The sequence below is a fragment of the Cibotium barometz genome, chromosome 31, assembly GCF_041138505.1.
Source record: "Cibotium barometz isolate CiBa-2024 chromosome 31, ASM4113850v1, whole genome shotgun sequence".
Taxonomy (NCBI): Eukaryota; Viridiplantae; Streptophyta; class Polypodiopsida; order Cyatheales; family Cibotiaceae; genus Cibotium; species Cibotium barometz.
In genome coordinates, this window is record NC_141076.1 from 45,464,768 (window position 1) to 45,536,856 (window position 72,089).

At 44.4% G+C, this 72,089-nt stretch overlaps 1 protein-coding gene across 3 annotated transcripts; it reads right to left on the minus strand.

The window, feature by feature from the left end:
• Window positions 1-3,802: 3,802 nt before the first annotated feature.
• LOC147620922 (uncharacterized) lies at window positions 3,803-51,991 on the minus strand. Of its 3 annotated transcripts, none has more exons than XR_015270028.1 (5): window positions 50,164-51,991; window positions 48,996-49,182; window positions 48,687-48,834; window positions 4,457-4,494; window positions 3,803-4,280 (listed from the first exon to the last, which is right to left on the minus strand). XR_015270028.1 is itself a non-coding variant. In XM_086825195.1 (5 exons), the coding sequence occupies exons 1-3, from the start codon at window positions 51,883-51,885 to the stop codon at window positions 48,704-48,706; spliced, it is 2,040 nt and encodes a 679-aa protein (XP_086681321.1). In that variant the 5' UTR covers window positions 51,886-51,991; the 3' UTR covers window positions 3,803-4,280; window positions 4,457-4,482; window positions 48,687-48,703. The 3 variants fall into 3 exon arrangements, 2 of the variants coding, with proteins under 2 accessions (XP_086681321.1, XP_086681322.1); XM_086825195.1 differs by having other exon boundaries at window positions 4,457-4,482; XM_086825196.1 differs by lacking the exon at window positions 4,457-4,494.
• Between the last annotated feature and the right edge of the window lie 20,098 nt (window positions 51,992-72,089).

Consider the following 72,089-nt stretch of genomic DNA (forward strand, 5'->3'; position numbering starts at 1 on the left):
CTATTTCTACTACCATTTACTTCTCGATGTTGCGTCCAAATTGCCCAATACGTTCAAATGAGCCATATCAATACACCTCTTTCACCTCTATTCATATAGTGCTAAGCCGAAAGATTTTCTTCCATCAAAGACTTGCCCTTGCTTTTGGAGCTGATTGGTTAGCCTAAATTAATGCTTTCCCTGAGCCATTTCTATTTCCATCTATAGATTAGAACCTCACTTTCGATGTCTATATCTTTGTTTTACTCTAGGGTGATAAGAAGTGAGATTGTCTCTTTTCCTCATTTAACACCAAAACCTCTTCTTCCTTCTTTAACACATGATCTTAAGAAGTGACCAAAATAAACCCCCAATTTTGTGTCACGATACGAAGATCAATCTACGTAAAATACTTCACTCCCTGGTGCCTATCTATCAGATCGTTCGTTCTAGGAAGGGGGTATATATTCTTGACCGTAGCGTTGTTTTCTAGTTGACATCAATCCTCCAAGTTCCGTCTTTTTTATGTTTCAAAAGCACCAAAGGATTTACTCTGACAAATCCATCCCTTCCTAAGATATTCCGACAACTGTCGAGCAATCTCATCCTCTTTCAATTGGCTTAAGATGCACTATTCTCAGGTTAAGATCATGGAATCAACGCAATCCTATGGTCAACTTACCAGCTGATGAGATAACTCTGTAGGAAAAAGATCAACGATCTCTACTTTTATGTTTTCAAACCCTCGTGTCTCTCAAATATTTATCACTCGATTAAAAATGAGAAGTAACATCAGATAAAAGAGGATCAAGAACACATTGGAACACTTCATAATCAAAATACAAACTTTGTATAATATTATGAAGTTCTATAGAGTTTACAAGAGTAGATGATAGGACTTCCAAAACACCCTGGAGACAAACTGGAGCATCTTCCAGTTAAAAAACAACGTATGATACTTCCAATTTACATGGACATCATGGTTATAAACCATTCTTTACCTATAAGAATGTCTACCCTATCTAGATTCATCAACAAAAAAATTCTAGTCTATTCAGATATCTATGAATACATAGAGGTAACTGGGTCACACGTCTATCCCAAATCTGGCCATGCCCCGCCACCACGTTCACGCGGTCCGCATGATCAATTGGACCAATCTCTCTTCCCAATTTCTACACCAATTTGGCACTAATAAAATTGTGAGTGCCACCAGAATCAAATACGATGTGCGCAATTTTCCCTAGCATTGATCCATACATACATGTGCGATCATTGGGCCCGAAAATTGCCATACTAAAGTATCAATCCATGCAAGAACTATGATAAAGAAATGCGTTATGAACGGAAGTAATCTTAGGGTTACCCGTCGCAAGGTGACCACGTCCATATGCGCTGCTCAAAAAGGTGTCAAAGGACATGGTGTCCATATCCAACTCTGTAAACCTGGATACTACGTCATACTCATCCTTTGCTTGTAGGAACTCATCCATGAACATATGTTCCAAACTAGCCCAAGCAGTGGACTTGTTCCGAAGCTCTCACCACGACAAGGCTTTCCCTTTCAAGAAGCCCAACACCATATAAATCTTCCAAGCCTCCTGGAGAGGATGGAACTCAAAATGGACATTGCATTGATTTAACCATGCATCAACCACTTCCTAGGTTCTCTCCTTCTTCCCAAAAAAAAACCTCTAGGGTGAAGAACAGAGTTACTACAATGTGCTGTGCAGGTGCATCTAACTACCTTGGTTCCTTATGCTCACAGTTTCAACATCTCGATGTCAAACTAAGCTTTCACAACCACAACTATCTGCTCCTCTTCCACCAGATGGTGTGTTCGCCAAACTCGAGATCATGGCCAAACTCCCCATCATGTGCCCCCCGTATCTTCAATGTGCCCTGCAGGTGCATCTCACTACCCTGTTTCCTTAGGGTAGAGACTTATTCTCAGAGTTTCAACATCTCACTGTCAAAGTAACCACAACTATCTCCTCCTCTTCCACCATGAAGGTATGGTGGCCAAACCCCCTAATCGTTCCCCATCATGTGCCCCCATATCTTCTCGTTCCTGCCCATGATCTGACAAATCATCGATAAACGAGATGGACTCGGGTGTCGCCATGGGTCCAAGGGATGGAAGAGAAAAAAATGCTAGGCTATATCTCTGTCACTACCAAAAAACATGGACATGAACAAGTGCTAATTCTGAATTTTCAAAAAAGCAAGGGAATAAAAAGTTACAACCATAGGTAAAAATTTGAGACTCGCGTGAAACCACTTACCAAAGTCTTCCCGAGCTCCGTGTACAAGTAGAGAGGTGCTGAGTCTTGCTCCTCGTTGTTTTGTCCCATGCCCAACGTAAGGAAGTTCCAAGGTATGATAGTTATAATAGGGACTATGTGCCCTTAAATAGGTGGCCACCCAAGCTTTTTTTTTAAGCTTCAAAATTCTTTTTTCCCTTAAAAACTGGGCACCCCTTTCTAGAAACTCCCATAAGCGGCCAAGCTATCAATTTTAGAAGGTTTCTTTTAAAAAAACAAAGTGCTTTCTGTTTTCCTTTTTTAAGCAAAACCTCGCAAAAATAAGAGTTGTCATTTCTGGCCTGCTTTCTGTCAACACTAAGAGCTTTGTGGCGGCTTGCTCAGCCAGCGTACAGCAAGTCTGTTGGCCAACCTCTGCCTCTACGTGCTGACCACCTGGTGTGGCTCTTTGCCTGTTGCGCTGACCAGTCCTCTGTGCTACGGGCCTGGCTCATTCTGTTGCGCCAACTGGCTCTGCTGTTGCTGCTCCTCAACCTAGGCATGCCATGTTCTGCACCCAGTTGGGTTGTCTAGCTGCGCCCCTCTGCACAAGTGGTGCTGCCCCAAAAGGCCACCATGTGGCTGTGCAACCAACCCCCATGCCGTCGTATGCCCCTAGAGCCCTACTATCTGGTGCACACAAGCTGTTTACAGCCCTCAGCTGCATATCCAGACCTCGCTAACGCCTGCCTGAAACGTAACCCTACAAAGAGTCTAACCCAGAAAGAAGCATGAGTTTCTCAAAACTTCTGCACATCCCCTATATGCATGAGTCTCCTTATCCCCCTCTCAACCTGGCAGTAACCCTAGAAAGCATACATCTTGACGAGACAAAATCAACTAAGGTGCTGAGAGAAATGCTTGGGAATCCTGACGCAAGCTAGACCATGAAAGACAAGCAAAACCTTTGTAGACTCTGCCTTTAGGTCGCACTGAAACCAAGTGTAAGAGGCCTCCCAAGCCCGCCCAACCAAGAGCTCCTAAACACAATCCAACACAAGCTTAGAAAAAACCAAATAGAAGGCATCACCCAACCACTGCAATCCACCTGAGCCCGGGGCTAAGGTTCCACTCCACAGATACATGCCAGTCAGCACTCGGATCCCATACCACCAGTGCCTGCCCACACAGGGTCCATTGTTTCGAGTAGGAGAAAACATACCATAATGTATAATCAGTATCTATCATGCTGACTCATCGCACAATTGCGATACTGTTTGGAGTAGGAATCAACGTAGTTCCAAGGAGACCACACTCAGAAGAGAGCTTTTTGAAGAGAACTTGTAGAAAAAACCCGTAGCTCGTCTACACCAATAAACTCTCTTGAGATGACTAATCCACATAGTGGTACCATCAGAACAACATCCTAGCTCATAAGCCTTTTGAAGGATGAGACTACCTTCAACCTGTTCTGGAAATCAGTTTCTTGAGGGAAAAAGGATCTGCCCGAACCATAATCCTAAACTTCTAGAGACAAACCCAGTCCTGATAGAAAATGCTGACTTTGGTCTCAAGGATGATGAACTACAAGTATAACAACCCAAAATTTAAATCAAAGTAAATGAAGGCTGGCCAGAGCAATGCCCCATCAACCACCATATAAAAATGATGTTAGAACAGAAAGCCTAGAGAGAAAACCTCTATATTCAAGGGTCACTAATCTGTATAGATAAATTACATGAACCAGAGAACAAAATTGTCCAAGCACTCCTCTACGTGTCTAATTAATAACGGATCTGGCCAAGCCATTGAGACGGCAATAAAGGCTAACACTCATATTCTTGAAGTGCCCATCACTAAACTCATTCTCCGTTTCTCTGAAGACATGTGCTTGCTTGTGATGCAATCAAAAAGGCTTTGCACCATTGTACTTGTAGAAGATCAGAGCTAGATGAATGCCAAAGGTTGTGTGCCCAATAGACCTTTGTCGTATATGAAAATGAAACTGGTATAATTGGTTAACTACTGCCACCACCTGTTGCATAAAAGCTCCCTGCCCTGCAATTGACACCCACTCATCATCCTCAAGGAACAGCTTGACTATCAGAGTTCTCAAAAATAAAGTACAATTCTGCTCGGCTGTGTGAACACCCTACACCCAAAGCAGGCAACTACATCCAAAAATTTGTTCCTATATTTGCTTATTTATTAAGTGGACCAGTAGAAAGACCAACCTAGACTATTGAATTCCATGTCCAATCTTCAACAAGCCCTGAAAAGTCATAATTAGTTCAAGACCAAAAGGGGGTAAAAACCCACAATTAACAGAAAAAATACTGTTCCACAAAATTCGCATCACCCATCACAGATGCTACAATCTGGAGGGTTAAAGCCAGTGCTTGAGGGGCCAACATGATGAAGGCAAAATTAGAGCCCCACAACTTAATAAAGTTATTCCTTAGGTGTCCCCTAGGGAAACCCTGTTGACACTAGCTTACACACCCTTAGGGGAATCCTGTAAATACATGAGATTTAATAATCCAATCCTTTTGCACAATTCCAACGTAGGAACACACTACTACTCAAACACACAATTTTGTGATTACAATGGCATTGTTTGAGTGTGCAGACTGATATTAAACCTTAAATACAGACAAAGACTACCATGACAAAGTACATTGGCCTCGTGGAACCATGTAGCTTCTACAGAATTGCAGCTTGATTGTTAACTAATGCTTCCACTTTCTTGTAAGTTAAGACTGGTACTATTAGCTAATCATTGCAAACTGCTTCAAAGCAAGGCCTTCTTGGAGACAGGTACTTTTCGTTGTTCCTGCAGACCAATTCTGATGTCTCTATTTATGTCACTTTGTTAGGTGATTTGCCATTGAATCTCCCTCATTCATCTTGAAGTCATCTGACTCCCAAACTCGGGCAAATGATGGGCCACTCCTGGTCGGCTAGCAATATCTACAGCCGACAGCAGAAAAAAACACCCCCACGGGTCCTAAAAATAGGGAAAATAGAGAAACATTCACTCCGAACGGGCACACCCACAACAAAGGCCCTTACTCCCTATTGAGTAATATGTACAAACAGGAGATGATTGGAAACACCCCCTCTCAACTCCTGGATGTGGAACCAAACCCAGTGAGATGGAGTGCTGATGGAGCATTGTCAGAATACGCAACGGAGATGATGACCAGATCTGGGAACACGAGCAAAAAACGCATGCAGAAAAACAGCACAAGAGAGAGATAGATGTAGGCGTGTAACTCTACTCTGATATACACAAGAAGATCCCGATATGATACACTGAGTGGTATGGGGCTGGGGGCCTAATTATATGCCCCCAAATGGGCAGTCGGCCTGCTGAAAAGGCCCTCCACGACTGTAGCAACAGTCGGCCAGCAGCACATGAGGCCCACGACTGCATACATCCAGTCGGCCAGCAGTGAGACACTCCACGACTGATATCTGAGTAGTCGGCCAGCTACTGGGTCCTCCAGCCGCCTCAGGGCTGCCTCCCAAGCCACAGAAAAAGGGGGAAAATAAGGGAAAAATACGGAGAGTGGGGAAAAATGATAAAACACCTCATAAGGGCGGGCACACCCACAACAAAGGCCCTAGTGTATAAAACTAAACAGGAGACGACTTCTAACACATCTACTGAGTAGAGGCTTCATGAAGAGGTCCACCACATTGTCCTCCGTTGAACAAAAGATAAGCAAGATGTCACCAGCCAAAATCTTCTCACGAACAAAGTGATATTGTAGAAACCCAATCTCGCCAAGTAACCTCCGGAGCCGCACCACCTCACAAGCAGCACCGCAAGCAACCTGATACTCTGCCTCAGTAGAAGACAAGGCAATAGTTGGCTGCCTCTTGCGGCTCCAAGAAATAGCTCCTAAGCCAAGGGTAAATCTGTAGCCTGATGTAGATCTCCTCGTGTCTAGATCTCCTCCCTTTGGTATTCGGGTCCATCGGAGATAAAATAGGCTTGCAGTTCTTCAAAGGTGTCTGCATAAATGAGCTTAATAGCTCCTCTCGAAAACTCAAGTCCAATCTAGTGTTAAGTAACCAAATCAATGAACCAACAAGCTTCCGATACAAAGAGGCATCAACTTACTCACAAGGATCATGTACTATAAGTTTGATATTCGGGTCCATCAAAGATGAAATAGGCTTGCAGTTCTCCATCCCAAAGGCCTCCAGCAACTCATGAACGTACCGCTACTAAGAAACAAAGAACCCCCTCTGGGTCCGCCAAATCTCCAATCCCAAAAAGAAATCTCAAACTCCTTTGACAAGGCAACCTTCATCAGAGCTATGTGCTCCACATGACCCCCAGTGAGAATAAGATTATCCACTTAGAAGATAATCAAGGTGACCATACCACGTTACCGAAAGAGATACAAGTTCAGATCTGCAACTGGTCTCTGGAAACACACTCTAAGAAAGAAAGAATCAATCTTCTGATTCCAAGCCCTAGGAGCCTGTTTAAGACCATACAAAGCCTTCCGTAACCTGTAAACCATACCTTTTGATCCCGGAACCTCAAAGCCTAGAGATTGCTCAACATACACCTCCTCCTGCAAGTCACCATTTAGGGACACAGCTTTCACATCCATCTGATATACCGACCACTACTAAGAAGAGGCAAGGGCAAGAACCGTCCGAATCGTGGTCATCCTCGTTGTCGATGCAAAAGCGTCCTCATAGTTGATGCTTGGCTATTGGTGTTATTCTTCTCTATGGCTTCAAGTTCCACTTGCATGGCTTTTCTCCAAGTCTCTTGGAAAAGAGCTTCCTTAACTGCTGTAGGATCTTTGTCTCGAATGATACGAGACATCAATGTCTAGTTCACCCGTGACAGCTCCTCCGATTTGACTTTTATCATGAACTCTATGGGATCTTCGAGGTCCATCCACTGTGGTCTACTCGAAGAGGTACTCCGTAACACCTAACTCCCGAATGGTGTTCGACAACCACTTTGGTACTCGAACAAAACATGGAGCCTCTTGTTGCCGTTGGGACCCATCTCCAACCTCGAGCTCCACTGACTAAGGCTGGCTAGCTGGAACAATAGCCTAGGAATCATCATCATACTCATCTGGTTCTCCAAGAAGTGGTGGCTTCTCAACAATGGAAGCTAGAACATGCTCATCAAAGACAACATCTCTACTGACAACAACCTTGTAACTATTTGGCCCTCCTAGCTCTATTTCACATAAAGAAATCCATGTCCGAACACCAGACAGGTGGAAGAAAACATGGGGACAGGGTCCATAAGGATTGATTAAGAAAAAGCACCATTCTTGGTCAAAAAGCAAGAAAAAAGCAAAAAGTCAAACAGGGTTGATCGCGAGCTAAGGACACCATAGGAAAGAGGAGACTAAGCCGGACCAAAAAGCTAAAAGGCGCTTTCTCAAAAAGTAGCTCTAAGGCCAAAAAACAAGGCCTTAAAGCCAGAAAAGCAAAGCACCAAAAGTTGAGTAATATTTTATTAATAAAAGTGAAAAGAGAAAAGCTAAGCTTAAAAAGGCAAAGCAAAAGCATAAAGGGTTTTTGGCAAAAAGCAGGGTCTCTTACAAGTATCAAAAGGATTGGACTTCTCTTGTAGTACCACGAACAAGATCATTGAAGATTGAAGGAGATTGTGGAGTTTGTGTGGACATCATTATGATCATAAAGAGCTTCTTCTTCGCTATCAACACCTTCTCCAACATGCTATTCAGATGTGTGGTCAGCCTAGACCTGTATGGGCATATGCATGGGTGTTACGGACGCATGTACAGACATGTACGGAGTTGTGCGAGCATGTACGGACAGAAATTTCAGGAACCCTAAAATTGCTCCAAAAACTGCTTTTTGGCTGTTTTTATCGCCCAAAAACCATTAAAACAGGTTTTATATCAGTTTTCTTGCGAGAAAGAGCTTTTCCATGGTTTTCTTCATGGACAAGGCTATAGGAGTTGTGGAGATTACTCATGGGATGAGCGAGTGTTTCTTGGACTCGGACATATAGCTTGGACATGGAGAACTTGGGCATAGTGCTTGGACATGAAACATGAAGCTTGGACATAAACATGGAACTTGGACATATAGGTTGGGCATAAAGCTTGGACATGAACATGGAGCTTGGTTATGAAACTTGGACTTGGATTTGGACTTGGACTTGGACTTGGGCTTGGACTTGGACTTGGACTTGGACTTGGACTTGGATTTGGATTTGGATTTGGATTCATTGGATTTAGATTTGTATATTTGGATTTAGTACTAGCCCGATGAGAGATACTTGTGGGTCATCCCCGTGGTGTGCTCGACATCAGAGATCTTGTACGTCAACATCGACATCGACTTGGATATCCTACATTGGCATTAATAGCTCTATCAACTCCTGCTCAATTGACTTAAGTAATCTATCTCCACAACTATCACTAGCCTCCTGCCTATCTCCTCAACTAGCAATATGGAAAATATAGCACACGCAATGGGAAAAAAGGAAAACAAGTACTGCACATATAACACACAAAATAGGATAATAAATTAAGACAACCTATTTTTATTACATCATAAAATAAAGGAAAGTACATATAATACTTAACTTAATTAATAGTCAATAGTATTTACCATTAAAGAGAGTAGTGTATGGACCCTTCCTTAGGGGAAAATAAACATTAGTCATGTCCAAGGTCCTCAGGTTTTACTCATGTCCTAAGGTTTTGGGTCTCCTGGCCAGCATGCCCGTGGATTGTTCCTGAATAAATTCCTGAAAGGGGCTGGGGCCTGTTCCCCGCTCAATGTGGTGTACTGTGCAAGATCCCCATTCCCTTTTCTCTCCCCCTCCCTCTCTTTATATTTTTATCTCTTGGACACGTGGTTGAGTCTCTCACTGCACGCCCTGCTAGGCTTACAAACCTCCTTCCGCTTTTGGTCATATAACGTGTAGCCTTTGGAAAGAGAGTTATACCCCACAAAAACAAGCTTCTGGGACTCTGCTTCTCTGGAATGTGAACATAGGCATCACTCCCAAGAACATGGAAATGGGAGACATCTGGTTTCCTACCAAAATAAGCCTCGTATGAAGTCGTCTTAGGTATTGAAGTCGTCGGAGATCAGTTGGGGGTATGGACAACCGTAGCCACAACCTCGCCCCAAAGTGGACGAGGAAGATCACGATGCTCCAACATCGTCCTCGCCATCTCCACCACAGTCTGGTTCTTACATTCAACTACTCCATTCTTTGAAGGTGACCCTGTATTGGCGAGCTCTCGCTTGATGCCATGTTCCACACAAAAGCATTAGAAGAAAACTCCCCTCCTTTGTCAGCCCGAATAGTCTTCACCTACAATCCAGACTCCTTTTTCACCATAACATGCCAATCCTTGAGCTGAGCAAAGGCTTGGTCCTTCTATGTGCTGCTTACCACGAATGCAAGAACTACAATGTCCATGCTTCCTGCCAACATCTGGCAAGCCATACACCATCTGGTCCCGAAAAGCCCACCACAACACATCCAAATTCAAGTGGCCAAAACAGAAATATCACAAATCACCAAGCTGAGTACCTGTCAGGGAAGAGAGTGATGGGAGTTGTAGATCCCATTCTCCACTCCGCCTGCATAAACAACCTGGCCTGTTGCTTTGTCACAGAGAGCAACAAAATGCTCACCAAACTCCACCCGCATGCTAGTCTTGCAAACCTCATGCACTGACAAAAGATGAAAGCCAAGGGATGGACATAAAGAACCCAGGAGGAATGCTTCTCCCCTCTGCCCCATCAGGAATAATCTCCAACCTGGCCTCACTGTGAATCCGGATAGTGGATTTGTCACCAATAGAGATGTGACCTGTCTTCCATCAAAGATCTTGTAACCCATGTATCCCTAGCGATGAGACCAACTGCCTCCCTGCTCAAAGAAGATGAAGCTCAGGTTTCCATAATCTCCAATTGCACAAAAGCTAGAGTCTTTGCTGTTGCAGAGGAATCAACACCTTTCTCGATGCTCGGCTGAGGACACTTCCTCCAACAGTGACCCTTCTCGCCACAATGGTTTTAGGTCCGCTCGGCCTTCGAAGCATCACGCTCTGAGTTGGGCTTCTTCTCAAAAGACTTCGCCAATGAAGACTTCCCTTTGTCCTTGTTGTTGTTGTTGTTGCGGCCTTTCGACCGCTCATCAGTCAAAGCCTCAAAACCTCCGCCCTATGGAGGGCTCGTAAACCACTCTTCCTGGTCCAAAACCATCAGCACAAGCTTCTCCCATGTAATGGTGCTGAGCCTCCCACTAGTGATCAAAGAAGAAGAGAAAGCTGAGTACTAAGGGGTATGAGACAGCAACGAAATGGCCATATCCTCTGAAGATATCTCCTTCCCAGCCTGAAGAACCTCCTGCTAAAGAGCCTGGAGTTTGTTGATGTGCTCTCCCATCATCGAAGACTTTGCAAGATTCATCACTAGCATCTGCACTTTCAAAGAAATCCTCTTCATGGGCGATACCCTATTGTACAACAGAAGCAAAGTGCTGCCAAATCCCTCGGGCTAGCGTCATGTGTTTGATGTGATTGATCACTTGGGGTGTGCAATTAAGGAAGATGAAAGAACGCACACAGCCATTGACACGATCCCACAATTGTGCCTTAGTCTCTCGCTCTTTCCTAGTAGATAGTGAAAGCTTCTTGTCCTCCAACTCTGGCCTTGGAACTCCAACCACAATGAAATCAGCCAAATCATAATGCTCCGAGACATACTCCATCATTACCTTCCAGATGCCATAGTTGGTCCCGTCCAACCGTTGATCCACCGAGAATGTCTGGAGGGTGGGGGTCTTCACATGCTTCTCGACCATCTCGAGCAAATCTATCATCTTGAGGGTCACAAGGTCTTGTGAAGGGAAGGCGGGTGGGAAAAAAATTTGAAGAAGAGACTACAACTACTATGCAAGGTGGTGGTCCTGCAATGATGGCCGCCTTCTACCTGCTTCTCCACGTCCCGAACAGCCCACAAATTCTCCAATCAGCACCAAAAAACAGCAAACTCTCAAGCTCTCACTGTCTACAAGCTTCAAGCCACCTGGGGATTTGATACCATGTCGGAATGGGCAACGGAATGAGACAAAAACCTATGAGAACAGAAACGCAGAACTATAGGAGAGAGAGAGGAGCTGTATAAACTCTACTATATACAAGAGATCCGGTACAATGATGTGTGGGGGGGGGGCAAGGGTGGTATATATGCCACCCTGGGGCTGCTAGTTGGCCAGCCTAAAACAGGCTGACAGCCCCATGAGAGCCCCACGACTGGATAAAATCAAGTCAACCAACAGAAACAAAGTCGGCCTGCAAATGATGGGCCACTCTTGGTCGGCCAACAATTCTACAGCCGACAGCAAAAAAAACACCACGGGTCCTAAAAATAGGGAAAATGGACACTGAGGAAAAAATAGAGAGAGACTCACTCCGGGCAGGCACACCCACAACAAAGGCCCTCACTCCCTACTGACTAATATGAACAGCCAAGAGATGACTGCTAACAGCGAGCTGCGGTGGATCTTTCTATTGAAAGAGCAATCACTAACATGGCTTGGGCATCACAAGAGTCCCACCTTTGTTGGTCTCGAGTAGCTACCTGTGGACCAATTGCCCTGAGCAACAGTCCTTCGGTTTGTGGAAGGTTTTGCTGAAGGAGGAGGGAGGTTCATCACCAGAGACAATCTCCCATAACCCCTTGGCTACCAAGATCATGGCAGCAAAGAAACCGTTTCTTTGAGATAGAAACATACGGGACGTTTCTAAAAATAAGAAACATTTCTATGATAAAAAAATGTGGAGTTTCAGGTCATTCTCTGTACTCAAACAATTTCTATGCCAAAGAACTTCCTCGCTCATGCTCTTGCTCACGAATCTGCTCATGACTCCAACATCTTCTCCTGCTTCATCCTCATGCTTCACCTTCCTCCATCTTCTTCTTCCTCTTCTTTTCCTCCTCCTCCCCTTTCCTTCACTTCTACTTCTTCTTCTTCTTCTCCTCTTTCCTTGCCTTCTTCGTCCTCTTTTCTCCTTTCTTCTTCTTCCATTCCACTTCTTCCTCTTTTCTCCTTTCTTCTTCTTCTTCCATTCCCCTTCTTCTAAGTTCAATTTTAATTACCCCATTTGCAACATGAAATTTCTGCCAAATTTGAAATTTTTCCCTTCTAATTTTACATCAATTTCTCCCAGAATTCATCGTGTCCCTCTTCGAATTTCCCTAAATTTCAGGTTTTCCTCTTCTTTCTCTACAATTTAATTAAATTTCTCCCAAATTTCAGGTTTTCCCCTCTTCAATTTTCTCAAAATTAAACTTTTCCCTCTTCAAATCTTCCCTAAATCTGAAATTTTCCTCCTCCTTCAGTTTCCCCCAAATTCTCTCTTCAATTTTCCCCTTTCGACAATGGCGTGGAGAGAATGCCTTGGATGGACATAGGTGGACATCATTGTTGATAAGTGGGGATCCGGCAGCTCGAAAAAATGGGTATGCAAGCATTACAACAATGAATACACAAGAAGTGCTCTGAGAGAGTGAGAGCCCACCTCTTGAATATCCAAAGGGAGGGTGTTGCTGTTTGTAGTGTCGACATTCCGGATGATGTGATTGAGAGATTGGGTGGAGATCCAGAGGCAATTCGTCGAACAAAAGAGGTCACCTCGAACTTCAAAAAGGGAACGATGATGCGGATATTCATCTCCCCCTTCTATTGTTGCATATTCATCTCCTACCTCACCTGCAAACACTCATCCAACCACAACCACAATCTCTCGGCAAAAATCTCCCACCATATCTCCCCTCGCCACTGCCAATGTCACTGGTAATGTATCTCAACCCTCTAGTTCGCATTGCATTCCTACCGTCTCTATGCCAAGGGGAAAGCAAGGACCTTTGCAAAAAAGTTGGTCGAAATTGAAGCATGAAAAAGCTATAGGGGATGTAAGGCAATACTTCTTTGAGTGTAATGTTGCATTTGATCATGCACGCAAGCCCGCTCTCATCAATATGCTGGGTGCAGTAGCGTAGGCAAGTCCTAGCTTCAAGCCACCATCCTACGAGACACTTCACACAAAGGAGTTGAAGTTGTCTTGGCACCACCTTCTTGACTAGTATAGATGGTTTAGCGGAGGCTCACACAACATAGTACATCTATGAACGACTGAAAGCTACTATTGTGGAGGTGAGGCCTGCAAATGTGGTCTCTATGATTACTAATAATACAAGTAACTGCAAATTGGCAAGATCATATGTGGAGGGGCATTATCCACATATTTGGTGGGTACTATAACTCGCGGCGGGAGCTCGGGGGACTAGGGCCTTTGACACACTTGTTGATACCATCAATGCATATTAAAACATTTAAACATGGCCACAGCCTCAACATATATCCATCATCATCACTTTGCATAAAACATAAAAGCTAGACAAAACATCCACAAATGCTGAAAATGGAGCTTACACGTGTGACACGCATAGAGGCCGGAATGGGCCGACCCCCCCCCTTGGGGTATTTTATTACCCAAGGAGAAAAATATCATGTACAAACTTTGAGGGCCTTCCTCTCCCCACGGGAGATGCCGGATTATCCATATACAAATGCCATAACACAACCCAACACGAGGCAACCAAGCCGGAACATAGGCTGTAGAAATGTCGAGCCAACAATATAATCCATATACCTCCGTGTGGGTACTGATTCTTCTCCAAAAACCACGGGTCTTCATGCAATAGAGCTGGTACAGCAAGTACAACTCTCCATTTAGCCAGTACAACACGTACAATGGTTGGTATAGCCGATATAGTGGTTGGTACAACAGGTACATTGGCTGGTACAGTAAGTACAAAAGTTGGTACAACCGGTACAATGGGTGGTACAACAAGTACAAGGATTGGTACAACCAATGTACCTCGTGTGGGTACTGATTCTTCGCCAAAAACCACAGGTCTTCATGCAATAAAGCTAGTACAGCAAGTACAACTCTCCATTCAGCCGGTACAACAGCTACAGTGGTTGATACAGCCGATACAATGGCTGGTACAGCAAGTACAAAAGCTGGTACAATCGATACAATGGGTGATACAACAAGTACAACAAGTACAACTGGTACAACCAGTACAATGGCTGGTACAACAGGTACAAAGGCTGGTACAACAAGTACAATGGCTAGAATTCATAATAAATGATTAAATACCCTTGCCTTCAGTATTGCTTCGCGATGGAAGCCTCCAAAATAGTCCCCAACAGCCGGTATTCTTCATGGGGAGTCTTCAAGAGAGAGAGAAAGAGAGTAGCCATCATTAGGGCAGCCTATAACGGTGGTAGAGGCTAGTGTGCAGCAAGAGAGCCTCCATTAATGAAGAGAGAGGGCTCCAATTTATAGATTTGGGCCTCCCATGAGCTAAAATGGCAAGAGAAGGCTACAATGACAAGTGGAGAGCCACACAATAGCTGAAGTGACAAGTGTGAGGCCACTTGTCTCACTTTGATCCACTTTCTAACAAGTCACTTTGGTCCACTTTCTTGCCACATGTCCCAATCTAAGAGACGGGTCCTTCCATAAACTTTATCTCTAAAAATATCCCAACTGGTAGACATTCTGTCATAGGCACTTTGCCAACTCTTGGTATCTGCTCAATTCAGATGTAATGACACGAACAGAATTTCCATCGGAGTCGGGCCAAAAATAGCAACCCTCCTAAATTTTAGGAGTGTGGTCCTTTGTATTCTAGGATAATCCCCCATTCCCAAAGCTTGTACTTTCCAAATATTTGATATCCTGGAGTCCACCAGACTCCTTTCATACTGGGAAATGTCCAGGATGGTGACAGGTACCGTGTGCATCACATTCTATTGATTTTCTAATTGAGGATATTGGGAAGATTGGGTGGGTTGCGAATGCAATGAAGAAGGCAGAGTTTTTGATGAATTTTGTGTGTAAAAAAACAACGAGCCCTTGGTATTTTTAGGGTCAATTGCCAAATTGAGCTTGTAAAGCCTTCTAGTACCCACTTTTCATGGGACAAGAACACCTCTCCAAAGGCAGTGTTGTTCGAGAATCTCATCCATGAGCAGGAGTTTTGGTGGGATGCAGAGTCTCTTGCTGGGTTTATGGAGCCGCTCATAGTTGCCTTGCGACTCTCTGACTGGGGGGGTACACCATGGGCCTTATTTATGAGTTCATGGATAAGGCCGACGGCGCCTTCGACACTTGCATACTCATCTCAGGGGAGAGGTAATTCCAGAATCAAGTTCATTTCCTTAGCTCTAATTTTTCTATTTATTGTTCTTTATTCTTGATAAATCTAGATTCCAGACTTTGATATGAATTTTCCAAATTTTCAGGATACTTGAAATCAAACAAATATGGAAGGAGAGATGGGATTGGTTTCATCGCCCAATCCATGTGTCGCCCATATCTTGCATCCTCTTTGGAGGAGTGACGATCAAAAGCATGATAGAGAGCTCAACTAAGGATGGTCAACCTACCTTTGCAGAGTTGAGGGAGATGATAGATCCCGTAATATTTTGGAGGGCTAGCTTGTAGAATTTAGGGATCCGCTTAATCAACACTTTGGTAGTGTACAGGCTAGCCTTCGAGATGCACATATGTCATGTGCACAGAGTGTATCTACCGTGTGCTACACACACACAAGAATAGCTTCAAGGCTTGTGGAAGCTTGGAGCTAGGCAGGCTGATTGGCGAGCTAGGCTAGGGATAGACTGACGGGCGGACGCCCAAGTATGGACGAGCGGACGCCCAAGTGTGGATGCCCAATGACCGGCCAAGAGCCTATCAAAGGGTGGCCAAGGTTAGTCAATAGTTCATAGAGTCTCGCGTGTCTTTGTGAGAGCTCTATGGTCAAGAGCCTGGATCTAGTGAAGACGTGCACCTGCTTTATGCAACTGATGCCGGCAGCAATCTCGAGGCCCGAGAGGATAGCTTCATGGCGATATGGAACGTCACGAGGTAGAGACTGGTCGGTACATCTTGTAAACCGGCCTTCAGAAACCAAAGGGCGGTGAAACAAACATTTGCACATAAAACACTTCAACACCATTGAGGACCTAGAAAAGGAAAACAAACAGGGGGAGCTAGAGTGCTCCTGCAAAAAGTACACGGACACCGATTGGCCCCAAATCGCAGTGGCGCCCCTTGCGGTATTTCTTTAATTGATTTTAAGAGCTTTGATTACAATATAAGGCTGGTAATTCAGCCGTCCCAGTAGAACTCCTGAAGCCTGCAAAGAACCTGCATCTGGCTTCTTGTCCACACGGCATCCACAAACAGATCCAGCCATTGTTCACATCGAAAGACTCTCTCGCATTGAGTCTGCATACAAAAGCTTTCTCCCATGATCAAGGCTGCCACAACCATCCATAGCCTCTCACACTATGAACAGCATCACACCCTGACACATCCAGTGCTTCTGCATCACAACACAGACTCCCAAACTGTCTCTCAAAAGAGAACTCGCATCACAGCACAGCATACCATACAGTTGACACACCTGTACAAACCCTCTCTACCATCCAAGGGTACTATCCATCTCTGTCATGGATTCCCTGTCCCCTGTCCTATCAGTAGCAAGGCTGTACCAAACATGTGTCCACTCCTGTACCTTCTGCCTGCATGTGACCTATCTCCTGGAGAAACCCAGAAACATGTCTCTTCGAGAAAACCTACGACCTGTTTCCACATGAAACCCTTAGGCCTGTTTCCCTTTTGAAACTTCTGTCCTGTTTCCCATACATCTAGTTACCTGTTCCCTCATGAAACATCTGGCAACATAGAGATGCCCATAACTGTAGGTCCTTCTGTTCCTTTCTAGCAAGAAGAAAACAATCTGCTCCATGAGCACGCAGCCATGCGAGCTTGCATCACTCCCATGCCAAGAAACATAACCAAATGACCTGTGCTTGTAGCCAAAAACCCAAGCACACAGCTGAATTTGCAACCAAACAAAAACAGCCCATAAACTGTCCCAAAACAGTCCCGAATCCAAAGCAAAGAGAAACTGAAAGTTCCATCAGATGAACGCCATCAACATGATGTCTATGTTCATGGAAATCCAGTCTCTGTCCACCTTTGTGTCAAGAGAAACCAACCCTTGTCTACTCTTCAGCAGAGGGAGAGAGAGAGAGAGAGAGAGAGAGAGAGAGAGAGAGAGAGAGAGAGAAACTCTCATGCCCTGTACAGTCCAGCACCTCTGCAGTCCATCCATGTGGAGTCCATGCAAACAGTCTCTTTGCGCCAGCTTTTCACCAGGAAAGGGAAGAGATCTACGCTCTATTCAGCCCCTGCCCGACTGTCTTCTCCTCCACGCAGCCCACCTGAACCTGCAGTCCAGCCCACAAGCAGTCTACTGTACCAGCAGTCATACAGTATGGTACCTGCTGTCGTACCTGCCTGCGCTGCCTGTACCAGCAACCTGTACACGCCTGTACCTGCACAACCAAATCTGCCACGTGGACTGTACCTGCACAGCAGCCGTACGCTGCCACGTGGACTGTACCTGCACAGCAGCCGTACACTGTACCTGCACAGGCCCTTCCATGCGCAGCCAACATGCATCTTCAGGCGACCAGCCCTCCTCAGCGAAAAAGCACACACTACCTCCAGAGAGATAGGCGCCTCCTCCTTTTTCTGCCCAACAGCCCCTCTTTTACCAAAAAGCTCACACGTGGCCCCAAAAATAGCATAAGGGCCACGTTTCTTTAATGGAAGGCTTAATAAATGATTTTAAAGGTTTTTAAACCCTTTAAGCTAAAATTTCTTTGCCCCCCTTTCACACATGGGGTTGTCCACACATGGGCTTCCATCTTCACTCCCACCTGATGCCATTCACACTGTCCACCATGTCCCCGTGCACATCTGCATCTTGTCCAGAGAAAAACACAGGGTCATGACATACCCCCCTCTTGAAAAATGGCAAGCGTCCTCGATTGCACTCAATGGCACAGTAAAGCATCTCATGAGCAAAGATATCCCATATGGCAAAAACAATGGCCTTCCAATGCATCTGGATGATAGAACAATCATCCTGCACAATAAGCCACACTGTCCTCTTGCTTGTTCCTTCAGAACCTACAGCAAAAGTCTAAAACCAAATGGAAACACGTTAACTGTGTTAGCCAAAAACAAAACCATGCATCATTCTACATATGACACACATATGCATGACACACATATGCATTCGCAAACAATATGCTCCCCAAAATGCTCTACCTACTCCAGAGTAACAATCTAAGGGCTGCTCGCAAGCCTTACGCCCATGGGCATCCCGCAGGACCCACGACTGAAGGTAAAACATGAGCATATGAAAGCACTCAATGCATCCAAACACTACATCCACGAAGTACTTTCCCACATATGTCTCATGGCCATCCCGCAGGAGTTACACCCAGTGGTGCATCCATGCACATAATAAAGCACTTGATGTATCATACCAACATACATGCAGCACGTGACACAATGCAGAGTATTTCCCAATGTATTCTCAATGGTACCAGGATCCAATGGCACCAGAATACAAAAATACCTCTACCTCAAAAAGTGAATGCATACATGCACAAATAGAGTTCGATCCATATTTCCATGAACCAAACCAACTCTAGGACTGCTCGCAAGACTATTGTCCTCCATAGAGTTATCCATAGTTGCAGTCAGAGTTCAAGGTGCGGCCGACTATGAACCATACCGCTGTTTTTTCGTGCATACTGCTGTTTTTTTCATAATTCAGCATGTTATGTTTGCATCGTTGGAACCCAAGTGGGTTGTGGTTTTGTTAAGCAAGAAGAAGAGTTGTTTTATTGGCAAGGAGAGAAACATAAGGTAATAGGCTGTGAATTAGTAAGTAAAAGAGAGAAGAGAAGAGTAGAACGCATGCGATTGCATGACTCAGTGTGAGCCAGCTAACGAAAGCATGCTGGTCGGCTATGTAGGTTGCGCAGTCTATGATAGGGAACTTGGAAGCCGAGGTGGACGACAAGTGGGTGGCGTGCAGGTTAGAGGCGTCGCTGCCAAACGGCGATCGAAATACTGCAGAGAGAAAAGCAAACAAACGATCAACCGACAGGTGGCAGCCGCTTTTTGATATTCTTAGCCTTCGTTTTTTTTTTCGCGTTTTGCTTTTCGTTTTTTGAACCTATATCGAGGGGTTTTAAAAATATTAAAACCAAAACGCGTGTTTTTTTTTAGCATGTCTATGTGACTTTATATGTGTAGCCTATGTGTTTTTTTTTTTACAAGCTTTATGTGTGGCTTTTATAAAAGCCCTCAAGCATGGTTTTTTTTTTAACACAAAAGCAACACAAAAACACATGCTTTTTGGGAGCCCTATAAAATACGCCTAATGTGGGCTTCTGGCCACACATCTCCTCGTACTCTCTAGCACTCTTCCTTACTTCCAGCCAAGCTTTTCTCTCACCTTGCCCTCTTCAAGATGTCGACCCAAGAATCGGAGATGGAACCCATTCCCGAACGTGAAGACCTGCCGGCTACTGAGGCCACCAATGGCGATCTTTTCGAAGATTTTGTATCCAAATCTGATTTTCAGGAGTTTAAAGTTGCTTTCGACGCTTCTTTCTCAGGAGTATGTCATGTGCACAGAGTGTATCTACCGTGTGCTACACGCACACAAGACTAGCTTCAAGGCTTGGTGAAGCTTGGAGCTAGGCAGGCTGATTGGCGAGCTGGGCTAGGGAAAGAGTGACAAGCGGGCACCCAAGTATAGACGGGTGGGCGCCCGAGTGTGGATGCCCGATGACCGGCCAAGAGCCTATAAAAGGGTGGCCAAGGTTAGTCAATAGTTCATAGAGTCTCGCGTGTCTTTGTGAGAGCTCTATGGTCAGGAGCCTGGATCTAGTGCAAATGTGCACCTGCTTTATGCAACAGAGGCCGGCAACAGTCTCGAGGGCTGAGAGGGTAGCTCCATGGCTGTATGGGACGTCCCGGGGTAGAGACTGGTCGGTACTGTCAGAATACGCCGTGGAGATGATGACCAGATCATGGAACACGAGCAAAACGCATGCAGAAAAAATACAGCACAAGAGAGAGAGAGAGAGATGTAGGCGTGTAACTCTGCTCTATATACACAAGAAAATCCCGGGTATGATACACAAGTGGCAAGGAGGCTGGGGGCCTATTTATATGCCCCCTAGATGAGCAGTCGGCCTGCTGAAAAAGGCTCCACGACTGCAGCATCAGTCGGCCAGCAGCATGCATCTAGTCGGCCAGCACTGAGGGTCCACGACTGGTCAAGTACAGTCGGCCAGCACCTGTACACACATCCTGATGTAGTCGGCCAGCAAATGGAACCTCCTGCCAACTCAGGGCTGCCTCCCAAGCCACAGGAAAAATGGAAAAAAATAGAGGAAAAATACGGAGAGTGGGGAAAAATAATAAAACACCTCATAAGGGCGGGCACACCCACAACAGAGGCCCTGGTGTATAAAACTGGACAAGAGATGACTTCTAACACCCCCTCTCAGCTCCTGGCTGTGAAACCAACCACTGGGAGCTGGGGTGCCGCCTGAGCAAATCCTGAGAGAACGACTTCGTGAAGAGGTCCACCGTACTGTCCTCCGTCGAACAGAACTCTAGCAAGATGTCATCAGCAACGATCTGTTCACGAACAAAGTGCCTCTGGATGACCATGGGTTCCTCCAGTGGAAGCCCAAACCCCTTTGCATCCTCACCACCTCACAAGCAGCATCACAAGCAGCCCGGTACTCTGCCTCTGTCCTCGACAAGGCAAAAGATGACTGCTTCTTACTGCTCCATAAAACTGCTCCTGGGCCTGAAGTAGATCTCCTCGTATCCGGATCTCCTCCCCAAACCGAGTCACTCCAATCGTGGAGTCGGACTCCATCCAGCAATCCCCCTCCTTTGTTAAAGAGTCCATGATCCTTCGCATGCCACAAAAACCACAGGAAGCGCAATCCTGCCTCCAAAAGAGTCACCTGCAACCATGAGCTCAACAGCCTCATCAAGAAGCTCCCGTCCAATCTGGTGTCCATCAACCAGATCAATGAACCATTCCGCTTCTGAATCTTGGAGGCATCACATATGCTCACAAGGATCAACACCTGTTACGGTGCACAAACAAGTCCTGGAAACCTGATGAAGACCACGCAAGGCCTTCTGAAACCTGTCAACCACCCCCTCTGAATCCGGAACCACAAAGCCCGGAGAAACCATCTCCCTCTGCAAGTAATCACCTGCCACCTGCCTGGCTTTCCGAAAGGTCCCTGAGGAAAGAACATCCTCATCTACTAAAGGTTCTTTGTCCAGAACACGCTGAGACATCAGAGCATAAGTGACCTGTTCAGTTTCCTCTGACTGATGAACACAAGAACTACCAACATCAGTACTGGAAAGTTCCTGCCAACTGCTGCCATCTACTGGTAAGCTATCCACCATCTGGTCCCGAAAAGCCTGCACCTGCAGCGTATCCACACACAAGTGGCCATTACCAGACTGCCACTCATCACAAACCTGAGGACCTGGGAGAGAGAGTGCTGAAAGCTTGTAAACTCCATTCTCCACTCCGCCTTCCCAAACCACTTGGCCTATTGCTTTGTCCCGGAGAGCAAAAAAATGCTCATCAAACTCCACCCGTACACCAATCTTGCAAACCTGATGCACTGACAACAGATGAAAACCAAGTGCCAGAACATACAACACCTGGGAGGAATGCTTCCCCCCTCTGCCATCGAGAACTATCTCCATCTTGCCCTCACTGTGAACTGGGATAGTGGACATATCCTCAGTAAGAATATGACCAGAAAGCCTGCAGAGATCCTGTAAACCGAAACGGGAAGGAGTCATGTGCCTGGAAGCACCACTATCGAGAATCCACTCCCGAGTATCCGTTGCGGAGAATCCTCCAATCTCCTCCCTGCCTGAAGAAAATGAAACATCGGTGTCCATCACCTCCAGGTGCACAAAAGCCGGAGTCTTCATGATTGCTGCTGAGGAATCTTCACCCTTCTCAATCTTCCGCCTGGGACACTGTCTCCAATAGTGGCCTTTCTCGCCACAATCATTACAGGTCCTCTCTGCCTTCAGTTTCTCGCAGTCAACGTCGGACTTCTTCTCAGAAGACTTCTCCGATGAAGCCTTCCCTTTGCCCGAGTTTCGGCCTTTCGATCGTTGGCCTGTTAAGGCCTCCGAACCTCCACCCTGAGGAGGGTTCGTGAATCGTTCCTCCTAGTCCAGGACCATGGGCACAAGCTCCTCCCACGTGATGGTGCTGAGCCTGCCACTGGTAATCAACGACGAGTAAAATGCTGAGTACGAAGAGGGCAAATGTGACAGCAACGTGATGGCCATGTCCTCTGACGATATCCCCTTCCCAGCCTGAAAAACTTCCTGCTGAAGAGCCTGCAGCTTGTTAATATGCTCTCGCATCGTCGACGACTTTGCAGGATTCATAACCCGCATCTGTACTTCCAAGGAAATCCTCTTCATGGGCGATACCCTCTTGTAAAGAGAAGCCAAATGCTGCCATATACCTCTGGCCAGCGTCATATGCTTTACATGATTGATTACCTGCGGTGTGCAGTTGAGAAAGATAAACGAACGGACCCTGGCGTTGACACGATCCCCCAGCTGTGTCTAAGCCTCCCGGTCCTTTCGGGTTGACGGTAGCTCCCCTTCCTCTACTTCCGGCCGTGGAACACCAACAATGACGAAATCAGCGAGGTCGTAAGACTCCAGAACAAATTCCATCATAACCTTCCATATGCCGTAGTTGCTCCCGTCCAACTAACGGTCCACCGGGAACGTGGGGAGTGTCGGGATCTTCACATGCCTCTCGGCCATCTCTAACAGTTCTGCATTGCGGGGATGTACTCTGAAAAAGGGTGGGTGGGTGGGTGGGAACAAAGAAGAACTAAAACCTGCAAGTGGCTGTCCAGCAAATCAGCCCGCCCTCCTCTTGCACCTTCTCTTCCCAATCAGCCCAAAACAGTCCACCAATCAGCCACACAACAGTCCCCCTCTTGCTCACACAAATCCCAAGAACTATCTAGAGCCTAGGGCTCTGATACCATGTGAGAATACGCAGCGGAGATGATAACCAGATCATGGAACACTAGAGCAAAACGCATGCAGAAAAAATACAGCACAAGAGAGAGAGAGATGTAGGCGTGTAACTCTGCTCTATATACACAAGAAAATCCCAGATATGATACACAAGTGGCAAGGAGACTGGGGGCCTATTTATATGCCCCCAGATGAGCAGTCGGCCTACTAAAAAAGGCTCCACGACTGCAGCATCAGTCGGCCAGCAGCATGCATCCAGTCGGCCAGCACTGAGGGTCCACGACTGGTCAAGTACAGTCGGCCAGCACCTATACACACATCCTGATGTAGTCGGCCAGCAAATGGATCCTCCTGCCAACTCAAGGCTGCCTCCCAAGCCACAGGAAAAATGGGAAAAAATAGGGGAAAAATACGGAGAGTGGGGAAAAACGATAAAACACCTCATAAGGGCGGGCACACCCACAACAAAGGCCCTGGTGTATAAAACTGGACAAGAGATGACTTCTAACAGGTACGTCTTGCTAGTTAGTTCAGCTCGTGGCTCGGTGGGGACAGCCAAGACTTGTGGGTTTTTCCCACGGCTGTCAAGGTTGGGTGGTGAGTCAGGCTTGCACCCCCTTCACGTTATTTGGCTTTGTTTTGCAGGTTTCAAGTCTTGTATCAAGAGCGTTCTACGAGGAGATCCTTGGGGATTTGACAACATATCAAGCAGTCACTTGGTGGGGGAAGTATGGGAACTCAACTCCACAGTTGCAGCACATAGCTTTGAGAGTTCTCTCACAGGATTGCTCATCCGAAGCTTGTGAGAAAAATTGGAGTTTGTTTGCAGCCATACACACAAAGAAGAGAAATTGATTATATCCTCAACAACTCAAGCGCCTAGTATTTGTGAACTCCAAATTGAAGCTTCTTCGAAAGAGGCAGCAGTCTATGTTGGGGTAAAGGCATTATGCCCACCCTTGTAGTGTGTACAAGCCCATAAGTTATAGTACATAGTACACTTAGTACTTTTAATGTACTAAGTGCACTATGTGTACTAGTGCAATATACATGTGTGATAGGGGAGTCACACACTCATTCCTATGAGTTGACTTATCCCCACATATGTCTCTCTCTCTCTCTCTCTCCCTTGTTTCTCTGTGTTTGTCTCCCACATGAAAACCTAACCCTAATTAACTCTCCCATTCAACTGGTATCAGAGCTATGGTCATTCCCTCCCCTCCCTCTTCTCTTTGATGGCTGCACCCTACTCTTCACACAGACATTAATCTGCTGAATTCTGAAGGTAGTCGCCTGCTGATTTCCATGCTGGTCGTACCCTGATCTGGTCTGGCCGTACCTGCTGTGAGTACCTGATGTACTTTTGCACCCTACTCCTCACATAGCCTTGCTTTTGGTCGCCCTGTTCTGCCCTGCCAGCAGGCCCTGGCTGCCTAGCGTAGGCAGCCAACAGCCAACAAGCGTGGGCTGCTTAGCTGCTGTCCAACCAACAGCCACGCTGCTCAGCTGCTCAGCGCACAGCAGCAGCACAGCGCTGTCCATCCAGTGCACAGCTCGCAGCCAGACAAGCGCCCAGCTCAACAGCAGTTAGCAACACGTCGTCCTCGCATCAGCAGTACCTTCAACATCCACACAGTCAGTGTGTACAGCAGCATCAACAGCAAAAATCGACGCCCCCTTTTCTGCAACAGCATCAACATCATACATTCAGCCTGCAAATTGTAGAAAATCAAAAATTACCTGAGGTATTTGCTTCAATTTTTTGGAATTTGCATGTCCAATTTGCAATTGAGCAGGTACAATCATCAATTGAGCAGGTCAGGGCCGAATTGCTCAATTTCTGAGCAAAATTGGCAAAATTGGGTGACGTTGGTCACAATCAGGATCAATTTGCAGGAAATTGGATGTCGAAATTTGGGGCTTTTGATGTGATTGTGCAATTAAGCATTAATACATGCTGTATGATGTGAGAAATCGCACATTCGGGCAAAATTGTGCATGCAGGCACTCGCATTTGATGCTTTGGGCAACGAGTTGATGCCTGACAAGCACTCAATGTGCCTGTAAATCAAGGGGCTTTCATGTATTGGATGTATATGTGGCCAGGGGGAAGCACTGTGAAGACTTTGGATGCCTTCATGTGCGTTAATGTACCATGTATGATCAGAAATTGATCTTAAATCAAGGGGCTTTTCAAGATTTTATGCTTGTTGAGCTTGGCAAAGCAGCAGGCAAGACTTTTATGCCTTGAATCCTCAGAAATCAGCTTGCAGTCAAGGGGCTTTTGCCCAATTTCTGTTCGGGACTGTTGTATGCAGTGTTCGGGACTGTAAAAGTCTGATTTTCACTCATTTGGATAGCCAGGAGAGCATTTATTGCTACTGTACCTGCTGGTACAGATTTGGTACAACTTTGTACAAGTTTTGGCATGGCTACACATTGATTTGAGTGAGCAAAAGGCTCATTTTCAGCTGCTCTACTTGCCGGTACAGGTTTGGTACATCATTGGTGAGCACTTAGTACTACTGTCCAGTACTTTGGAAGGGGAACAGAGCACATTTAAGGTGCTGTCCTAAATCTGCAGCAACCAGATTTTGGTGATTTCATCACATACAGTGGAAGTAGAGCTGCATTTGTGCTTCCGCAGTGGGAGATAAACTTTGGGAGAACAACTGTGAGCACTTTGTGTGCTTTTGGTGCAGTGTTTGCACATTTTGCAGGGAGTCAGGCATTGACAGGTTGCATATTGCTATGGCAACCACAGGTGAGAGCTCTTCATTGCTTCACATCAAGAAGCTTAAAGGCTCACATAACTATGATATTTGGCAAACCCAGTGCTATAATGTGTTGCTCCAGAAGAAGCAGCACAAGCCTATCAAAGAAAGGGGTGTAAAGCCCACTTCTCTTACTGCTGAAGAGTGGGAAGATATGGATGAGCTGGCAAGATCTACTATCATGTTGTCTGTGTCAGACTCTTTACTTTTCAGCATTCGTGAAGAGAAGACAGCTTGGGGAATGTGGCAAAGATTGCAAGACTTGTATGCCCAGCAAAGTGCCTCAAGCAAAGTGTATTGGTTGAAGAAACTCATAGGTCTTCAAATGAAGGAAGGGGCGTCTATAGCAGCCCATCTAAATGAGTTTAATGGTATTGTCAGCCAAGTTATAAATCAAAAGTTGGCAATGGACGATGAGTTCAAAGCCACCTTTCTCTTATGCACTTTGCCAGAGAGTTGGGACACATTCAGGACAGCCACTAGCAATTCGAATGCTATGCTGTCATATGCAGATGTTGAGGGTGCTCTTCTTCAAGAAGAGATGAACAAAAAGAATAATTCTGTTGGAAAGTCCAATGCAATGAATGCACGTGGGAGATCCCAGCAAAGGGGTAAAAGCCAAGAAAGGGGAAGGAGCAAGTCCCACTCCAAAAAGGACTTGGAATGCCATTATTGTGGCAAGAAGAGACACATCAAAAAGCAATGCTACAAATGGAAAAATGATCAAAAGGAAAAGGAAAAAGGCAAAGACAAAGACAAAGATGAAGCCAAAGATGTAAAGCCAAAGAGCAAAAGTGGAGTCAAGATTGAAGAAGTCAATGTGTCACATGGAGGTGACAGTGAGGATGAGGTCCTATTCACGTCTTCACTTGATGCCCATTCACTTCTTACAGGAGATGGTCATGGTATGCACTCATGGATCATTGATTCAGGTGCCTCCTTTCATGTCACAGGTTGCATAGACTTGTTTGTCAGGTATACTGCTGGCAATGAAGGAGTAGTTTATTTGGGTGATAACCATGCATGCAAGATTCTTGGCAGAGGTGATGTGAGGCTTGTGTTTTCAGATGGCTCACAGCTTATGCTCCATGATGTCAGGCATGTGCCTGAGATCAAGAAGAACCTGCTTTCTACTGGACAGCTTGATGATGCTAATTATGTTACCACATTTGGTCATGGAAAGTGGAAGATTAGCAAGGGCTCACTGGTTGTTGCCAGAGACTCTAAGGTGGACACTCTTTACTTCATGCATGCAGGTGTTTGTCACCATGCTAATGTAAATGCAACCGAGCTGCCGGAAATCTCTATGTGGCATAGCCGGTTGGGACACATGAGTGTCAAAGGAATGGAGCAATTGTCTCGTTTTGGTTACTTGCCTTCTCTAAAGTTTTCAAGTTTTCAGTTTTGTGAGCATTGTATATATGGTAGGCAACTACAGTGCCCCCACAAGAAAGCTCTTGGACAGAAAGATGCTCAGTTAGAGCTTGTGCATACAGATGTATGTGAGATGCCTCAGCTTTCTTTGGGAGGGGCAAAATATTTTGTGTCATTTATTGATGATGCCACACGCAAGGTGTGGGTTTATCCTCTTCGTTTGAAGAGTGATACATTCTCAGTGTTTCAGAAGTTTGTTGCTCATGTTGAGAATCAAACAGGCAAAACACTGAAGGCTTTGCGTTAGGACAATGGTGGAGAGTATATGTCCAAACAGTTTCAAGACTTTTGTGATGCTAAAGGCATCAAGAGGGAGCTCTCTACTCCTTATGATCCTCCACAAAACGGGACAGCAGAGAGGATGAACAGGACCATTCAGGAGAAAGTATGTTCTATGTTGTCACATGCTGCATTACCTCATGGTTTTTGGGCTGAAGCTGTTATGACATCCGTTCATCTTATAAACAGGTCACCTAACACGAGGCTTGGTGGGAAAGTGCCAGAGGAAGTATGGACAGGGAAGCCTCCGTCATACAAGCACTTGAGAGTGTTTGGTTGCGTTGCATACATGCACATACGCAGGGAAATGCGCACCAAACTTGATCCTAAGTCTCACAAATGCATATTCCCAGGATATGGTGACATAGGTGAAATGGGGTATAGACTTTGGGATCCCGTGAATAGAAAGATTATACGCAGCAATGATGTCATTTTTTATGAAACATGCATGTATAAGGAGTCTGCAAGGCAACAGGAGCCTAGCAAAGTCATCTTTGATAATGATGGACATCATGGACAACAACCAAGGGCTGTAAATCAGCCATTACAGCAGGAAAACCAGCCCTTAAATGGTGCTGAAAATGGTCCAAATGGACAACCAGAGATGGCAAAAGATATCCCTATGGATATACCACAGTTAAGAGGAGATACCGGGCATGATTTTTCAGCCTTATGGCATGGAACAGGAGCCACCAATAGGTGATATGCAAGCTGGACAGCAACCTGCAAATGATGGTCATTGGGTACGGAGGTCCACAAGACCCTCCAGAGCCCCTGACAGGTTTGTTCCAAGGGTTGACTACTTGATGCTTACTGACTGTGGAGAGCCCTCATGTTATAAGGAGGCTTTACAGAGGGCAGACAAGGCTCTATGGGAGCGTGCTATGAAGTCAGAGATGGATTCTCTGCACAAAAATGGAACATGGAAGTTGGTGCATTTGCCTGCAGGCAAGAAGGTTTTGCCATGCAAGTGGGTTTACAGGCTCAAAGTTGCACCTGATGCAAAGCCAAGATACAAAGCCAGGTTAGTGGCTAAGGGCTTCAAGCAAGAATATGGTGTGGACTTTGATGAGATCTTCTCTCCAGTGGTCAAAATGACCACACTTAGAGCTGTATTAGCTTTGGTTGCTCATGATGATCTGGATTTGATTCAGATGGATGTGAAGACTGCTTTTCTTCACAGTGATCTCCATGAGGAGATATATATGCAACAGCCAGAGGGTTATGCAGTGAGTGGAAAGGAGAAGCTTGTATGCAAGCTGAAAAAGAGTCTTTATGGGCTCAAACAGGCACCAAGGGAATGGTATCATAAATTTTATACATTCATGAAATCCCAAAAATTCAGGAGAAGTGACATAGATCACTGCTTATACACCAAGAAAGCTTTGGATGGCAGTCTATTGATCCTCATCTTGTATGTTGATGATATGTTGATTGCCGGGAAATCTCGTAAAGAGATGGATGCCTTGAAGAAGAGGCTGCATCAAACCTTTGATATGAAGGATTTGGGTGATGCAAATCACATTTTGGGTATGCGGATACTTCGGGACAGAAATCAGCATGTGTTGTATTTGTCTCAGAAGGAATACATTGGCAAAGTTTTGCAGAGGTTCAATATGGACGGAGGGAAGAAGACTAGTACTCCTTTGCCTCCATATGTGAAACTCAGTGCTATGGACAGCCCACAGTCAGATAGTGGCAGGGCTGATATGGCCAAGATTCCGTATGCTTCAGCTTGTGGCAGTTTCATGTATGCCATGGTTGCTACTAGGCCGGACATTGCATTTGCAGTGGGAGTGGTTTCTAGATACATGGCCAACCCTGGCAAGAAGCATTGGGAAGCAGTGAAAGGTGTCATGAGATACCTGAAGGGCACACAGGATATGTGCATTTGCTTTGGCAAACAGAATGCATTAGTGCATGGTTACACGGATTCGGATTATGCCGGTCATCCAGATAACCGGAAGTCTACTACCGGTTATGTGTTTACATTCGCAAGAGGTGCTGTGTCATGGATATCCAGGATGCAGAAGTGCACAACCTTATCTACTACAGAGGCCGAGTATATTGCAGCCACAGAGGCAAGGAGGCATTATGGCTATCTCGGTTAGTGGCTGATTTGGGTTATACAGGAGATATTCCATTGTTGCATTGTGACAGTCAGAGTGCCATCCAGTTGGCAAAGAACCCTGTCTTTCATGCAAAGACGAAGCATGTGGATGTGAAGTATCACTTCACCAAAGAGGTGATAGAGAACAAGCAAATTCAGCTTGTTAAGATTCATAAGGATGACAACCCGGCTGATCTGTTGACAAAAAGTTTGCCTCCGGAGCGGTTTGCTCATTGCAGACACTTGATGGGCATTGGATGAGGCCAGTTTCAGCCTTGATATGGCCTTGTATATTATCATGTACATGCTGATTTTTTCTTTTCCTTCATTTAAGGGCACTTTGCCTTTAAGTGGGAGGTTGTTGGGGTAAAGGCATTATGCCCACCCTTGTAGTGTGTACAAGCCCATAAGTTATAGTACATAGTACACTTAGTACTTTTAATGTACTAAGTGCACACTGTGTACTAGTGCAATATACATGTGTGATAGGGGAGTCACACACTCATTCCTATGAGTTGACTTATCCCCACATATGTCTCTCTCTCTCTCTCCCTTGTTTCTCTGTGTTTGTCTCCCACATGAAAACCTAACCCTAATTAACTCTCCCATTCAATCTACCAACCCAAACGAGATCAACCCCGACTCCTTCAAGGTTGAGGTTCGTTTGGAAGAGTTGGTGTATCCCGCTCATAAGGATGAGGAGGTGTGGGCCTTGCTTACCGTAGAGAAAGCGCGGCTTCGACACCAGACTATATCACGTACTAGAGGGCGGGCCATTGCTACATCCATTCCACCGGAGAGTACCAACAAGAGGGTATCAGCTGGCACTCGGGCCACTGCTATCGAGGAGTGTTGGTGTGTCGGTGAGAAGGATGAGCATGGACATGATGGAGTCAATAGTGCCAATGACGATGATGACAGTGATGAGCCTGAGGAGCGAGGAGCCTAGTGAGGCTTGAGAATCATGACTACTTTTTTTGAATTGATCATTGTAATTTGTTCTACTATCTACTTTTGGGGATTTTGGCATTTTGTAGCTTGCTTAGCTAGTATGTTTCAATCTATACCCATATTCATTGATTAATTTGTTTACTAATACGATGTCTGCTAAGTGCTCTTTCTTTTAAGATTTCATTATAGTATTCAAGAACGCTTTAATTACAGCTATAAGCCCAAATCTTTGAAAAATTTCTCCTCATAGTCAATGCCATATTTCTCTACATATCCCATGTCAACCAATCTGCTAACAAACCCAACTAAATTGTGATTCATTTTGAAAACCCACTTACATCCAATTGCCTTGTACTTGCTAACAGACCCCTCTAAATTGTGTTTCACTTTGAAAACCCATCTAAATTGTATTCACTTTAAAACCCAATCACATCCAATTACCTTATTCTCCTTAGGTAAAGGCACTAAATCCCATGTCTTATTTGCATCTAATGTAGCCATCTCTTCATTCATCACATCTCCAATGCTTGTTAAAAAGAATGGAACAGCTTGAGTTCCTTGCAAGAAAACACACACACACAAGAGAGAGCAAGACACAAGAGAGAGATGGATGGTTAGATTTTCTTCTATCTTCTTCTTCTCTCAATCTAGTATAAGAGTACATAAAGAAGTCTTGGAGTGTTGAGTTTCGAGGTTTTCACGCAGTTTTCTTGCAACATTGGTGTTTCTTTTGCTCTGGATTTGGCTCCCTCGTATACGACAAAGGACGACACGCTTGATGGGACAAATATGGTTGCCAAAGCTTTGCGATGCCAAGTCACTACCAACCTTTCAGATTTTGATGACCTAAGCTCCTTCCTATTGGAAGAGGAATCAATCCTCATGACATAGGGCAAGTTAAAGGTTTTGTCTCGTGATCCAGATCGTGCCTTAGCATCAGTGCAGAAGAAGATTCAGAATTGTTGCTACTCATGTGGGAAGAAAGGACATTTGTCTAAAGAATGCTAGTCCAAGAAGAAGGACAAGGGCAAGGGCAAGTCTTCATCCCCGAAGAAGGGCAAAGAAAAGACATAGGACAATGATTTAGATACTTCTAGTGACTCATCTAGGGCTCCCAAGGTGCTTTCAGCCCGAGAAGACCAAGATGGTGTTCTTCTCTAGTTATACCAAGTTCTACACCCACTATTAGGCACTAATGACATTAGTGAGGATGTTGTAGTATCTAGTCCATACTATGCATGATGGAGTTGATGGTTTATTGTCTTGTGGATGACTACCATGAGGTTATGAATAAGATGAATTTAGGCATGTTCGTGGATTCATCTAGGTATATCTTTATGTTGTATTAGTGGACATGCAAATTTTGTTGGGGTAAAGGCATTATGCCCACCCTTATAGTGTGTACAAGCCCATAAGTTATAGTACATAGTACACTTAGTACTTTTAATGTACTAAGTGCACTATGTGTACTAGTGCAATATACATGTGTGATAGGGGAGTCACACACTCATATCTTGATGAGTTGACTTATCCCCACAACTCTCTCTCTCTCTCTCTCCCTTGTTCTTCTCTGTGTATGTCTCCCACATGAATCTCTAATTCATCTCTCCCATTCAACTGGTATCAGAGCCTGCATGTACTGTACGGACCTGCGTGCTGCATCAGAACTGGTCGCCTGTGTGTGCTGCGTGGGCAGAATCTCTTGTAGGTGCTAAAGCACATGTGAAGCTGCCCTGTGCAGAACAGGGCAAACCAATTCGTAGGAGACAGCTGAGCAAAGCAGCAAGGTGTGTGAAGCGAAGACTACAGAGGCGTGGTGCACATGGTGGATGGCATAGCGGGCGTCCATCGAATACTAGGCCAGCGCATTCAACTAACTCCCTTGGCGCTAGGCGAAACAGGCGGACACTTAACTGGCTGCGAACCAGAACAACACGCATACCTGGCGCTACCCCGCTACCAGCGATAAGGTTGGCGGCGTGCTGCGCTTGTTGCCCTTCTGCTGCACAAGAGCCTCCAACAACAAGAGGGTAAAGGACAACCATGAAGCTTCTGCCCAGGGAAAGCGAGAAGCTTTTCTTGCATCAGGCATGCTTCCTTGCACAAAAACGCCTTGCTAGAGGTCTCCGCCTCAATTGTGCAGAAGCCGTTGCCCTTATTGCTTCTCAAACGCCATAGCTCACAGCTCTCGTATGGTCCTGGCTGGGAGCGAAGCCTCCTGTGGACAGAATCGAATCCACAGCAACAAGCAGGAGCAACAGCATCAACATCAACAAGAAGTGCCCCCCCCCCTTTTCTGCAAAATTTCACATTGTGAAGTTTTCGTCAAGTTGCAACAAACTGATGTTGTGTTAATTCTTTCTATCTTTAGTGGTGCATATGCCTTATCATCTACCTTTTTGTTGTAATAATTCTTTCTATTTGTTATGATACTTAGTACTAGGCTTCATTCTGGCTGAGTCTGCACTATATCTCTCGAGCTCTAACAGAAACTTAGTACACAGACCTTATGTCTGTGTGCACGCGGGGGAGGGGGGACATATATTGATACCAAGTGCTACACCCACTATTGGGCACTGATAACGTTAGTGGAGATGTTGTAGTATCTACTCCATACTATGCTTGTCACGATTGTGACTTAATCTCTTGATTACCCTAATTACTCTTAATCATTGAAAGGACACCAGTGAAGAACCACACCTGTCAGATGGGCCATCATCAAAGGACACGTCTCTTCAAAGGGACACATCTATTGATTAAAGAACACATCTCCACGTCCAAAGGACATAACTATTCATTCAAGAGTCACACCCTTTCGTCAAGGATGTGCCTCTTCATTTGTACCTCTTCAGACCCTATTTAACAAGGCCTTGTGTCTGAATGCAAACAACACAGCTTTCCGCGCTTTGTCTCATGTTTACTCAAGTATTTAAGCATTAAGATATTTTAATCATGTTTAATTAAGCTAAAAGCTTAACAGTGGTATCAAAGCAAACAGGTTCCCACCTATAGGATGCCCACATCCAAAAAACCCTAACCCTAACCCTAAAAATCAAAAACCCTAAATCAGCAAATAAACCCTAAAATCGGCCATAGCATGGTTTGTATGGAAGAGAGGGCACCAGTACAGTCGGGCAGCAAAGAAACACAGTAGGGCAGCAATTGGGGGCAGCCGATAGCCCATCCACTCTTCCATAAAAATAGGAGAAATAATACAGAGAGTGAGGAAAAATGGGAAGACACTAAAACGGGAGGGCACACCCACAACAAAGGCCCTGACATAGTGTACACACAAGAGATGACTACTAACACCCCCTCTTAGCTCGTGGATGTGGAACCAACCCCACTGAGCTGGAGTGCCGCCGGAGCATAGCCTAAGGTAGAGACTTTGTGAAGAGGTCCGCCGTATTGTCCTCCGTCGAACAATAAAGAAGCAAGATGTCACCAGCCAAGATCTTCTCACGACAAAGTGATATTGTATCTCTATGTGCTTGATCCGAGCATGGAAGAACGGGTTCCGAACAATAGCGATACAGCTCTGGTTATCGCCAAGTAACCTCCGCAACCACACAACCTCACAAGCAACCCAATACTCTGCTTCTATAGACGACAAGGCAATAGTTGGCTGCCTCTTGCTGCTCCATGAAACAGCTCCTAAGCCGAGGGTAAAACTGTAGCCTGATGTAGATCTCCTCGTGTCTGGATCTCCTCCCCAGTCTAAGTCACTCCAACCTTGGAGTCGAACTCGTTCCTTCGTTTCACCTCCAGTGGTGTAGAAGAGTCCACGATCCTTCGTACCCTGCAGATACCACAAGATCCGCAATCCTGCGTCCCAATGAGACTTCAACGACGTCTGCATAAACGAGCTCAATAGCCCCACAGGAAAGCTCAAGTCCAATCTAGAGTTCAACAACCAGATCAATGAACCAACCAACTTCCGGTACAAAGAGGCATCAACTGGCTCACAAGGATCGTTAATTGTAAGTTTTGTGTTCGGGTCCATCTGTGATGTGATAGGCTTGCAGTTCTCCATCCCAAAGGCCTCAAGCAACTCATGGACATACCGCTGCTAAGAGACAAAGAACCCCGTCTGAGTCTGCCACATCTCCGATCCCAAGAAGAAGTGGAGTAAGCTTAAATCGGTCATCTCAAACTCCTTTGACAAGGCAGCCTTCGTCATTGCAATGTGCTCCACATGACCGCCAGTGAGAATAAGGTCATCCACATAAAGGATGATCAATGTGACCATGCCGCGTTCCCGAAAGAGATACAAGTTAGGATCTGCAACCGATCTCTGAAATCCAGTCCGTAGAAAGAAGGAATCAATCTTCTGATTCCAAGCCCTGGGAGCTTGCTTAAGATCATACAAGGCCTTCCTAACCTGTAAACCATCCCTTTTGATCCTGGAACCTCAAAGCCTGGAGGTTGCTCAACATACACCTCCTCCTGCAGGTCACCATTAAGAAACTGGAGGTTGCTCAACATACACCTCCTCCTGCAAATTTCACATCCAGCTTTACGGGCCACCACTGAGAAGAAGCAAGGGCAAGAACGGTCCAAATCGTGGTCATCCTCGCTGTCACTACAAAGGTATCCTCGTAGTCGATGCCTAGCCGTTGAGCATAACCCTTGGCCGTAAGTTTTGTCCACCGACCCATCTGACGTATACTTGGTCTTAAAGACCCACTTGACATCAATGACAGACCATTTCGACGGCCTCGAAACCAACTCCCAAGTTTTATTCTTTTCCACCTGCATGGCTTTCCTCCAAGTATCCTGTGCAAGGGCTTCCTTGACAAAAGTGAGCTCTTTGTCCCGCATGATACGAGACATCAAAGCATAGTTTACCTGTAAAAGCTCCGCTGAATGACTTTTGTCACGAACTCTATGCGATCTTCGAGGTCCGTCCTTTGTGGTCCATTCGGAGGGAAGCTCCGTAACACCCAACTCCCGAAGGGTGTCTACCAACCACTTGGGTACTCAAACAGAACACCGAGCCTCCTCCTGCTACGGAGGCTCATCTCCAGTCGCGGGCTCAACTTCCTCAACGGACGGAGGCTATCCAACTGGAACAATTGACTGGGAATCATCATCAGAATCATCTGGGTCTCCAAGAAGTGGTGGCTCATCAACAGTGGAAACTAGAACATGCTCATCAAAACCACATCTCTACTGACGACGACCTCGTTCTCTCTCGATCATACAACCTGTATCCCTTGGAAAGAGAGTTATATCCCACAAAAACAAGCTTTTGGGACCCCTTCTGCTTCTTTGGAATGTGAACATATGCATCACTCCCAAACACACGAAAATGGGAGACATCTGGTTTCCTGCCAAAATATGCCTCAATACGCCAGAGGGAGTCATGCTCGCTACTTAAGTCGTCGGAGAACTGTTGAGGATATGGGCAACCGTAGCCGTAGCCATAGCCTCTCCCCAAAGTGAACGAGGAAGATCACAATGCTCTAGCATCGTCCTCGCCATCTCCACCACAGTCATGTTCTTTCGCTCAACTACTCCATTCTCATAAGGTGAACCTGTATTGGCCAGCTCCCGCTTGATGCCATGTTCCGCACAAAACCGCACGAATGCATTGGAAGAAAACTCTCCTGCTTTGTCAGTCTTAAGAGTCTTTATCTGCAAGCCAAACTCTTTCTCCATCATCAACAAGCAACATGAAATACAAAGAACCTCCCAAGGATGGCGTCTACATAGGTTCACAAAGTCAGTGTGTACCAACTCCAAAGGTTTCGAAGCCCGCGTGGAAGCCTACTTCGGAAAAGATTCCATAACTGCTTACCACGAATGCAAGAACTACAGCGTCCCTGCCTGCTACCAACATCTGGGAAGCCAACCACCATCTAGCCTCGGAAAGCTCGCCGCAACGCATCCACATTCAAGTGGCCAAACCGAAAGTGCCACAAATCACCAATCAGAGAACCTGTCAATGAGAAGAGTGCTGAGAGTTTGTATATACCATTCTCTACTCCGCCTTCCCAAACAACCTGGCCAGTCTCTCGGTCCCGTAGAGCAACAGAATGCTCCTCAAACTCCACCCGGAAGCCAATCTTGCAAACCTCATGCATTGACAACAAATGAGAACCAAGTGCGGGGACGTAAAGAACACGAGAGGAATGCTTTCCCCCTCTGCCATCGAGAATGATCTCCATCCGGCCCTCCCTGTGAATTGGTATGGTGGAATTGTCGCCAATTAAAATGCGACCTGGCTGCCGTTTAGATCCTGAAAGAAGTCACGAGAAGGAATCATGTGCCTAGAAGCACCACTATCAAGAATCCATTCCCGAGTATCCTTGGCGGTGAAGCCAACTACCTCCTCGCTCAAAGAAGATGAGGCATCAGTGTCCAACATCTCCAAGCGCACAAAGACTGGAGTCTTTGCAGCTGAAGCTGAAGAATCAGCACTCTTCCCAGTCCGCTTGGGACACTTTCTCCAATAGTGGCCTTTCTCGCCACAATCATTATAGGTCCTCTCGGCCTTCAGTTTCTCTCGATCTGAATCGGGCTTCTTCTCAAAAGACTTCTCCGATGAAGACTTCCCTTTGCCGTTGTTGTTACTACGGCCTTTCGGTCATTGGCCAATCAAGGCCTCAGAACCTCGACCTGTGGAGGGTTTGTGAATCGCTCTTCCTGGTCCAAGACCATGGGCACAAGCTCCTCCCATGTGATGGTGCTGAGCCTGCCACTGGTGATCAAAGAGGAGTAAAATGCTGAGTACTGAGAGGGCAAGTGTGACAACAACGTTATGGCCATATCCTCTGACGATATCTCTTTCTCGGCTTGGAGAACCTCCTGCTAAAGAGCCTGCAGCTTGTTGATGTGCTCCCGCATCGTCGATGACTTTGCAAGATTCATAACCCGCATCTAAACTTCCAAGGAGATCCTCTTCATGGGTGATACCCTATTGTAGAGAGAAGCCAAATGCTGCCAAATCTCTCTGGCTAGCATCATATGCTTTATGTGATTAATCACCTGTGGTGTGCAATTGAGGAAGATGAAAGAACGGACTCGGGTATTAACACGATCCCATAATTGTGCATGCGCCTCTCGTTCCTTCCAAACAGAGGGTAACTTCCCATCTTCCAACTCCGGCCGTGGAACCCCAACAACAATGAAATCAGCCAAGTAATAGGACTCCAAAGCAGATTCCATCATTACCTTCCGTATGCCGTAGTTGTTTCCGTCCAACTGTCGGTCCACCGGGAACATGGGGAGTGTCGGGATCTTCACGTGCTTCTCAGCCATCTCAAGCAAATCTGTCATCTCAGGGGTTCACGAGGTCTTGTGAAGGGAGGGTGGGTGGGAAAACAGAAGAAGAAGAGGCTGCAAATAAAATGCAAGGTGGCTGTCCAACGATAATGGCCGCCTTCTACCCAATCTCCAAGTCCCATACAGCCCAAAGAGCAAACCCTCAACGTCCCACTGTCTCCAAGCTTCAAGCCACCTAGCGCTCTGATACCATGTCAGAATGCACAGCGGAAATGACGACAGCTCTTGTAGAGAGCAAGACACAGATGAGAGAGAGAGAGAGAGAGAGAGAGAGAGAGAGAGAGAGAGAAGCTGTGTAACTCTGCTATATACACCAATAAATTCCCGAAAAATATACCATATGGACTGTGGGGGCAAGGGGCCATTTTATACGGCCCCTGCCTATATAATGGCCCCTGCCTGTTGGTCGGCCAACCCATAATCAGCCGACAAGCGCCTTGCTTTTCCACGACCAGAAAAATGATAGTCGGCCAGTATAAACCAAGTCCGCCAGCACTCAGGGAGTGGTCGGGTAGCACCAGTACAGTCGGGCAGCAAAGAAACACAGTCAGCGAGCAACTAGGGGTAGCCGACAGCCCATCCACTCTTCCAGAAAAATAGGAAAAAATATACACAGAGTGAGGAAAAATGGGAAGACACTAAAACGGGCGGACACACCCACAACAGAGGCCCTGACATAGTGTACAGACAAGAGATGACTGCTAACAGAATGCATAGGCGGAAGCAGAAAATGAACAAGAGAGAGAGTAGAGAGAGCTTGTGGACAAGATCACCTTTTATATTAGCATGAAGGCTTTACAATGGCAATTAGCCTGCAAGAGATGTTGAACTTGTGCAAAGGAATGGATGATAAAGTGAGATATAGGAGGCCTCCTTATATAGTGCATATGTGAACTAGTCAATTGCCTCTAGGGACAGGCCGATTGCCCACAACTCATAAATCAAGGAGAAAATACATAAAATGCCCAATAAATAGGCACAACCCAAATACACTGAGATGCACTAATTCTAACACCCCCTCTGCAACTCAGTGTGTGCAAGAGTCTGAAAAAGATAAGCTAATGACGATGCAACCATGGATCCTCCAACACCGCGAATATTGGACTCACCTCAGAGAGAGCACCCGCCAACCTGTTTCCTTGAAACAAAATGCCACCACGAACAGCAAGGAACTTTGCTTGGCTACGAATCCCACACAAGTGTACACTGAACTCCAAGAATAGATGATGAGCTACTGGACACACCGCGTCCATAATCCCCAACAGCGGACAGAAAACAGATCACTTCCCAAAAAGCCTCGAACAATGAACTCAGAACAGATCCACTTCATAATCTCTGCTACACAAAAGATAATCATGTCTTGCCAAATGTCCAACGCTTGGAACTCCGAATCATGCTTTCCATGTACCAATAAGTGGAGCTGTAATCAGCCCCCTCTCCCGCCCACAAGCCTCCTCTGGAGGGAAGGACATGGAGAAAACTACATGTATACTAGAAAAGTACACCATCTAGGTCCTCGTGAGCCGGAAGAGCTCTAGGAGCCCTAGAAGTGCTACTAGAAGAATTTGTATCACTGTCATGTGTCGTGTCTTTGCCCTTTCTCTAAGATGAAGACTTGCCCTTGGTCTTGTCCTTCTTCTTCGACAAACAATCCTTGGACAAATGTCCCCTCTTCCCGCAAGAGAAGCAGCGACTCCGACCTTTCTTCTGAACTGTAGAAAGTGCCTGGTCAGAACTTTTGAGAGACACCTTGAACTTATCCTGTGAAACGAGGACGGACTCTTCCTCCAAGAGTAGGGAGCTAAGATCATCAAAATCCAACTAAGTGGATGTGCCCTGGGACCGCAAAGATTGAGAAATCACATCATAAGTGCAGCAAGCTAAGCAGAGGACAAAGCAACACCCATTAGCCAGTAATTGGTCATGGATAACCTTGGCCTTTATAAGGAACGATTGCATGCAGGGAATAACAAACCGTAGAGTTGCCCTTGCAAGGGCCCTTACAAGCACTGGTGAGAGTTTGCACGACCGATGAGACCTCTGTGATGGTCTGCACAAGCACTGAATGCGCCTTTAAATCGCAATTCTCCCAATCTTGTAATTCCACAACAAATTCATCTTCTTGATCCTGAGTCCACCTCCTAGAGTTCTGAGGCGCTAGGGCTTCCTCTCAGTGCCCTAAACAATATCCCACAAACCCTTGTGGATGAACCAGATCCGCATTTGAAGCTTCCAATGGGCATAGTTGGGTCCTTTTAACTTGTCATCCTTGTTCGCACAGGGGGGAGCCACATTCACAACAACAACAAAGAACACAAATCTCAGCTCTCGAAGACTTCTCTCAAGTGCTTTCCAACGAAGCAAGACTCCAGAACAAATCAGGCCCCTAAGGGAGACAGAGACTGAACAGCAACAAAACAATCCAAGAAACCACCGGGAACCTCCTCTCAGAAGGGTAGGGACTCGTGGAGGAAGAAGGAGATGTAGTGCCACTTGTTTGGCAATACCTCACGCAAGAAGCTCACCACAACTAATGCTGAAGTAGAAGACATAGCCACAACTCCAAGAACCTGCCTGTGTAGGACAAAACGCAGCCTGTAAGGCTAGCCGATAGAAGGAGAGGAGTGGCTGGACCAAAAAACGCAGCCACACTCTTCAACTTGCCTCTAAAGATCAAAACACTGCCTGGAGGGCTGGCGAACAGCAGCAAGAGTGCTGGACCAGAAAACGCAACAAGGTAATGAACCGCCACTGAAGGAGACTGGCCTGCAATCGAAGAAGCAATGGAAGCAAAACGCACAGCAAGATAGAAGACAGGGAGCAGTTTGCAGAAGGATGGAGCAACCTAAACCTAAGCAAATGATACCATGTTGGATGTCGACCTTCTACTGTCATTCATTATGCTGAGCGTATTCAGGTTTTGAATCCGAATTCTCAAACATCAACCTCTCAAGGTTATTATGGCAATGGTTTACGTATGGCTCGTGAAGATTATCAACAATCCTCGTCGGACAACTTTCAATTCCGACCCAACTCCCCTCGACAACATTTGCAACAACCTCGCCAACAAGACATGTCATCTTTTAATCATTCTCGACGTCAGCAATTCCTTCAACCATATGCATCTGATCGTGGACGGGACTCTGGATGTAACCAATCTCGCACTCATCCTGCAATAGCTTCACCTTCTCATGAACAACAAAAGACAGGATTGTGCACAATTTGTAATGGCAACCATAGATGGTTTGAATGCCCTAAACAACCCAATGCTTCTCAAAACCATAATGTTAAAGCATGACAACAAGACAATAGAGAAAACTTTTTCAATATTTCTCAGTGCAAGCTTCACCACAAGCATAAATGACCTAATGACGAAGATCTTCAGCATAAGTCTCTTATTTAGCCGGAATCTTATGTTAAGTGGGAGGGAATGTCACGATTGTGAATTAATCTCTTAATTATCTCTAATTACTCTTAATCATTGAAAGGACACCAATGAAGGTTCACACCCTGTCACATGGGTCATCATTAAAAGACACGTCTCTTCAAAGGAACACATCTATTGATTAAAGAACACATCTCTATGTCCAAAGAACATGACTATTCATTCAAGAGACACCCTTTCGTCAAGCATGTGCCTCTTCATTTGTACCTCTTTAGGTCTTATTTAACAAGGCCTTGTGTCTCAATGCAAACAACATAGCTTTATGCTCTTTGCCTCATGTTTACTCAAGTATTTGAGCATTAAGATATTTTAATCATGTTTTATTAAGCTAAAAGCTTAACAATGCTTGATAGAGTTGATGGTGTTGTCTTGTGGATGACTACCATGAGGTTATAAATAAGGTGAATTTGGCCATGTTCCCGAATTCATCTAGGTATATGTCTTCTCTAGTTATTCAAATAGTTTCTCCCCATGTGCTTCCAACCAAAGGAGGGTTGTGGACAGGAGAGGGGACTGTTAACAGCTCCTCATTTCTGGTGCCTGGTGTCACCATTTGGTCCATCTCCATTTCTGGAGCCACTTCTATGGGACTGACACTCCATAGAGCGGCCTGATTTGTGCCATGTTCACATGGGACCAGGCCAGTGTCCCATGTGAAAGGACTAATCTTTTGGTGTCACATGGATGGGAGCCAAATTAGTACCAACCGTGTGTGACCAGTACTACGTCACATGGACGGGAGCCAGTTTTGTGCCACCCGTGTGTGACCTGCTTCGTGCTGTATGGACGAGGGCCTATTGGTGCCACCCGTGTACGGCCAGGATGGCATCTTACCTATGGGATTGTCACTCCATAGGAAGACCAGGACATATATTTATATTCATATTTCTGTCGCGCCAGTTTTGTGTCCCACAAGAACTTTTTGTACAAGTTTCATGAAAGGGAGATTTCGTCCATTACATGTACACATGCATTTATGACTGTATGCATAAACTTGTTTTTGCAAGATTTGTTTGCGTGTGTTTGCCTGTTTTGCCATGCTAGTACACTAGACAGGGACGCCCCCAGTGTACCGTGGGAGTGCTGCTTGATACTTGTTGTACCGGGAGCCTCATGTTTCTTATTCGTAAGTTAAAAATTTGCTAAATTAAGTTCAAAGATTTCTCTAGGTTTTGTGCAGGGCAAGAACAAAGCATGCTTATGCTAGCCATGCTCAGAAAGTTTTCCTAGTGTGGTTAGTTTTTCCCTGTGTGGTAGTGCTAACCGTGCCCTCAGAACTTCTGGAGCCAGTGAAGGTTAGACACACTAGGGAATCTGGGAGCAAAGCTTATCTAGGAGAACCAGGCAATGTTCCCTCCGCGGTGTACCCCTTTGCCTGTGTTAGTACGGGCGTGCCTATTGGTGCACGGTCCCGGAAAGACCAGTGAAAGGCAGGTGTGCACCCAATGAAGGGGGGGGTGTGCTTGTGATTTGGGACTTCGTCGACTGTCCAGACTCCATCGACAAGAATCCAATTTGTTTTAGTTGTATTCACTCCATGTGAGGAGACATCTGGCCTATTGGCCCGTGACACTTGTACATATAAATTCTCCAAGAAATACAAATGTATTGAGGGGGGACCCATTTCCGGCCAAAGTGCTGGTGTCAAGTGTTATTGGTCATTTTCAGTTTTAATGTTGCTAATAATGTCCACTGTTGATGTTAGTTAAGTGTTCCAAAATGTGTATTTTGTCTTCCGATTTATAGGCCTCCAGTAGGGAGCGGTTAGATTGATATCAGAGCCCGGTCGTCTCTCTTTCTCAAGAGAAGACACGGAGTTTTGAGATCGGAAGCAAGTACGGACACTTGACTCAATGGACCGCCATGGCAATCCTTTGGTGGTACCAGATTCTAGAGGTCAATCAAGTGCTTCACGTGATTCTGATACATTGCTTGGTCCGCACAAGCCTCTTGAGAGAGGTTATGACAGTGCATTCATGGGACAGCCATCCTGTGGAAAAGAGCCTATGCATGAGGAAGAGCCCAATGCCTTGAGGGGTGAATTGGAGCACATGAAGAAGCTTTTGCAGACAAAGGAGCAAGAGCTGAAATTTCTGCATGAAGGTCCCCATGTACAAAGTGTCGTTGAAGCAAGGAAAGCTGATGCTATGGTGGATATGACCTTTGAGTCCATGGCTCGTGAAGTGGACAAGAAGCCAAGGGAGTTGGCGCTCTCTTATCTCATCCGCAAGGGTGATCTCAAGGAAGGAGAGGATGGAGAGCTAGTATTCAAGAATCCACCCCGTTGAAGCAGGGAGACCCAGCATCTCAACGGTTGAGGTCTTTTATACACAAGGAAGAGGTATCAGTCACTTCTCGCCATGCATCTACTCCTCATGGGACAGGAGGCAACAAGTATGTGCATGTTGGAGCTAGTGGGCGACATGATGGCCTTGTGCATGGAGAGAGTGGTCAGCATGCAAGCCGAAAGACTTTGTCCATTGAGTTGTCTCGTGGTGAGACATTGCATCATTTGGCGAGGTCACATGCATCAGGGCCACAGATTCATAATGCACATGCCACCGTGCCTCTTGAAACATCTTTGATTGCCCATGAAGCCCATGCAAAGAGGGCTGCCCCATTGGATAAGGGGAAGAGAAAAAGAGAACAACATGTACCACATCCCAAGAAGCTCAAGAAGTTCAAGGCAGGGAACAAGTCCATGAAATTTGATGCCTTTCATGGAGAGTATGAGGTCTCTAAGGTGCCGGCTTTTGTAGCACAGTTTGACATTGCTTTTAGTGATGAGGACTTCACTAAGAAGTCCAAAATCAATCATGCAAGGATGTGTTTGAATTTTGTAAAGTTTTGCTCGAGGTTACTCCTTTCATGCAAAGTTTTGTTCTGACCGTTCGGTCATCGAATTGCACCCGAAACACACTTTACAGCAGCTTATAGCATCTGCTCTTGCTACGGAGCAATTGGTGCTTAAAATCAAGCAAGATCAAGGTGGTTCCAAGGGCAAAGAGAGGGTTATCCCAAACCTGCAAAAAGGTGGACAGCCACCTAAAAAGAGCTTTCAGGAAGCCCAAAAGGGAGGTAAAGCTAAAAATACCTCATCCAAGGATAATGGGCCAAAGAAGAACAAATTTGGTTCGACTCCCGAGCAAAAGGAGCAATATGCAAAAGAGGGGAAATGTTTTTCTTGTGAAAGTAAAGAGCATATGTTTAGGCAATGCCCCAACCGCAAACAAAAGCATGAGGACAAGCAACCCAAGGCAAATGTGCATGCCGTTCTCGATGTGCAGGGAAACACGAAGCATAATGGTAAAAAGAGGATGGTATGCAAAGCATGGGGCCAAATCAAGGATCATCCCGCTTTATTTATGTTTGATGATTGTGCAACAGATAACTTCATCTCTACCCAGATAGCAGCCGCCTTGGGCATTGAGGTTGAGGACATGTGCCTCAAATTGAAGCTGAAGCTGCCTTTATTGGTAAAGAGGTGCAGGTTACCCCACTTATTGGGAAGTTGCGCATACATATTCATGGTTATCTTGATCATGGGCTGCACCTCTTAATGGATGTGATGTATTGCTTGGCAAGTTATGGCATCATAGGCTTGAGCCCTGCAAAGAGTACAAGACAAACAGAATTTCCTTTATGCATAAAGGCCGCATGCATGTTATTGATGCTGGTAAGGAAGGGGATTCTATTCGAGTTGTATCTCACATCCAGATTAATAAGGCAATGAAAAAGAGTCTTTCCACGTACTTGGTTTTTGTTGGTGACAAAGTTGAACAAAGTAATGTGAATGTGGATGTATTGACTCAAGATAGACTGAATTTTCTTAATGCATATAAAGATTGTTTTGCTGATGCATTGCCAAGAGAACTCCCCCTGAGAGGCTCGAGGATCATTGCATAGATCTTGTGCCAAGTAGTTCCCCACCTAACAAACCCGCATATCGTGTGAGTGCTGCACATCAAGAGGAGATTATGAAGCAGAATAATGAGCTCTTAGAAAAGGGTTTGGTTCAGCCAAGCTCCTCACCCTTTTGTTCTCCCGTACTTCTTGTGCAAAAGAAGGATGGATCTTTCCGCATGTGCGTGGATTATCGAGCTCTAAACAAGCTCACCATCAAGAACAGGTTTCCAATCCCACGCATAGATGACATCTTGGATAAGCTTGTGAGACTCGTGGCGGGTACCCGGGGGACTAGGGCCTTTGACACACTTGTTGATACCATCAATGCATAATAAAACATTTAAACATGGCCACAACCTTAACACATATCCATCATCACTAAATGCTGAAAATGGAGCTTGCACGTGTGACACCGCATAGAGGCCGGAATGGGCCGACCTCCCCCCTTGGAGTATTTTATTACCCAAGGAGAATAATATCATGTACAAGCTTTGAGGGCCTTACTCTCCCCACGGGAGATGCCGGATTATCCGTATACAAATGCCATAACAAAGCCCAACACGAGGCTACCAAGCCGGAACACAGGTTGTAGAAATGCCGAGCCAACAATATAATCCATATACCTCCGTGTGGGTACTGATTCTTCCCCAAGAACCACGGGTCTTCATGCAATTCAGCTAGTACAACAGGTTCAGCTCTCCATTCAGCCGGTACAGCCGGTACAATGGCTGGTACAGCCGGTACAATGGCTGGTACAGTATGTACGATGGCTGGTACAATAGGTACGATGGCTGGTACGGTTGGTACGGTGGCTGGTTCAGCAAGTACAACAAGTACAAATGCTAGTACAGTATGTACAATGACTAGTATAGTAAGTACAGTGGCTGGTACAGCAAGAACAAAAGCTGGTACAACCGGTACAGGGATTGGTACAGCAAATACAAAAGCTGGTACAACTGATACAAGGACTGGTACAACAAATACAATGGCTACAAATCATAATAAATGATTAAATACCCTTGCCTTCAGTATTTCTTCGTGATGGAAGCCTCCAAAACAGTCCCCAACAGCCGGTATTCTTCATGGACAGCCTTCAAGAGAGAGAGAAAGAGAGTAGCCATCATTAGGGAAGCCTTCAACGGTGGTAGAGGCTAGTGTGCAGCAAAAGAACCTCTATTAATGAAGATAGAGGGCTCCAATTTATAGATTTGGGCCTCCCATGAGCTAAAATGGCAAGAGAAGGCTACAATGACAAGTGGAGAGCCACACAATAGCTGAAGTGACAAGTGTGAGGCCACTTGTCTCACTTTGATCCACTTTCTAACAAGTGTCAGGCCACTTGTCTTACTTTGGTCCACTTTCTTGCCACATGTCCCAATCTAAGAGATGGGTCCTTCCATAAACTTTATCTCTAAAAATATCCCAACTGGTAGACATTCTGTCATAGGCACTTTGCCAACTCTTGGTATCTGCTCAATTCCAGATGTAATGACGCGAACAGAATTTCCATCGGAGTCGGGCAAAAAATAGCAACCCTCCTAAATTTTAGGGCCACCCATGTCACTAAGTAGCTCTGGCACCTGCCAGTTGTGATCAGCATGAAGTCTCACACATGAGATACCTACTACCATGCTTGCATAAAGATACTATTCATTCAAGGGGTAAACTTCCTTTCCCATCAGGATGTCTGCACCATCCGTTGAAAAGTTTTTCGGTACTGGGTCTTAGCAAACCAAGGTGCAACTTCTTCTCATGTGGGGAGGAGTAAGGGATACTATTCCGGTGATGATTTAGATCCAAAATCCAAAGATCCAAACCAGTCAACATCATGGCCGCAATGGAATGACAAATATTGCTCTTATCAGAATTGGCCACACATAAAGAAGAAATTCATCCTACAACAATCCAGGTCAAAGGCCTCACTCTAGGCGAGGTCAAGGACGAGTGGACTTTTAGACCTCGTCTTCCCTTCATCATTATGTAAGAGTCATGGGTTCTCTGCCTAGGGTGTCTCCAAAAATCTAAAATAATCCCTGTGTGTTTTTCCTTTATATGTTTTTGTCACCTTCACTTATAAAAGGCTCCATGTTATCTTTTATCCCTGTTAGGAGCTAAGGGGTGACAAAGAGCCAACATTGCTGCTTCAATCACTTGCTAATTGGAGGATTAGCATGGCTAGGGAGGTGTGCATCCCTTGCAGCATGGAGTTAGAAGGTAGCTACTTCCCTTGTGTATGAGTTCTCACCACCTTCGCTCTAAAGGTGGGTTTTTTGGGTATCCAGAGCCTCGTGTGTGAAACAGCCCTTAAATGGCTTAGTGTGATTGTGTGAACAACCTCTTATAGTCACTTTTATGAACAACCCTTAGATGGCTTAGTGTGATTGTGTGAAACAACCCTTAGATGGCTTAGTGTGATTGTGTGTGAACAACCTCTTATAGTCACTTTTATGTGTGAATGTGATAAACAATGATGTCATAGGCACTTGCCATGTTTCATTGCCCCAATGTGTGTGTCATGTCAAAAGATAAGGCTCTAAGCCTATAAAAGCACTGTACTCTTTGAAGCTTTCATGACATCGTGCAAATTTGTTGAGTACTTGCGCCTCTCTCTCTCTCTCTCTTCTCTAGATCTCCATCCACTGAGGTTGCTCATTCAAACCTGGGCCTACAAAAAGGGGATTAAAAAACAAGGAATCTTGCTCGCTCAGTCATGGTTGGAGGTGAGTGGCAGAGTCATTGGAGGCGATTAGGTGCTCTTTCCAATGGCCAATGCCTACATCTTCTCTTCAATGGCCATTTGACCCATGCATGCTGCTGTTCTCTTCAATTCAACTATCATATTTGCTCGTGCTTTTTAGCTAGGACTCTCTACTCAAATGACATAGATGGCATGTATGCAACAATGCCAATGTTTTGCACTACTTATTGAAGGTTGAGCAAACACTAACTAAGCAACACAGTCAGGTCTAACGAGGGCAAGCGCAATCATTTGTTCCCTCCCAAGTCACTTAAACAACAGTGGACCTGTGTTTTCTCCAGAAGAATTTCCAATTAAAGTAGCACATGAATGGCCACCCAACAATAGAAACTATCAAGACAATACAAAGAACTACATAATACATGCAAGCATGGTCCTGCTAGCATTCACACAGGTAAAGCATAATGCCAAACGTATCATCAATCATTTCCGGTGAAGTTTAGATGCACCTTTTCACACTTAAACATCAAGCTTCTTTATGGCCAGGAGGTGGATAGCCCGGCAAAGTCATGATCCGCTTATCCTCAACCGCAGAGCCAACAGTAAAATGATAAAGACTCTGGAACTCTGTGTCTTTCAACCCCAAAACTTGATGAACTGCCAGCCAACAATTCTCTTATCAGCAGCAAATAAGTGAAAATGTTTATCAATCAGAAAAATAAGCAAAACTGTTTGCGTGCACTCGCGTGTGCAGTTCTGAGCGACCAAGCGTGGGCGTGCGAGAGACAGAGAGAGAGAGGGGAGGGGGAGAGGGGAACCTGCATCATCAAAGTAGCACCCTATGCCCGATGCCGAAATGCCAATTGCATGGGCTTCAAGATAGAGCAACTGCCCCAATACTCCAGACTCCCATAATAGTCGCGGGTACATCCAAGCACCTTGTTCCTTTACTGCATCTAACCGTCCTATCATTCCTATACTGAAACAGCTATCTCCAGCTATTTCCTGTGTTAAAAGTAGAGAGAAAGTCCATAGTGAGAACCCAAGCCTACATTATGCCTGTACTTAAACAACCAATTCGAGTTGTACATAGATTTTGGAGGACTCGTTTAGACAATGCAAGACATAATGCTTACATCAATGGCAGTTCTAAAATCAGTTCAAGATCAACGGACCCTGGAACCACCCCCTGCATTTGACTACAGTCAAGGGCAGTCACGGGCTTGGCCTACAGTTAAAAACATTCACCAATTTCACTGATATAAACAGCATCTGCTATTGATAGACTGCCTCTATAGCTGCAGGATGCTGACAGAAGTACCCCTACCAACTGAAGCATACCCTTACTGCCAGCCAACACCTGCAGTACAAATCAAGCATAAAAACCATCATAGTTGGGGCTGGCAAGCTAATCACCCAGCCATAGCTCTGTCAAGAGCACCCCCCCGGCCTACGGCTAGAGCCATCACTCCATCACTCGGCCGTGGCATACACCCAAACCCTGTCGTCTTGCTAATGCAAAACCAAGGCCGCACTTGTTTGGGAGTCCTCCCACGGGGAACCCTCTAAAGGAGCTCATAACTCACTTATAATGAATTATTGAAAAATCATGCCTATAAAATAATTAGGTCTTTTCACTAGTCCACGCCCAAATGACCCATAGTAACTTATGTCCATGAATGCCAAGGCCCATCCCTAGGCATAGGTATGTAAAGCCAACCGCATGACCTTTATGGCCATGACACTTGGTGTTAGGAAGGGATGCATGTCATATTAAGAAACGACTTGAGACAAGACCAATGGCCACTTTAAGTTGCCTAATCATGAAACATATTTGTCAGTTTTTCGTCATATTCCCTAATATGACAACAAACATGAAATGAAACTGGAACAAATACAGAGCAAGCTGGCATAGTCAGCAGATTTAACAAGTCCTCCACATTTCACTTAGAGCTATAGAAAAATAAAGAAGAATGAGAAACAAACCTGCTGACAGCAAATCTGCTTAGCTAACATCTCACAATTTGATTCTGCTAAGAGATACAGTGGCAAATGCTGAGGGCACTTTTCGGGCTTCTCCCACCGAAACTCTGGCCTCATGGCCTTCCGCAGTAGCTGTTCATGATCATTATTTCGAACCAGAAAGTACAGACCCTTGGCAAGGCCGCTTACCTTGTGAACAAATATGGCCATGTGCAGCTCAGCCTTCCATGGTAGCACTCTGAAAGGGAATTGAATCTGCTCACCCTGAACTTCATTGTTGTATCCAGAAGGCATCGATTTCCACATCATCTGATAAAAAGACTCCCTTTGTAGGACAAACTTCGTGTCCATGGCTGTGGCACTTCTCCGCTTGTGAAGAACTTGCCTCAGAGTGAGGGTTAGGTAAGATGAAGTGAATGACATCCACTGAGGCATCGGCTTTGTGCTCACAACCATTGGCATGGAAGGCTTCACTGCCGCTGCTGCAGCTTTGTCTATGATGTCCCACCAGACATGCTCTTTGCTTAACTTATTCGGCCTCCCTTTCCATTCAACACCCACCATTCGAGAGCTCATGGACTGAGGCAAATCCTCCATGGGAACTGTAACATTTGCCATCTTGTAAATGCTATCATCTCTGGGCCTGCTTCTAGCTGAGAAATCAGGCTTTCCACGTACAGTAACTTCTTGATGGGCTCTACTGGGGTGAAAGGCAATGAGACAATGTGCATGCTCCTGCTCAAGTTCAGGGTACACCCCATTCTTTTGGGCATGAGGGGGCATTTCTTTGCGGCCAGCAACTCCTAACAAATGATCAAGGTCTTCATTTCCCCATCCATCTAGCAGTATGGAGTCCCATCCGAGAGCTGCTCCAGCCATGGAGACGGCACCGATAGCATGCCCAATGTCATGCTGGCAGTACCGGTAAGCCCTCTCTCCATATTTCCAAGCCTCTCTCCAGAAGATGGAAGTGAAAGCAACAAAGACGGTACCTGGGGGGAAGCCCTTGGTAAGGTCACGCCAGAGGTCAAATGAAATCTCGGCCCTGACCTCCATGGAATGTTCTTTGGCATGGTAATGTGCAATGAAAGGAGAATCGGTGACACCAGCAAGGGGGCCACAGATGACGTAGGCTTCTGTAGGGTGGAGGTTACCACAGCTAGGGTTTAAACGAAGGGGCCATGTGGTGGTGCCGGCCTTCTTCCAAGCAGAGACGGAGAGGCTGTCGTACAGTAACTGCGAAACCGAAGCTTTGGTGAGCATACAGGGGTTCACGAACTCCGAGTAGCTGCGAGAGTACTGTTGGTCTGTGGCGGCGCCATATATTGGGGGCAGATGCCGCAAGGATGAGTCGACGGACCCCTTGTAGCGGCGAAAGGTCCTCGGCTGCTCCTCCCACTTCAAACCCTCAGGACCCTCTGCGTACTTCTCCGTAGAATGCTTGGTCCGCTCGTGGTACGAGATTATGGCATGAATGTTTGTAGCAGGTGAGGCCCCCACAGCAGGCGAAGTTGAAGACGGTGGTGGTGGTGAAGGGGCGGCCTCTTGCACCTCCACCTGTGCGGAGAAGAAGAAGGCGGCGAGGGTATTAGGGTTTCGCAGGACATCGCCATAGCTGGGAGCTTGGAGTTTGGACCTGTATCTTGCAGCAACTGCTGGTGCAGCAGAGGGCGCTGCTGCTTTGCCGGCATAGCCGAAAGCTCGAAGCGTTCTCAGGCGCAACATAAGGCCGGAGAGTTTTTCTGCAAAACCCTCTCTAATCCCTAGCGCAGCGAAGTAATGGCTGCCTAAATTACAAATGCAAACTTATGCCTGTATACAACTGCATTTCAAAGAGCCTAGCATCTAAGGTTATGAACAAAACGTTCCAACTAATTAATTAATTTGCACATCAGTTCCAAGGTTCTTGGGTTTTTCCACATGTTTCACCACACATAAAGGGACCACTCCATGGCTGGTTGCTCTCAGAGGGAGACAGGGGGGAAGCCACATTGGGGACCTTTAGTTCCAAGTGATGTCACCATCCATGGTGCTGAGGAGGGGGCCACTATTCCAAGCACACGAGAAGGCTGCGCGATGTTGCTACCAAAGTCTCCTACCAATCAATCCCAATATGTCCATGCAGGAGGGTGTGGATAATGTCCATCCAAATGCAGCTAATGGACTCTGTTGGAAGCGTGAGGGTACCCTTGAAAGCCTCACTAAAGCAAATGTGCTAGGTCACCCACGATGCTACTCATAATCTCCCACCTCTCGTCAGTGTGTGTGTCTCAAGGGTCCAAGGGGTGTAAGCTAAAATGCAATGCTTATAATCTCCCACCTCTTTTCAATGTGGGTGTCAAGGGTCCAAGGGGTGTAAGTTGCATCCTCCTCATAGAGGAGGGTTGATTGTCTTGCCTTTGCTACCCACGCTATGGCCCCCCAAATAACTACTCAAGTAGTCGTTGGATCTACCGTAAAGAGCCAGACGACCCACCACCAAACTTGTTGTGCCTTTCGGTTATCCTAAAGGCAGTGACGTTGTTCATGATTCCTAGTGGAATGTGCAAGTAGATTTGCTAGCCAAGTGCACAAGGGCCCATGTGAACAAGCTACCAAAGGAAAAGAGTGACCTTCCTAGGTCCAAAATTGTCTCACAACCCCTTCCACCAAAGCTCGAGAGGAAGCGAGAATATAGAGCTCCAATGCCGAGTCATGGTTAGGGCATCCTTAGTCCCGACCATCTGGATCCGCCTTCCTATCCTTGCTGAATACTCAAAAAATGGAAAACTTGCGTGCTCGGGCACTTGCCTAGGTGCTCGGCAGGCGATAGAGTGGAGTCCCACTAGAACCACTTGTCGGGGTCCCACTAAAGACAGGACAAAGGTTGATCCTCCCCAAGCCACAAGCACCACGAGGAGTCACATGCAACTATGATTGGAGAAGGGTTTGTGTGTTAGCTTTGGCTATGGAAAACTTGAACCTGCCGCTTTGAACCGTGGGGGCGTGTAAGCCGAAGGTACTATTAGCTACCTACCTTAAAGGCAAGAGGCAAGGCACCCTCTTTAATGGCGAAGATCACAAAAGGAATGTCCTATCAAGAGAAGCTTGCCACCCTGTAAGGTTTGGGGAGGACGAGAGAGGGGGGGGGATCTGCCAATCCTAAGGGATGGCCGAGTCGATCAAGGATGAGCTTTCCCCCATCCTTGAAGCCTAGAGAGGTGCTCATACTGGATGGCAGGATAGGAAGCTATCTGAAAGTGAACCAATCACCAAAGGACCGAGCTAGATCCATGCAAACCCCACTGGATGTGAGTGTGAGCCCCCCTAAGTGATGACCACTTAATAATAATAAAAAGTGGTTCCAAATCAAGGGCTATCAAGAACACTCCTCGTCGTCGATAGAGGGAGGAGCCTAAAAGAGCGTAGACCAAAGAAGAAACACCAAAGTGTGCATAAGACTAGCCATAAGTTTGTATGGAAAGAAGATCCAAATTTGTGTGCACGAGACTCTATGAAGATCCACTTGGGGCCTAGGAGCTAAGGACGACTCAGAACAAGGTGCAATGTGAGATGTAGGCAAGGAGGAAAATCCATGGCTCTTCCCCACCACGAAAGAAAGCTATGGATTATTAGCTTGCCCATCATCAGTTTTGTTAAAGCTGCTACCAGGGTGGAAAGGTGCGGATGGGCTAGGATATGGGCATGGTTAAGGGATATGGTTCGGGACCCCAATCCAGAGCGAATGCAAGGCATATTGGTGATAATCTTTTGGTAGCTCTAGTGGTAGGCAATCTGTTGAGGCAAAAGGTAGATGTGTAGCATGAGTTCTTCATGCGAGGCCTCTTATTGTTGTAAAAATGGCTCGAGCCCTTCAAGTTTGGGCACTTGGTAGAAGTAGCTTTGTGCCTTGTGATTGATAGAATGAGTGCCAAGACTACCAATGAATGATTAGCATTGACGAGGTTGGTTTGCAAGTGCATGTTACTGTGGTTGTCATGGGGGAAAAAAATTTGTGATGCTCATAGTGAAATATACAGGTGCCGTGCATGGGAAATGGACAAAAGTTGTGCCCTCTATGTATACTCCTCCAAACTTAAGGATTTATCCAACTCAACTACTTTCTTTCTATTTTGGCTTTCCTTCACATTTACTCAGCATCCCTTTTCTAGAGGAGTCAAGATCATTAGATGTTAATGTGTGGTAGGAAACTTTACCCATAGATGGAATGGAGCTTGGTGACCTTTATGGCTCAAGGGATTTGGAATTATTGAGCATTGGGGATAGAGGTGATGTGGATCAATAATTGGTGTGGTTGAAGAAGAGAGCATGGAAGGTTCTTACTGATTTGAAGGTCCAGGGCATGGGTTGTATCATGGGCTAGGCTTGTATCATCCATAAATGTACCTTGGCGACTATCAACAACTAAGTGCTTGAGATATTGATGCCTATTCTTGCTCATTGTTGTGTCTACGAAATGCAAAGCCCATGTTTATGTTATAGGTGTCGTGCATGGGCATAGGGCTAAATGTGTGCCCGTGTAGTGTAGAAGCTCCTTCCTACTACTAGATGTATGCCTGTGTAGTGTAGATGCTCCTTCTAGAGTGAAAGCACCTTCCTACTAGATGTGTCTACTAAATGTCATGCATGGGCATAGGGCTAAATGTGTCATGTAGAAGCTCCTCCTAGTGAAAGCTCCTTCCTACTAGACATGTCTACTAATGTCATGCATGGGCATAGGGCTAAATGTGTGCTTGTGTAGTGTAGAAGCTCCTTCTAGGTGAAAGCTCCTAATTGCTAGTTGTCTCTACTAAATGTAGAGACTGTTTGTATATTGCAAGTGTCGTGCATGGGCATAGGGCTAAATGTGTGCCCGTGTAGTGTAGAAGCTCTTCCAGTGAAAGCTCCTTCTTGCTAGATGTGTGTACTAAATGTAGAGCTATTGTGTATGCTGCAAGTGTCATGCATGGGCATAGGGCTAAATGTGTGCTACGTAGAAGCTCCTTCCAATGAAAACTCCAACACACTACTTTCTTTGACTTTTATGTTTTTGCTTTCTTCGAATGTTTCGAATCAATATGTGTTCTTGCCAAGAAAACAAAAATTATTTTGGTAACTCTTAAGAATTCACTTTTGAACTAATCAGCCTCCATATCCAACCAACACATATATACTTGTTGATGCAGCCAACCAACTCTCATCCACCACCATGAACATCCTCTTCACCATTACATCAATTACCAAGGCTATTCACAAACTTAAAACAAAAGCAAAAGATTTGTGTGTTGTTTAGTCATGGGTGCAAAAAGCTTCCCTTAAACAACACTCATCGGAGAGCCAATGACCAAACTACTATTGTTGGCCATGTGACAGGTCAAGATATATGGCACTACAATAGAGGCACACCTCAAAGAATGGAGGAACTGGCACACCCCTTTTTCAAATGATGAGATTTGTATTGGTCTCATAGAGGTGACACATAGGCCCGCATTGTTTCCAAAGATACCATCAATCTCATAGAAGGCCGTGATGATGAAGAGCTTACCGGTGGACCGCCACCCCATAATATCAAAGGAGGTTTCCAGAACCCGTATCTAGCAAAAGTAACCACCCTGTGATCATGGAAGTATGTATACATGTCGTAAAGATCGATCTGTGGTGGTGAAAGTGGGAACCTTTTTGAGGTCAAGGAGTAGTCGCTCTTTGCTTGCCGAATGGTTCTTGGGTATCTCCTCATATTATGTGCATATACTAGGAGGATAACCCACCTTAGGCATGTGAGCATGGGATCATGGGAATATGCTCTAGTGGGACAAGGGTTAGACCTAACATGGGTTCGGGTTAGGGGTTAGGCAACCAAGGGTCACACATGGAAATGGAGAGTCAAGAGTCACTTGAAAGCTCTCCTATATAATAGAAGCATGGGGCACTCTCACAAGGGATGTTTACTTGTGTAGCACATAGTATCTACTCTCTTTCCATTTCATAGAGCTATGTGATGCTGGATTGAAGACATACCTCTTGGTGGTATGAGACACTATTATGGCTCATCCTGACCCTCCTTGAAACACATCCAACAAGAGATTACCTGGTGAACCGCAATTGTCATGAGGATCTTTCCAATGGCCGAGCTCGTAACCCTTGAGGTCTCCAAGCTCTACAACTCCTTAAGATTGCGCCTCCCGTGGACTGTTGTCACACCACCACGTTGCACTATGGGTACTCATTCCTCCTCTCACCTCACATCAATCACACACACTCACTAGCATACATTAGAGAGAGAGATTAGCAAAAGCAAGACTCAATTGCACAATGGGAGAGTATGTTGTATTATGAGAGATATTCATTTATTTACATGGCCATAAGTGTTCACACTCACTTAAACAGTGGCCAGCTAGACACTTTAGACTCATAAGAGGCCTAATGCTATTACAATTACTCTCATAATATATCCATGAAGTACATCACTTCAGACTTCATCCTAACTTACTACCATACGCTCTTGAAGTGGAAATCGCCTTAAGTATTCCATCGGACCATTTTGGGCACCTATCCAAGTTGTAGATTTGGACACCATTACTTCATATCTTGAATGTATGGCCCTTTCGTGTATCTACCTTGACTCCTTGATGTAAGATAATGGCGGTAGCTTTTGTTAACCCTAGGAATGGGTTAACATTTCCCCCTTCCTAATGGCGATCACGTCCTCTTGTGATCGTGTTGAAGACGTTTGTGTGGGGAGAATGATAAGATTTGTCGATGGCTTTGATGTTGAATGACGTTCAATGGTCTTTGTCCCTCCGGAAGGAATAAGAAAAGCTAGTTAGTGAATGAAAAGGTTAGTGGTTTATTGGGAATTCCTAACAACAGGGTGCGGTTTTTTGCAAATGATTGCATTTTTATATTTGTATGAGCATGTTTTTTTTCAGTGCTTTTTCTCACTTTGTTTTTGGCAATCATAAGCAAGGTTACATGTGATTTGTGTTAGTGGGGATGCTAAGAGATGTTAATAATGGGAGAGGAGAGGGAAGGATCCGAAGGAACATAGACATTAGATCATCAGAACAAGATGGTGATTCTTAGTTCCTCGTTTGATTCATTGAAGCGACATTCATCATTTGAAGAAATTGGCCTTCGATGATGTCCCTTTGTGTGGCAGGATTCTTGTCAAATGTTGTTGAGTAGGACATGTTCCTGTATGCTTCTTCTTATGTGTTTTTTATGTTTTTATGTATATTTAAGTGCTCTTGTAAAGCAGATATACATGAAGTACAAGAATTGAGTCAAACAGACTCTTATTAAGCTATTGATTTTGGTCGAAGTAGCCACTTGTGTGGTGAGGATTGAAAGAATTACATCGACTAGTGAGGTTAAGATATCTTCACTAAGGATTGGAGATTATTGATTTGTGAAGATGGTAGCGTTGTTTGGAGAGGTTTGTAATTTGAAGAAAAATTCCACGCGATGGGTTTCGCCCACCATGGCCCCCCCATCCAGAGATGTACCTGGAAGTTGTCGATAGTGAGGCTTTGGTGCAAATGTCCTCCAAGACATGAGTATGGATATGTACTTATGAAGCAACCGCTACATTAACATAGCCAAAAGAGTAGTAAGCTATAAGCTTAACAAATTATAATGGCTATTGAATATCCTTGGGAGTTGCTACATTAACAACCGCTACATTAACATAGCCAAAAGAATAGTAAGCTATAAGCTTAACAAATTATAATGGCTATTGAATATCCTTGGGAGTTGCTTGTGATATTATACCACTTCTAGGTAGGCCATATGTGTAACTCCCTTGTGTTTGTGTTTTTTTTTTTTTTGGGACTATCACCTTGCGAGCAACGAGTTCTTGTGGCTACTCTCCTTTTTGAGAGAATAGGTTCTTATGTCTGCCGCTCGCGTAGTTTCTCATCCAGAGGGGTGAAAAGAGCATTCTGAGTTTATCTTTGATGCGCTCATAAGTCTCTATTGCAGTAGACATAGGAATTGTAAGACTGCTAGTTGGTTACCATTGGGGTTTCTTGAACACACAAGCTCTTGTGTAGGTGCTGAATGCACGAGAGTGGTTGAGTGACTTGCTTGGTGTTGCTTGGGTTTCCATTCTTGTCGAACTTTAGGTGAAACTGTTGGAGTTGAAGTCAGTAGTGAGACTTGCTTCACGTTGGTTGAGTGACTTGCTTGGTGTTGCTTGGGTTTCCATTCTTGTCGAACTTTAGGTGAAGCTGTTGGGGTTGAAGTCGGTGGTGAGGCTTTCTTCACGTTGTTCAACTTTGGCAACCATATGATGGGATTACCATCATAGTATCCTTATTGTTGAAGCACGTGCACATGCACCCACCTTTGATTATAATTTGGTGGCTAATGCTTTTGGTACTGAGGTGTCTTTCTTTGTGCAAACTTAGTGGACTTTTTGATGCGCAAGGATACTACCAAATTAATACCAAAGTAGTACCCTTGTGCTTGTAGTAAATTTTTTGGTACCCACACTTGTTGACTTGGTGGAGTTCTTTGAAGAACTTGCATAGGCTTTTGTGGACGGTGTTGTGGAGTACTTTTATTTTTCCTTGGTCTCTAAGTGTTGCGTTGAGGAAGAGGCTTTGATGATCGAGGCACCCAAATTTGATCGGCAGCTTTGTAGTAGCCTTGAGTCACAAGTAGCTACTTCTCCACCCACATTTTGATACCATTAAGATACCTTGATTTTTGTTGTCTTGGTGGATTTTTTGTTTTGGTTGAAGTGGAAGGTTGTGAGACCTCCTTCACATTAGTTCTCATGCTGAAGGTTTGGGACTCATGTACATTGTTGACGATGATGAGGCTAGAGTCTCTTGTGGAGTGGTTGTCGATGATGAGGCTTTTGAGCATGCAGTTGTCTCCTTTGGTGAGGTTTGTCTCGATGAAGAGGCATAGGCTCCGGGGCTTTTCCTTTGAGTTCCTTGTTAGAGATAAATGGTTGCGTGGGGGGGGGGACTTCTTCAGGAATAGCTTGCGAGGTTTTGGCATCAAACTTCGTTGTTCGTGAGGATGGGGTTTGAAAGAGTAGTTGCTTTATTGGAGTTGGTCGTTGACGCAGATGGTAGGTCATTGACGCTATTTTTAAAATGATTTTTAGTGCTATTTGGATTGGTTTTTGTCTTGTTTTTGGGTCAAATTTTAAGGTTACTGGTCGAAGGCCAAAATGATCGACTTTGACTTCGGACGGTCAAGACCAAATTTGAAGAGCTCGATGTTGGCTTTTTGATGAGCATTAGAGTGCCTTCATCGGATTCACGGTTCAGGAGATACGAGCCTCCAAATAGGGGTGGTTTCCAGAGTCTTTTTTTTTGGGGGGGGGGTTGACAACACGGACCCCCTATCACGTCATGAACTAGTAGGGTGCAGTTAACAGCATGAAGCGGACTTCACGGATTTTATTTAAAAAAAAATTGGGACTGTTTCACACTGTGAGATACTTAATGTTTCACTCCGTGGAATGCTTAGGGTTTCACGCCGTGAACCGGACTTCACGGAAAAATTAAATATGATTTTTTTTTGGGATTGTTTCATGCCGTGAGATACTTAGTGTTTCACGCTGTGAAATGCTTAGGGATTCACGTCGTGGAAATTTTATTTATTTATTTATTATTATTTGTGGAGATTGTGTGAAACACTTAAGGGTTCATGTCGTGAATCGATTCTCGATTTTTTTTTGGGTGTGGATCCCTAGGACATGAATCCTTAGGGATGAGAGTGCAGAAAATGATTCACGCGTGAACCATTTTTTTTCAAAATTTTAATGTTTTTTTTGGAGTCTAGTGGTGGGAAATTTGAATTTCCTTGTTTGGGGGAGATATTCTTTGAATTTTAAATTAAGGAGATATGGGCATTTTCCCAAAAAGGTAAGTGGGAGTAGAAAACGCCAACCTTTTTATGACACCTCCTTACACCCTTCATAAATGACCCCCCAAAATGGATAATTTGACAACTCATGGTTTTCTACTCATTGAATGCTCATTAGCTTTAATGAGTTATGTAAAAAAAAGATTAATAATTATTCAAAGATTAATCTTTTCACTAATCTTTCCCTCTTTTACACTAATCAAGGACTCTAATTAACCACTAATCCTTAATTAATTCACACAATTAAGCACATCATTGGGGATAGAGCAAGGGAATGCTAAGCTATGTGCATCAACAAATAGGAGATTAATTAGAGTCTTAATTTTGGTATCTTCTTTTAAGACAAAATTAAGCAAAAGAGATTCAAATTCCTCCAATTTATGTAATTAGGTGTTTTGAAGCATGTAGATGCTCTCAAAATACTCAAAAACACTAATTTCTACTACTTGCATGATCAATTTGGACCCCAATTAATACATTTTCTAAATTTTTATCTCTTGAACAAGATTAATCACCCTTAGTGATAAAAACTAATCCATTAAAAGAAATTAGTCGAATTCAAGGATTTTTTTTATGGTTTTGAGAATTTTTTGAAGGATTAAGCTACTCTTAATTCTTGCTAACACTCTAATGCAAACAATTTCAACAAAAAACACACCAATTATGCTAAAATTAATGATTTTAGTTCTATGTTTAACAAAAAAGAGAGCTGACATTCACAAAAAATTACATTCTATTGTATTGTTTGATGCAATGGATGTAAACTAAGTCTAGTACAAACTATGTGCAAGCCCTAAGAACATTAAAAACCACATTAACAACAACAAAAACAACAAAATAAGCTAAAAATTAGCAAAAAAGCATTCTTAACAAAACAAAAAAGAGAGCTATTTCTTACAAAATCACACACAAATCTCCATCAAATCCACATCTTTTTCATGGGAAACCATTAATCAAGATAATGGGCAGCAAGCATTAGAGAGAGAGATTAGCAAGAGAAAGACTCAATTGCACAATGGGAGAGTATGTTGTATTATGAGAGATATTCATTTATTTACATGGCCATAAGTGTTCACACTCAGCTAGACACTTTAGGCTCATAAGAGGCCTAATGCTATTTCAATGACTACTCTCATAATATATCCATAAAGTACATCACTTGGAACTTCATCCTAACTTACTACCACATGCTCTTGAAGTACATCACTTGGAACTTCATCCTAACTTACTACCACATGCTCTTGAAGTGGGAATCGACTTAAGTATTCCATCGGACCATTACGGGCGCCCATCCAAGTTGTAGATTTAGACACCATTGCTTCATATCTTGAATGTATGACCCTTTGGTGTATGTACCTTGATTCCTTGATGTAAGATAATAGTAGCGGTAGCTCTTGTTAACCCTAGGTATGGGTTAATAGACACCAAGGTTAGGTATGTGGTTCTTCATTACTTTGATGTGTGCACCCTTGAGCACGAGGGTGGTTAGGTGAATGAGTATATGCCTAGATTATATGTGTTTATGTATAGCTCTTGTTAACCCTACGTATGGGTTAACAGACACCAAGGTTAGGTATGTGGTTCTTCGTTACTTTGATGTGTGCACCCTTGGGCTCGAGGGTGGTAGGGTGGATGAGTATATGCCTGGATTATATGTGTTTATGTATAATGATTAGCTAGAGAGATCTATGGGGTTTTAAGAGTGGTATCAGAGCGGTCTCTAGTTAATTTTTGGTGTTTTTTCTCCTATTCATTCTCTTATTATACCATATTTTCAGCATTTTTGAAGTAAATTATAACGTTTACTAAGCAAAAATGTTATTTTTGGTTTTTTTTTTGGTGGCTTACGCATTGGGAACATCAATATGGCAGTGGGTCGTGGTGCTTCTCAACTTGGATGGACTTATCAATGATGCGAGGAAATTCCTTCAGTGAAAATGCTATTTTTTCTCTATTTTTATGGTACAATAAACATTTTATCAAATGTTTAACACCAAAATACCGCACATGCTATCACTGGTATTTTTTATTAGAAAGGATTCCCTACATCTCTACAATTTTAAGAAATTTTTCTTAATTATTTAGGATATTTTTAGAGCATTTTATGGTAAAATAAGTATTTTTAATGCATTTTTTATGGGTTTCCCGCGTGCGTGTTAGCGAAATTCTGTTGATTTTCAGTGGGAGGTAGCATCTTAATGCATCGGGTTCTCTCCCGTGTGAGTGGGAACACCCCTCATGTGGGTGGAGTTAATTAATTACGAATAACATCATTAGTAATTAATTACTTTGATTAATAGAGGAAGAGAGGAAGGAAATGAAAATTATGGAGAAGAGGTTGGTGAGTGGAGAAGGGGAGGGGAAAGAAGACCTGCTGCTTCCCCCCCTCTCCCTCATGCAATCGTGCGCACAAGGGGGAGGTTTCCATGGCCAGCGACGACAACCTACGCCCCCCCATGATGATTCAATTTTTTTTAAAAGGCTTTATAAAACCTTTAATTCACATCATTAAAAAAATCATTTTCATGATTGAAAAAAAAACTCGTTTTGAAACCTTTGACCTTTCGAGTCCAAATTTGTTTTTGACCATTTGCATTCCAGGAGTTTCATGTCCTTTCATTTTTTGCGTCCGTTGGCTAGTTGCATTTCGAGATGGCTGTTCGGGTTCCGAAATTTATGTCTGTTTGTATTTTCGTGCATTCAAGGTATAATTAAATTTCTAAAAAATTCTCAAAATTTTGTGGAAAACTAGACAAAGGATTTTTTCAAATTTTGGAATATCCAGATTTGTCGTCCGGCATGTGGCGTGTCCATTTGGGCGCTCGTATTTCCTATTAAAAAACTAATTTTTACCTAGAAAATTAAAATATCTATTAAAATTATAGATTTTAATTGGGTTTGAGGATTGTCGGGCGGATTTTTTTAAAAAAAATCGTGATCGATGGGATTCTCGGGGTAACTTTTTCATAATTACTAGACATGAAATTTTTTAAAATTTATTTTAGAAATCCTAGAAATTAGTATTTTTATATACCAAATTGTATTTTGGTGAATTTTATTGCTAAAATTTTTTGGAAATTTTAGATTTGGAGTGCCATAAGATAGGATTTGGTGGAGTTCAAAATTAGTAAATTTTGAGGGCCTAGAAAAATAGGAAAAATTATGAAAAAATCATGATAATTTTTTTTAAAATCAAGAATTTAATATTTTCAGGGATTATTTAGTGTTAAAGTACGTTTTCATGTATTGATGTTAGATAGATGATGCGGGTTATTCGCATATAATTAATGCGACTGTGCCTCGTAATAGTAGTTATTTCCATTTAGATTGCTGCAACACCTTTGGTGCCTGGGCAAAAGGCGCGGCACCGAAGAAGTTTATACTAAAGAAATTTGTGCACATTACATAACTTCAAGGAAAATTTTCTTAAGCCAATATTACGTATCTTGAAGGAATCGAATATCTAGATTGTACTTTCACTAAAGATGTTTTTGGTTCAAACAAATTATTTCGTATTTATGGAACAATAAATGGACATCAAGTTCATATATTGTTTGATCTCAGTAGTACTCACAATTTTACTGACAACATTTTGGTAAAGAGGATGAAGGTGGAAACCACTCAGAATGATCACATGTATAAGGTCATGATAGTTGGAGGACAAGTCCAATTTTGGGACAAGAAGATGTCAAAGCTGTCGCTAGATATCCAGTTATACTCAAAAAGACTTGATTTTTATGTTATAAGCTTGGGTCATGTAGACATCATTTTAGGGATGAAATGGTTTCATCGAAAAAATAAAGATTTTTTTATTGACTGGGTCAAACATTTGACGTCTTTTCGTCACAATGGAAACCTTGTTACTCTTAAGGGAAACATTGTTTTACCTAAGGAAACTTTCATTAATGATCTCGAGTTAATGGAAAACCTTTTTAACTATGAACTTTTCTAATTGGTTATGGATCCAATGTCTTCATGTGTTCATTTTTTGATGTCAACACTGTTTCTTTAGATGTTTGGGAAGGTAAAGTATTAAATTTCATTAAGAGAAAATTTTAGGATGTATTTCTTGATGAGTTACTTCACATATTACCTCCTAAACGAGAGGTGGACCATAAAATTGAGCTAGTACCACGTGCAATACCTGTTAGTATTTCTATGTATCGGCTTAGCCAAACTGAGGAAGACCAGGTAGCTGAGCAACTAGCTGAATACTTGAGGATGGTTTAAATTAGACCAAGTAAGTCTCCTTGGGGTGCACCAATTCTCCTGGTTAAGAAAAAAGATCAAGGTATCTAGCGGATGTGTATTGATTACAAACGTCTTAACAAGGTCACAATTAAAAATAAATACCCATTGCCTAGATCAGACGATCTTATTGATAGGTTGCAAGGAGCTAAGTATTTCATAAAGCTTGATTTGTGAATCGATTATCATTAGATCCATATTGCAGAGGAAGATGTTCCTAAAACTGCTTTTAGGACATGCTACGATCATTACGAATTTTCAGTGTTACCCTTTGGTCTCACTAATGCACTAGCAACTTTCCAACAGATGATGAATCATTTATTGTGGGATGTGTTAGGAAAATGCGTGGTGGTTTTCTTAGATGACATCTTGATATACAGTAAAACTTTGGCTGAGCATGAGGATCATCTCAAAGAGGTTCTAGGAAAGCTCAAGAGGGAGAAACTCTATTGTAAATTATCTAAGTGTGATTTCTTCAAGAAGAAATTAGTATACTTGGGTCATAAAATCTCTCGAGATGGCTTAAGTATAGATTTAGATCAAATCCAAAAGGTTTTGGAATGGCCAGTTTCGTGTATAGTTAAGCAGTTAAGATATTTCTTAGGTTTTGTGGCGTTTCTTCGAGAATCAGGGATTATTTGAAACTGACAGTGCCTTTTACTTCTTAAGGGTAAAAATAAGAAGTCTAATTCTCTGATTGACTGGAATGAGAAGCTACAGGGAACTTTCGATATTTTGGAAATAAAGTTTGAGAAGCTCCTGTGTTAGCCTTGCCGGATCCTAGTAGGCCTTACGTCATTGAGACTGATGCTAGTGATTTTGGGATAGGTGTAGCTTTGTTCTAGGAAGGGAAGCCTGTGGTCTTCGAGAGTAAGAAGCTCAACGATGCACAGACTAGGTACCCAGTTCAAGAGAAAGAGGTGTATGCGATCATTTATGCTTTAAAGACATGGAGACAATATCTTTACGGGTTTGAGTTAGTGGTCTTGAGAGATCACGAGTCTTTGCAGTACATTTGTGATCAGTCGGAATTGAAAGGTAGAAAGGCCAGATGGGCTAAGTTGATGCATGACTTTGATTTCATGATTAAATACAGGAAAGGTAGCTTGAATCGCATTGCTGATGCGCTGAGTCAAATTGGTGATGCACTGAGTTAAATTGGTGAAGTTAATGAACTTAGCTTCACAGAAATTACTTCTAACTTGTACGATTCACTTAGGGAAAAATGCAGTACATATATTTTCTTTGGAAAGTATTGGAATTTAACAGAATCACGGTCTAACTAACTCTAAGGTAGATCAAAACCTGGTGAATCAAGAAAAGGCCAACCAATTTTTTATTATGAATGGTCTCTTATTCCGAAATAATAAGGTTTGTGTGCCGAAAATGAGACTCAGGATCCTCTTTGAGTGCCATGATGCAGCAAGACATCCTTGCATAGTGTACCTTGGCTTTGGTTAGAAGGACATTTTACTAGCCAAAAATGAAAGATTTTATTGAGATTTATATGGTCCGATGTCATCAATGTCAGATAAACAAGGTTGAACGCCTTGGTTATTATATCCTTTGGATATTCCATCTCGAAAGTGGGAAAGTATTTCCATGGATTTCATTACGGGACTTCCACGTACCAGCAGGGTCACGATGACATTTGGGTAGTCGTGGATAGATTGACAAAGATGGCTAGGTTTTTACCCATAAAGACAATAGTCAAAGCGTCAGAATTGCCTTACCAATTTGTCGAGCAACTGTTTAGACTGTATAATCTACCTTCTGATATTGTGAGCAATCGGGACTCTGAGTTCACAGCTCATTTTTGGCAGGAAGTTTTCAAGAAATCGAAAACTACTTTGAGTATGAGTTTCTTTGATCACCCGTAGTCTAATGGGCAAACAGAGCGTGGGAATCAAATTTTAGAGACTATGCTTCGTGCGTATATCTTTGGAAAACCATCAAGTTGGGAAAAGTATCTTCCAATGATGGAATTTGCTTACAACAGCTCTAAGCATACAGCTATTGGTTATAGTTCGTTCATGCTTATGTATGGGTATCAACTGAGGGCACCTATTGATGTTAGTCTTAAGGACACTGAGCTTGATGCATCGAGGGATTTCCTCCATGATATGCAGGAAATGCTGACCCAAGCTCAGGATTCTATTAGGAGTGCTTAGGATAGAGCATGATTTTATGCTGATTGGGGATACTCACCTTGGACTTTTGAGCCAGGAGTGTTGGTTTATTTGAAAGTTCCTAAAGATTCTTAGACTTTATCAACAACAAAGTGCTCAAAATTATCTCCTAGATATTGTGTTCCATTCCGAGTTATACGTCGGATTGGCACTGTTGCATATGAGCTAAAACTACCTCCAGATGTCAGAGTTCATCCAGTCTTTCATGTCAGTAGACTGAAAGAGAAGCTGGGAGGTGAGGATAGCACAGTTACTCCTCACGAACTCGTTGAGGTCAAGGATTTATCCTATGTTCCACATGAGCCTGAAAAGGTACTTGAATTCAGGGAACGAAAACTTTGTAATCGCTTAATCCTTGAGGTTAAAATTAAGTGAAAAGATAGGAAAATCAAGGATTTGACTTGGGATTCAATTGAGAACATTCAACTCAGGTTTCCTTCTTTTCAGTGCAAGCATGCAATGTTTTGAGAGAGGGGAAGTATGTTATGTGCACATCATATTATGTGCATATACAAGGAGGCTAATCCACTGTGAGCATGGGATCATGGGAACATGCTCTAGTGGGACAAGGGCTAGACCTAACATGGGTTGGGGTTAGGGTCAGGCAACCAAGGGTCACACATGGAAATGGAGAGTCAAGAGTCACTTGAGAGCTCTCCTATATAATAGGAGCATGGGGTACTCTCAAGGGATGTTCTCTTGTGTAGAGCATAGTACATACTCTCTTGCCATTTCATTCTAGAGCTATGTGCTGCTAGATTGAAGACATACCTCTTGGTGGTATGGGACACCAAGGTTAGGTATGTGGTTCTTCATTACTTTGATATGTGCACCCTTGGGCTCGGGGGTGGTCGGGTGGATAAGTATATGCCTAGATTATGTGTGTTTATGCATGGTGATTAGCTAGAGAGATCTATGGGGTTTTAACAAGGGGGGACCTTGGTGTAGTAGAGGTCATAAAAGTTCTTCATTCCAAGCAACATCTCCATGGTGGTAAAAGTGGTGTGGGTCTGTCAATGTATGGGAAGTCATAGACAGCCTTTTTGCCTTCCATGCATAAGAACTTATGCCATGACCACCTTCTTTTCTTCAGCATAAACGTAGGTCAATGCAGACTTCTTAGGGTGCAAGCATGTATTCTCTAGTCTCGCTGAGGAGATAGAGCATGCACCACTCGGATTGGACTCCTATGTGACCCTTGGGCAGTCTGTGGGATCAACAAAGTGCCAACTCCTCTAGTGTGCTAGGAGTTGTCGATCTTCCACACTGGGCAAATAGGGGTCATTATGTTGATTCACTAGATGGATTTTGACTATGTCAAAGGGTGTACCAGGGCTATTATGGAAATTGCCTTAGAATGTGAGATCCCACACATTGGGCACGTATGTGAGTTGAAGTGTGTTTTTTAGGGGAGCTTGGTGGTGGAGGAAGCTTTTGCTAGAAACCCTTCTCTCTTAAAGATGTGACTCCACAACTAGCTCCACCACAACTAGCTCCACTGGGCAAATAGGTGTCATTATGTTGATTCACTGGATGGATTTTGACTATGTCAAAGGGTGTACCAAGGCTATTATGGAAATTGCCTTAGAATGTGAGATCCCACACATTGGGCACGTATGTGAGTTGAAGTGTGTTTTTTAGGGGAGCTTGGTGGTGGAGGGAGCTTTTGCTAGAAACCCTTCTCTCTTAAAGATGTGACTCCACAACTAGCTCCACCACCACCTCTTAGCCCAATCCACTTTCTCCCATCCATCCTAGCTTAGGGAGCTTGCTGGTGGAGGGAGCTTTTGCTGGCAACCCTTCTCTCTTAAAGATGTGACTCCGCCACTAGCTCCTCTACCACCTCTTAGCCCAATCCACTTTCTACCATCCATCCCAACTTAGCTCCTCCCTTTCCTCTCTCTCTCTCTCCTCTCTCTCTCCTCTCTCTCTCTCTCTCACCCTCCCACCCTCCCTTTCACTCTCCCCCTCCCCCTCCCCCTCCCCCTCCCCCTCCCCCCCTCTCTTTCTCTCTCCCCTCTCCCACCCTCTTCCCTCTCTCCTCCCTTTTCTCTTTCTCTCCCTCTTACATCGTTTTCCCTCCCCTCTCTCTCTCTCTCTCTCTCTCCTCCCTTTCCTCTCTCTCTCTCTCTCTCTCTCTCTTGTTGCCATATATATAGGCAGTGATGTGTGTGAACACACTTAGGACTGTCGGGGCACTTTTTCCCTCTTTAGGAGGTTTTTTCCCCCGGCTTGTATATACGCCCATCATTCTAGGGCTAACTTATCTTTGTACATTGACACAATCTAATACATTGTGTGTTGTGTGCATTCTTGCTTCTTCTTCTCCAAGATTTGTGTGCTTTCCTACAACCCTATTTCCAACAATTGGTATCAGAGCAGGCATCGGCTCCTAGGGTTATGCCGCTAGCACCCTCTGACTCACGTTCTCCGATTGAGGTGAGCTTTCACAAGCGCTTGCAGGTTCCTATACTTTGCAGATGAGCCTGTAGGGTTTTGCGTTCTCAGAAATTGCATCTGAGGTCGTTTCGGGCTCTGTTTTTGCATTTCAAGTTCTGCATAGGTGTTTTCGTCATTTTGTGCAAAAATTTTGACAGTGCAGTTTTCTGCAAAACAGGCATATGTGGACCGTGCTACATAGCACGAGTTGTTTTGCTTTTGCATCAGTTTCAGTTAGTGGCCATGGCTGATAAACAACAATGATGTATTTCGCCTGATGACAAATTGGATGGAGACAGCAACTACCCACTTTGGGCATACATGATGTAGCATGTTTTGGTTACAAAAGGAGTGTGGAACATTGTGCAGGGTATGGATGTACGTCCAGGTTCTATGGATGTAGGATTTGTTGAGGATGTTGCAGGTTCTAGCAGCTCTACTGTTGTGCTGCTGTTTTACCCATTGCTGAACAAGCTCGTTTGGGATGGTAAAGATGCGCAGGCTCATGCCTTGATTGCACTTTCTGTCAAACGTAACATCACCCCACATATTCGTTCAGCTAAAACAGCAAAATAGGCTTGGGATATTCTAGCTGGTTTGTATAACGAGGCAAAAAGCTCTTATCTGCGTAAAGAGCTAGAATCGAAGATTATGCACGAAGATGATGACATGAATGTTTTTCTTACTGAGATTAAAGATCTCAAGGAACAGTTGATTTTTGCAGGTGAGATTTTTCCTGATCATTCTCTTGTGCAGACTGTTCTTGATGCTTTACCTGAGTCATCTCAGACTTTTGCTTCCACGTGGAGACTTGTTTACTGAGGACAGACCTGATGTTGTCAAGTATGATACTTTAGTCAACAAGCTCTTGCAAGAAGCACAGTCCAGGCAAAACAGGGCTAGGCAGCGTGCAGTTGATCAAGCATTTGTTGTTGCCCAACAGAGAAGAAGTGGTAAGGCAGCCCCTTCCACTGTTTCTTCTCCTATTAGTAGGTTTGCAACTTCTTCTCCTTCCACAGGTAGCAACAATAGGTTTGAGAAGGCTCTTGATAAAGGCAAGAAAAAAATGAGGTGCAACTATTGTAAGGCAACTGATCATGTCATTAAGAATTGCCCTAAGCTAAAGGCTAAAGAGGCAAAGAAGAAAGAGTCAAATGCAGCCACAATAGCGGATGCTTCTACAAATGCAGATTCTGCAAATGTTGTGCAGGATACAGAATAGGCGTTTAGCGTATATTGCCAGTATGACCCATCTGTACATGATGCATGTTTGGCAGTTTCTGTTGACTCTGATGTATGGCATTTTGACAGTGGTGCTATAAAGCACATTACCTCGCATTGTGATATGTTCACTTGTCTTGAGGCTGTCCCTAATGGGAATCCTGTCACATGTGCCAATAATGCTTCTTACCCAGTGAAGGGCATTGGTAAAATTATGCTTATTGCTGCAAATGGCAGCGCTTTCACACTTTCAGATGCTTTGTATGTGCCAGGGATAAAGAAGAATCTATTGTTTGTCTCTGCGCTTGCTAGACTTGGACTTGTAGTCAAATTTGTGGATGACAGATGTATTGTTCATGATTTGACTTCTGGTGATACGATTATTGTATCTAGCACCTTGTTTCGTGGGCTGTATAGGCTCAATTCTTATGACAAGTGTGTGGAAGATTCAGTAAATGCAGTTTCTGATGAAAAGGCAGTTTCAGATGCAAAACTATGGCATGCTCGTCTTGGTTAGCTAAACTTTGCTAGTTTGCTGCGTTTGCAGAAATTTGATATGGTTGCTTCATTGCCCCCTCTTGAGGCACCATTGAAACATGTTTGTGAAGGCTGTATTTTGGGCAAAATACAACGTTTTGCATTTCCAAAGGATGGTTCTGTGCGGGCCACTCGCAAATTGCAACTTGTACATAGTGATGTATGTGGGCCTATGCAAACTCCGTCATTTGGTAAACACTTGTACTTCGTGACTTTCATTGATGACTACTCAAGGCATGCATGGGTATATCCACTGAAGGCAAAGTCCGAAGTGTTTTTGTGCTTCAAACAATTTTTACTTATGGTTGAAAATGTATCCAATTGTACTGTGGGCACCCTCCGTTCTGATCGAGGGGGGGAGTACATGTCTAAAGAGTTTGATGCATTTCTGGCTAGTCGTGGGATAAAACACCAATGTACAGTGCCGTATACCCCTCAGCAAAATGGTGTTGCTGAGAGGAAAAACACGTCACTTTTGGAGATGGCACGATGTATGGTCAAGAGCCAAGCTTTGCCACATGCGTTTTGGCTTGAGGCTGTCATGTGTGCTGCATATGTACTCAACAGGTGTCCCACTAAGGCCTTGCCGTCTATTACTCCATACGAAGCTTGGCATGGCAGGAAGCCTTCTATTGGTCACTTGCGTGTCTTTGGTTGCTTGGCCTATGCTTTAGTGCCTGTGCAACAACATAGAAAATTGGATGATAAGGCTGTCAAATGCATTTTTGTTGGTTACAGTGTTGAGAGCAAGGGTTACAGATTGTATCATCCGCAATCAAAGCGTATCTAGATTAGTCGAGATGTTGTTTTTGTGGAAGATGCTGTGCAGCCTTTGTTATCATGTACCAAAGAGACAGGTGTGAGCTCACGGGATGTATTTGATTGTTGCCTCTGTTTATAGGTGGGAATTCAAATGTAAGTCCTAATGAGGCAAATATTCAGCCTATGCAGATTTCAAATGACATCATAGATCAGCCTATTGCTGATGCAGATTTACAGGATGTAGTTTATGAGGATAGGGCTGAAAATGAGTAGGCTAGAGGTATGCCTAAATGGCTGGTACAAACCTTGCGTGATAGTAAAATTGATGCACCTATGTCTAGTCGTACTCATTCAGGTTTTCAGCATGCCTCTTATGCATGAGATTGTTATGCTTTGGCTGTGTCTAGTATGTGTGAAGAGGAAGAACCTCTTTCATTTGATGAGGCACAAAAATCAAAAAATTGGTTGGCTGCAATGCAAAGTGAACATGATGCTATAATGAAGAATGGTACATGGTCTTTGTGTGATTTGCCTATTGGTAAAAAGGCCATTGGATGTAAGTGGATTTTTAAGTTGAAACGAAAGCCAGATGGTAGTGTTGATCGCTATAAGGCTAGACTTGTTGCAAAGGGTTATGCTCAAGAAAAGGGCATTGATTTTGATGAGACC

Bases quoted from the DNA above. Each gene is read 5' to 3' on its own strand.
- LOC147620922 (XM_086825196.1), bottom strand. From the start codon at position 51,885: ATGTTGCGCCTGAGAACGCTTCGAGCTTTCGGCTATGCCGGCAAAGCA. The intron at 49,183-50,163 runs GTTTGTTTCTCA...CTTTTAACACAG, and splicing joins AGCAGATTTGCTGTCAGCAG to GAAATAGCTGGAGATAGCTG. The intron at 48,835-48,995 runs GTTCCCCTCTCC...GTTGGCTGGCAG, and splicing joins GTGCTACTTTGATGATGCAG to TTCATCAAGTTTTGGGGTTG.